Source organism: Amia ocellicauda, chromosome 2 (assembly GCF_036373705.1).
Source record: "Amia ocellicauda isolate fAmiCal2 chromosome 2, fAmiCal2.hap1, whole genome shotgun sequence".
NCBI classification, from domain to species: domain Eukaryota; kingdom Metazoa; phylum Chordata; class Actinopteri; order Amiiformes; family Amiidae; genus Amia; species Amia ocellicauda.
In genome coordinates, this window is record NC_089851.1 from 21,692,183 (window position 1) to 21,764,271 (window position 72,089).

Below are 72,089 nucleotides of genomic sequence, written 5' to 3' on the forward strand. Positions count from 1 at the left end.
GATCTGCAGTCCAGTTTCTACAGTGTAACCAGACAAAAGAGTTGTCTAGTCACCCGACAGGACAAAGCATAAAACACCAGCCCAGTATTTTATATTATAACATTTTTAAATCAGAATAAATAGATTGGATGCTAGTTCCAGTTTTGTATGATTGATGTAGAAGTTTACAGAGCATGCAGCGATTTATATGTATTTATATGTTTTTATTTACGTATTATTTTGCATATATATTAATAAAGGTATTATTCATTTTAAATATATACTGTGTATATATGTTGAGAGACAGTGCATACAATAGACAAATAGACAAATAGAACACCCCGTAGGAATCCCTTTAAAAAGTTTATAATAAGCTCAGATTTTAATGGAGCTATTTAAAGTTGCAGTAAATATTATATTGCCTGTGAAGCTATGTTCAGCATTGAAAGTGGAGCCACATACTACAGGCATCTTAGCAACAGTTTTTAAAAACACATTGCGGATGATATCCTTTCACTGCTTACAAGTCTTAATCCAATTTTAGAAACACACTACAGTACAGTTTTGGTAGCTAGTGTGGGTTTCTTGCTCTCCTCCTAAAGGAGTTTAAAATTACAGGGCTGAATCTGTGTGGCTTTTTGCCTGGCTGCGTGCGTCAGGCAGTGGGTGGCCTCACGTTTATTTTTTAAAACAGGGTTAGATAATGACAATTTCAACATTTGGTCAAATATAAAATGGTTTATAAATGGAGACATTCAAAACAAGCTCTGATTTAATTAAAAGTTAAATAATTACAGTAATAATCAATGTTTTAAGAACAAATATAAACTGAACTGCTTTTTTCAAGCTTATTTTTTCAGCAATTAATATTCATCACAAATTATAGCAACAGTATGTATAATTCAGTGACATCTAATTACACACCAATGCACAGGTATTTACAGACTGACTCAGCATCATCACTTTTTTATATATATATATATAGTATACTGTATAATCTTGGCTCTAGAGCTCAAGTTAGAAGATCATTTTTCAGTGGGGTTCATAAAGGCAATGTCAAGGACCGCTAACCATTTTTTAAAGCACGCCACCTCTCAGATAGACTACAATTCAAACTACAGTCTTCCTGTAAAGTGATCATCGGATTGTAATCCTTGAACGGTTTGAAGCAAGCTTAGTTGTCTTCTAAAATTACAGCAAATAGTACAGTTATGATAAAAAGGAGTGAATGGCGGGGGTGGGTTGCACAGCATGAAGTAAGTGCCCCCATTTTCCCCTGCTATTAAAAATGAATCCCAGCTGTTGTCAGTTCACCAGTTCAAGTGCTGCATTCTCTGATTCTCCAAATGCTAAGCTGCCATCTTACATTGCCAACAGTCCCAGGTTATGGTTGCCACAGTAACGAGTGCAACTGTCTATTGTCTCAATGGCACACATTTGCTGCATCTACATAAAGTAGCATACACTTAAAAGGCTGCGGTGTATATTTATAATGGGTGGTCCATAAATTCTGAATCAGCTCCAGCATTCTGTGTATGAAAAGCCAGCTGAAGGGTATAATTAATGTGCTGTTGTTATAATAGTAACAGATATTTTATAGAGCTACTGACAAGTTGCTGTTGTACTGATAGTGCTCATTGGGCTATAAAGAGCTTATCAGTTTGCATGTTTTTTTGACAATTCTGTCTCTGGATTTACAGGTACACAGGCTTTTTACAGGAGAAGAAGAATAAGACATTATCATTTTTTTTCAGAGAATGATGTTTTCATCTTAAGCACATAAGTATCTCTGTTGAAGCTCTGCTTGTTTCTGTGGCTCCTCCTCTAAACTATTATTAACAATCCAGACACATTTCTCAGGTTCTTGCGCAAGGAAACCCATTGAAGTATTTACAATAATGAGACATTTATATTACATATTAAAGAATGATAGATGTAAAAAAATAACAAAATAAGTCAATATTAATGAATTTCATTTGCAATAATATATATTAAGAGAAAGTGTCTAAATAACAGAAATACATTGAAAGAGGGCTCCACAATGGTTCTTTATGTATTCCCCCCCAACCCTGAGTACTAGTATATTTAGTTAGTTAGTGTTTTTATAATCCTTTGTGTATAGGTTTTGGCAATATTTTCTTAATAATTAATGGGTCATTATATATATATATATATATATATATATATATATATATATATAATATATATACAGTATACTGTAATATTACTCGTTTCAGGAGCTGTCATGTTCCTTAAACCTTGCCTTAAAGTACTACATAAACATAATTAAAATATTACATATTAATATAACAATATGAATTGAGTAGTACTGAACTTGGAAAGGGAACATACAGAAAAGTTAAGGTGTTAATCATGTTTGCTCTGTTCTAGGCAACATTGGGAAGATAATGTTACACAATAAATATAACAGCAAGTTTAGATATATAGTAGGAATAATTTAATTAATTATAAGAGGTGATATATAATGCTTTCTAGAATAAAGTATACAATGAATAGGAGTAATTGCTAGTCTGAAAGGTAATTCATACACAAAAGGTTTAAATCATTATTTTTTAATCCCGGAGCAAGGAAAAGACTTTCATTGGGATTAAATAAATGTATTTTTCTGAGAAGAACTGCAAAGTCAACCCACAACCCGCTTCAAGGTCAGCAATGAAACTAGTACTGGATAACACAAGTGGGAGTACATTGCAAGTGTACTTTGTGTGCACTTTAAAAAGAAAGCTGTTGTTATTTTGTAACAAACTGCAATTGGGGCTATCATACCATATTACAATGTAGAGGGTTTTCCATTTGCATTGTATTTTAGCATCTGACAAGGCCTCCTTATCTTTTTCTCTAAAGTCTTTATTTTCTACTGACTTGTGTCACTCTTTCCCTTCCCCTCTCTCGACTGGCTTTGGCCACAACCTTTTCCATTCTAGTTCTGAGACATCTCTGAACCCCAGTTAATTATGGTTCTAATTAGGTCCTGACATAAGTGATCTTATTAAGGCGCTAATTAATAAGTGCTTTGGAAGCCTAATGTCACACTGTGTGTTGATGGTAATCATAAGGAGTAACAGCAATTGTAATAAGCTCTCTTGTGATGATGTTATCTTCATTTCCTTTGTACATTTCAGAGGTTCCTGATGAAGGGTGTTTTGCTTAGGGAGTTTACCTTATTAACAAGGTAGAGCATAAACAATAATTTCAGTCATCAATATCCCATCTCCTAACGCCTGACGACAGCATGTTTCTCATCCCTCTCCCCCTCATCCTTGATACTTATCTTTCCAACCCTTAACATATCTTCCCTTGCATGCTCTGGTCATGTTTTTTTTAGCAACATCTACAGATTATCTCTCCTAGCTGGCCATTCTCACTATCTCACATCCTCACACTACTGCTCTAGACTGGCTGCTGCACACAGACATGCTATATTTCACTGAAGTATCACTGAAGTATCAGAGGAAAGTGTATTTGAGCATACCTATACTTACCCCGATGTGAAAACGATATTCTCGATTCTTATTGATTGAATGCTCTCACTTGTATTTTTTTTAAACACAAGACAAGTGAATGGCAGCACATATTGACAACATTTTTCCACTTTTAATTAAACTCAAAAAAGCTTTGACGTAAACAGTAACAATCTGCCATAAGTAGCTTTGATATCACACATTTTGCACAACAGCTAATTAGTGATTCAGATCTTATCCCATGTCATTTTAGTTCAGCTACCTTCTGGATAAACGTGATTATCCTCGTTGAGCCCTGGTTCTAGTTTGTTTGTTCACCTTCTGTACATTTTTGGGTGTTTAGGTTAAGATGTCACATTTTCTCAGGATTACGAAGTCTGAAATCATATCTCTACATACTGTGTCTTATGTTCCTGGTAAATATTATTAGATTTTTTAACCTCTAGGTTCATAAACTACAGTGTAATACGACATGTAATGTGGCATGATATAATGACTCTTATGAATGTGTCCAAGAATTTCATGGCAAGACAGCTGCTCACGAACTAACATTTGAATATGTGTTGCTTTGTTCTTCAGAGCATTTTACCAACTGTTCTGTGGGGAGGTGGGCGTGTAATTATGTGTCTGTGTCTGGTTTAGACTAGGGCTGTTGGTTTTGTAAAAGATACACTCACCACCAATGTGTATCGGGACATTATGGACAGCACTGCGCTGCCAACAAGGATACATTGAATGATGAGGTCCTGTATACCGACCAACAAAAGATGGCCCTTTATCACAAAACACAGATTAACTGTAGTGATTTAAGGAGAATTCTGTTGAAACATTTAATAACCTGACCTCACTACCAAATAACTGAAATAAATATTAATATTAATATTATTCATTTACAGCTATGTTTGGATGGAATAACCCATGAATTATTAGCACAGACTGAATGATATGCAGTTCGTAAGGAGATCATTGGTAGATTGACAAGTGCAGTTTTTTTAATATTCACCCAGCAGCTACATTTGTATTTCATTCTTGACCACACATGAGAGAGACCTCAGACTATGCTGACCTATATAAGACAGATCAGCACAGAGGTGAGTGCAGTGTGTTGTAAGGGAAATAACTTGTTTACCCGGGGGTTTCTGGTTAAATCCTCAGCTTTACCACAGGGTGTGTATTACCCTGAGCTAGATACTTGACCTTCTTGTGCTTCTGCCTTCAGATGGGATATAACACCATGATCCTGTGGCAAGTGGCTCCGCAACAGCATTTGTGGATGTATAGTTCACCGCCAGTTTCTGTTAGCTGCTTTGGATAAAATATTCTGATAAATGACTCATTATTATTTAAATTAAATATATAATTGCACTGAGCCTCCCAGTTGGGAGGAATGTTTCCAGCAGGGAAAGTGAAAAAACATGAGACTAAAATATAATACAAAAATCCATGTCTGATCAAGTTAATCTTTCTACCGAACTATGTTTGATTCATGCAACACTTACATTTCCAAGTATGTGCTATTGCTTGAGGTATATAATGATAAATAAAACCATCTCCAGTAACATACTGTACAGCTTTTTAAATAAAAATGCACATGATCTTATTTAATCTCTTTCTGTCACTGCCTATTGCTTTAATATCCTACCTTAATCCTTTAAATCAAATTCTGTATTGGGGGTGGGGATGGGGCACTGAGTAATTTCATGCTGCTCTGGAAGTGTTTTGGATGGAGGATTGTTCCTACCAAGAGTGATCACTAAAATATTTGCCTCACATTTTAAAATTCAGTGTAGGGTAGCATTTGATATTTTCTTTAGATCAATTATGGTGAATTCTATTGTATACTGTATGTGCCAGTGTGCAGGTGTTAGTACATGTACTTAGCCTACCCTACCAATAGTGTTTTGTCGGACACGTGACAAGGCTGATGCAATGGAGTACAGATAAATGCTCATATCTTCCAAAATGGGGGTCAGAGGGATGTTGTATTCAAAGCCTTCAGATGTGTATTCTCTGTGTGAAAGCAGCTAATTAGGAGATCATCAAAAATCAAACAAACAAACGGATGACACAAACAAGAGACTTAAAAACAGAGGCATGTAAAAACAAAAAACACAGCTCAGGTTACAACTTTTTTATTATTATTTGTGGAAATAACAGCTCCAAAAACTTTACAGAAAAGAATCCTTGGGGTTTAAGGGGCTTGAAATATCAAAACTCATACAGCTGAGTTTGTTAACAGCAGAAAATCCTTTTAATGTTGTTGTTGTTGTTGCTATTTTTTTATTTAAATAGTAATATTTTTTAAAGAAGTTTATCGGCAGCTAGCTGCTGTCCAAAATGTAGTGTATATTACATTAACCAATTACAAACAGTTATTTTTTAATGTCAAAATACAGCTGTGCACATTTTAGAAAAATACCAACAGATTCTGGATTGTGCTCTGTAAAAATGCTTACAAATAGTATATAATCTATATATAAATGATACCAACATGCTTAGTTTACTTTTTAAAAACATTCCAAATATTGTCTTTTTTTTAACCCTTAGCCATTACAGGTCTTCTGTTTTTGTTTTGTTTTTATGTTAGGAAAAAAATCAAAACAAAAAATGCCATATACATAGCTCTGTAAGGAAAAGGGTTAAATATTTTGACATATCCACAAAAATAGCAAACTCTGTTACATTTGCAGTTATTACAATTTAAGAGTTTGGCTGATGTCTACATCTGAAGCAGTTATTTTTTAAAAACATTTAAGTTGCCACTTTTTCATTTGCTGTTTCTGCTTTCTTCTTCATTCCACACAGGTCACACATAGGATTCTGAACATACCTCTGCAAAAAACACCATTGTGTTACTGTTCTGAAATCCCTGGATTTCAGATTACACACACCTGACTTGCCCTACAGATAGATCCAGACTCTTGTTTTTGCAATGCTTTAGTGCATTTGTAATAACATCCTGTTAATAAACCATGCAAATTATTAAAGTGTTTACAAATCACTTGCACTAAAAAATAGTAAAAGTTCATTGCAATAAAGGTAAAACATTTTCTTCCAATTCGTTTTCTTTGACCAATACTTGAAACCATAATACATTATATATGTATATATGTAAATATATGTGTGTATATATATATATATATATATATATATATATATATATATATACACACGTATATATGTATATATAACGTTTTTTTTTCTTGAAGTGATCACACCACATACAGTCTTTTAGAAAGTAAAATGAAATCACCATGCTGCACTGGCAACAAAGAATACAACAGTTACAATGAAATGGCACATTTAAAAAAAATAGCTTCTAATGATTACAGTAGTCAGACTTTCCACACAACAGAATTAAGACAAACACTTCATCCCGTTTGAGGCTTCTGTTTTCTGAGGTAAACAGTAGAACTGTTAAAGACTTTAAAGGCATCTGTCCTGACATTCATTCCAACAGATCTAGAGGCTCTACCTGAATGTATTCAACACCAAGTTTCAGGACGTTAATTGAATAGAAGTTGTTGGATTTCCAATCACACAAACATGCAAACGAGCACAGTTACTAAACTGGTGGTATCTCAGTATCAGGATGTACATTAATTAACTACCTGCTTACCAGCCTTACATAGATTAAAGGTGCAACAGTGGAAGCAGAAATGATAGTCATTCGTCAACAAAACCCCATGCACAATAGTCTATGTTTATGTTACAATATCATGACATCATTTATTAGGTTTATTTTTCAAAATAAATAAATAACACAATTTTATTAGGCTTTTAAATTCAGTCACGTAGTGTTCCTAGCTACTACAAGTGTATGAACTCAAACAAGCAAACCAAACAGTCTATCCCTTTATGCTTCTCACATCTCAATTTCACTTACGCTTTTCACTTTCTAGGTTGTATGATAAATGGATGAAACAAATATAATTTCTACAACAGTCAAATATGATCAGTCACCTATAAACCCTTTTTTTGCAAAGTATCTTATTTTTTAACAAAAAAAAAAGGTATTGCACTTTAATTACAAATTTGAGTAGTTTTATTAATTGTTATTACTATTATGTTACCAAAGAAAAGGGCAGGAGCTCTTCATGGAGCAATATCTATTGGTTTCATGCCAAACAGGTTTATATTCTCATAACTGAGAAAAAATAAATCAAAAAAGAAAATAATTAAAAAAAAACTAACAGTACCATGCACAAGCGTGTAAAAACCGAATCTCCTAAAACAATCTAGGAGATGTTAGAAAAAGCAGCAGCAGTAGGTAATGGAATAAGACTGGTGAGTGATGCTGCTAAACATGTATGATTTCTTCTAGTGAGTGAAGAGTGAACACTGGAAATCGCTTCCACAGCAGCAACGTCCTCTGAACAAATTCCTCTGGCAGCCGTTTGCACATCTCCTCACTAAAACGTCAGATGGTAAAATAGTAAGGCAGCTGTTAGCTTCCGTCAACTAAAAGTGCATCTCCGTACATTTCCAGTTAAGTCTTGCTCTGCCAGAACAGATGGAGTAGCCATGCACTTGAGTGGTTAGGCTGGATCAGCAGATTTTTTTTTGTTTTCCCAACATGGCTGCTTGCTTCAGCTTTCATAGGACCCAAAAGAGCCACAAATCATCGCCAGGGAACTCGGCAGCCCCTGACTGAATGTTCCATGTCTCATCTTTCTCCTGTGTTTCACTCTAATTCCAATCCTCCTTTGCCTGTGTCTGAGTCTGACTGGCGCCATTTTTTTTTAAAGGCCGTTGACACAACTGCAGAGAATTAGGGCCTACGCCACTAGTTTTCATGACTTCACTGAAGGGTCAAAACAGTTAGATGGTTAAGTAATTATGTTGAATCACATTCAGGCATAGCTTAATATTAAAATGAGGGCATTTTACTTTTGTCTTTTTCCTTTTTTTTATATATATATTTTTTTACAAAAACAGACAAAAATTAAAACATGAACATGAAGAGAATGATTGAAAAAGTCACTTTGAAAAAAACAATACCCTCACATTTAGCAGGAGGATAATGCTTACCTGAGCTACTGTTCCATCAAGTCAGGAAATGGACGAAAAGAATTGCTAGACCAATATTCAACAGCATTACAAGGGCAACCAGAATTGAGTTAGGACCCTGCAGAGTAACACAAGACGAAATAAACAGTTATCAAAACCATAACCACAATCTAATCAGGCTAATATATATTGCAGCCGATGTTAGAGAACCCCCTGATTCAGTTCTTTGTACAAAATAAAAAACTATTTATATATCTGAACATCTATATATATATATATATATATATTTCAAACCATAAGAAGTTCATTTTGTATTTTCAGCTGAGAGTTAGAGGTCATAGGACACTCAGCATACTTTGTGAAGGTAATTCATTTAAAGTAGATAAATCAGCAGCTTACAATGAGAATACACACTCAACACATTTATGCGCTAACAGACCTGATAAGCTCAGACCGGCCCATATATCCCGCCACTGATAAAGTGCTCAGAGGAAAGGAAGCTGACCTATTCATAGATATAGTAATAGACAGCTTATTTAATGGAAGGCTTACTTTATCATTATGTCACCAGTGTCCTTTTTGGTTTGTGATGATGCAATATCAACTGTTTGAAGTAGATGCTAAAGCAATGCTTTTAATGTTACATTAACAACAGCCAAGGTAAGGTGATGCCCAAGTTTGGAATGCAAGCCAACATCTGCAAGCACCCGTTTGTTCTGGAACCATAAAAACACGCATTGTGTTGAAAAGGTCAGTAATCCTTGCATTGCAGCCCATTCCTGGCACAGAACCTGTGTGAGGGAGTCCTGTTGATGAGTTTACTGGAACACTTTCACAGGGACAGTTCACATGTGTTCAATGGGGTGAGTGGCCAGATGTCTTGATGCCCTTCCTCTCTTTCCCTCATTGTGTTACACAGGTAGTGTGAGTTGGGAGGCCATCTTGAATAACAATGTTGCGGACTTTGGACAGATGACCATTGGGATAGACAGACAGAAGCCCTTCTTGAAGACACTTGATATCTCAGACACATTACAGTTCCTTTGCCAATGATGACTGTCCACCATTCCACATTGCATCCCAAACCAAATGCATCCCAACACTGCTATGGCTTAGTAAATCATTAGATATGAGCCCCACTCTGTATATATGGGTTCTGCTAAACCACTCCCTGCAAAAGCATCCCAGGACTCTCACAATCACAAATTGCTGACCTTCTCCACATAATGTGTAAGTTATACTGCATAAGGCATAGCATGGTCAAAATTATATTGCCAGATATATGTATTGTCCCATTATAAATTGCTGTTCTTCCCAGATACTGTTCATAATTGGCCTTTAATTAACTTGAATTTGGCATTTATGATACAAAGTGAAGTCAAATCTGTATCCTGAAGTCGGCACTTAGGTAAGGCATTACTTTCAGTCACCAAAAGGGACAAACAAAAGTTTAGTTGGTTTGTTTCTACAGATATCCTCTATCGTATAAAAAATGTATATTTGATCAGACAAATAAAAAAGTGTGAATCAATGTGAACTGTACTTAAAATAAAACAATATACTCCATGACAAAGAAATTAAAATCCTCACCATTGGTCTGTAATGTCTTTAATCATAAAATAAAATTATTACCATAACTGATGGTAACTATGAAATTTAACTATGAAACTGAGATTTAGTTTAAATAAAGTAGCCATCCTTTTTAACGAATACAAAATACATTTAAGTAGCTCTTGCATAATAACGTCCTTGTTTACGCGGATAAGGTCAGTTCTCGCTGTTTAATCTCTTCAAAACAAGCCTCTTGCATGGCACAAGATGAGCAAGGCCTATATATGATTAAATATTTGTGTATTTTACAAACTAACTTTAATAACCACAGACACACACATCTAAGTTAAAAACAAGATATATGCGTTTCTGCTTTTTGAGTTTGGGAATTAGCTTTTCAACGATGATTAAAAACTAAAGCAAAATGTGTATAAGCCCTTATTACACATCTCTCAGGCCTGTCTGGTAGAGGAAGGTGTGAATCATGAACACATGTCAAGCTAAAGCCTTTATACTTAAAACAAGGGGATTTTTTAAGGTATCTATCGTGTACAGGGAAGGCCGAACACACAACCTTTTGATGGTTAAAGGAAGGGTACTGCTTTTAGCAAAAATTGTCGTAAATGAATCTTCAACAGCAAAGCCAAAGTAAACCTGTTGGATATATCAATGCTTGGGCAAATTTCCCCTTGATTTCACTTGATGTGTGAGCCTCTGCAATTACTCATTAGATATTTTTTTCTGCTGTCTAATATTGTGAATGTGTATAGTGTAATTCATCAAGATAAATACAAATTTGAAGGACAAGGATAGCAGATACATTGCAGGTACTAACTCACAATGGGAATGTTCAAAACACTGTGGGGGGAATGACAAAGTCTATATAAGTTGGGCTGTATTTATGCTGTGCTCTGTTTTTGACCATCTAAAGCCCAACAAAACAATGGCATGATAATATGAGATTCTGTCAGAAAACTTCTTATTCCCTGCCCCCACACGCTCCGGGCTGTCTTTAACACCCTACTCACCGATTCATTCTCTGTGCCTTCGCTGGTGTCCTCTTGGAGGCTGGCTTTCTTGGTTTCTGCTAGGCTCTTTGGTTTTATAGACTCGTGTCTCTTCACTTTTGGCTCGGTTTTACTTTCTTTGGCAGCTGGCTTTCCCTTTACGGCTTTTGCAAGGGCCACTCGGCTCTGCTTTGGAGGGGGCGGCATCCTGGCGAGGGCCAAATTGGAGATGTTGTAGTCAGTGTCCTCGGGCTCTTCGGGCGGGATCTGCACCTCGGCTTTCACATAATACCCGTGATACTGGGAGTGAAGCTGTCCGTTCCCAGAGCTGGTGGGATTGTGTGCTGGCTCTGGTTTCTTGATGGGCTTAGGGGGGGGCACTTCCTGTTTCACCGAGGTCCGAGATGCTGACTTGCCGCTGGCTGCCAAGTTGCTGGCTGAGGGGACTTTCTCTTCCTTGCTCAGCTTCACTGCGATGCTGCTGTTGTTCTGCGGTTGCTGCTTTCGCTTCATAGCGTGAGGCGATGGCGGTGGAGTGGGGCCGGGGCTATGCTGAGGAGTGTGAGGGGGAGTCGTTCCTTTCCTGTAGAAATGGGGGCTGCCTGACGGGGACGGTTTTTCCTTGATTTTTTCTTCTGGGACTTCCTTAATCTCAACAGCTTCAGTAAACCTCTGCTTGATATAATCAGGACCTAAAAGCAAACAGAGAAAAGGGGTTGTAAGTCATATAGAAAGCATCTAGGAAATCTAAAATAATCAAAATATAGAGATTAAACTTCTGCTACTAGACTGAACAAAAATATAAATGCAACATGCAACAATTTCAAATCAGTCAATTGAAATAAATTAATTTGGCCCTGATCTATGGATTTCAAGTCTCAAGGTTTAAGGGAGTGTGCAATTTTCTTGCTGTGACTGCAGGAATGAACACCAGAGCTGCAGTTAAATCAAGACCCTGGTGAGGACGATGAGCAGATGACCTGCTCTGAAACGCCTGCTGATGGTTTGTGGCAAATTCTCTAAAACGACACTGGAGGCGGCTTATGGTAGAGAAATGAACATTCAATTCTCTGGCAACAGCTCTAGTGGATATTCCTGCAGTCAGCATGTCAATTGTACGCTCCCTCAAAACTTGAGACATCTGTGGCATTGTGTTGTGTGACAAAACTGCACATTTTAAAGTGGCCTTTCATGCACCTGTGTAATGATCAAGCTGTTTAATCAGCTTCTTGATATGCCACACCTGTCAAGTGGATGGATTATCTTGGCACAAGAGACTCACAAACGAACTGGTTTGTAAACAAAATTTGAGAAATAAGCTATTTGTATGGAAATTTTGGAAAATATTCTGGGACCTTTTATTTCAACTAACATGAAACATGGGACCAACACTTTACATATTGCATTCATATTTTTGTTCAGTATAGATTGCTCGCACAGATAACCTACAAAGCTACACATTACGCACTTTGTAAGACTATTGTAACTGCAACTGATACAATGGGACACTACTACCGCTGCTCGAGCCTTGAACAAAGCCGAAATGAGGATTACATTACAGGGCAACTTTATTTCTGGCAAGAGAGCTTCAGATATTTGATTCAGAATACCAGACATTGCTGAGTTCAATGGGCTTTACTTCTTGGTACTTTTTGGTAGAGAGTCATCTGATAATAGACAAAGCCCTGACTGGGATCACGTTTGCAATTTGTTATGCTCAGTTTTGATTTGGTCTAGGTCATTGTTTCATATACCATCACATATGCTCAACATTCATATACACTTTATAGTAAAAGTAAAAATGTATTAGAAACATTCAAATTCAGCATACATACATACATTAAAAGTAATGCCTGAATAATTGTACAAACTGTATTTAGGGTGAGATGCAGGAAAAGAGACGCTGACTCAGGGAGGAATGAGACACTATCAGACTATTCCACTCTATCTGGTGATAAAGACAGCCTGGCAAGGGAGCTGATAGATTTGCACATTAGCACAGTCAACTAAAGTCCAGTCGAGTGATGTTCATTAGTCAGTGAGACAAAATCTAAGGCCAGTTTGTATTATGGCTTAATTTGTTCGGCTCCACATAGAGAGGTCTTAATTTACAGAATTATGAGCTACTAAAGACTTTTTAATTAACATTGTGTGATATACCTGCTTAAGGATTACTACTGTAAATATACGGCACAGTTTTTTGCATTTTAGGCCTTGATTTTAAATGATATAAACTTATTTTCAGTTGTCAAATCATCCTATTGTCATGCATATCCATTAGCATGTTTTTTTGAGTTTCATACCCTTGCACAACTTACGTCACTAAAGCTTCACTAAACCTAAATCTCTCCTGTCTTCTCTCTAAGGTGCCTAGTATCCATTGCAGACAAGGTTTTGTGTATCTAAACTTGTCTGGCACATCCAAGTCTAGTTACTTTTAGCCCCATCAGGCTCCTTCTCAACATTATAAGAACATCGACATAAAATAAAAAGGCGGCAGTTTAACTGCGAATGTTGCATAAAGTGGGCCATAACAAGGTGTCATCACTCCCCTAAAAAGATAAATGATAAGCCTGCACTTAGTCAGTGAGAACATTTAGCCATATAATTTGCTGGGTTAAGATATTGTAATCTGGAGATTTGTGACACAATTTATGAAGGGGACCCCAACTTCAATAATTTGTGCTTTTCTTTTTTGTGCTGTGTTCAAATCATCAAGGGAGACCAATTTAGATCATGAATTAGATCAGTTTTATCAGTTTCATGGGATGCCTCGATCTGATGGCTCTAATTGATACCTAAGAACAAAAATTACTATTTGGAAAAAAATACTTATGTGCAAAGTACAGACATTCATTTTATGCTTTTTCTTAATCTATATTTAGTAGGCTATTAGTTCGATGCATGAATCCAAGATCAAACATGCCAGGAAACATATGTTCATACCATTGAACATACTCTAAATAAATAATTGATCATATTATCCCTCTGAACAGCCAAGACTAGTGCCTGAAATGCAATGAAGAAATACAAACACAACAGTCCAGGAAGGAAGATAACAGTACTACAGGATATAAATGGAATGGATAAAAACAATGTTTTACAAAAAAGTCTGCACATCCATAGATTATCTACAATATGCATTGACCCCTTTTGATTTATACCATTGAAACTCCTTTTCTTCATGCTTAGATTATTTCAAACCATAGAGAGAAATTAATCATTTGTCTGAGAACAAAACAATGAGATGCAAAGGAAAAGAGGATTTGAATTTAAATGGGCTTAGAGTTTCATACAAACACAACATTGTATTATAATTAGATAAACAAAGTAGGCTACATATCTTTATTATTAGCAGCTTGATACGGTTTCAGCCTGTTTATCCACAGATTCCTTTTTGAAGTTCCATGCATTTTCAAGATTCTATTCACTGACGGCAGCAAGACCTGCTCCACAGCTGACAGACACATTTTCTTATGGGTCAAGGCTTAACGCAGAAACAGACCAAGGATGTGCCCATTTCACATCTATATATGAATTACACTGGTAAGCACATATATACAATTAAATACTCTTGTCTAGAATAGTTTCTCCTTGAGTGATTCATGAATGTCTACACTGGTGACACTGTGGCAAACTGGAACAGACAGGGATTATCTGTCAAAACGTTGGAAGAATGAAGGAAATACATAATGTAATTTAGTTTATATCATTCAATAGTCCAATAGTCTGTCATATTTACTAGGCATATTATTTAAAGAAAATCGGGTATTTTTATTTTCAGGTGACCTAATTTTATCCATTAAATGCAATTAAAAAGGTTACAATAGTCAGAAAATAAACAAACTACATTACTACACTACATTACAAATGCCTTGTGTCAGTGGGTAAAAAAGAGATTTATATATTTTGTGGAAATTTTTTTTTTTAAGGAAAAGTGCTGTTGAGACAAGAACACTATATTTTAACACTATATTTATTGGTGTGGTTCATAAACATAATTGAAGAGCCCATGTCAAGTGTTCATTATATATATATATATATATATATATATATATATATATATATATATATATAAAGAAGGTAGTAGAAACAGCTCAGCAAACCAGAGATGAAACACAGTAATCCTATGGATCAGTGCAGACTGTTATTGCCATCATCCTATACCTGGGAACAGTGAGGTTGAAGTGGTGAATCTGTGAATGGATCTAGCCATTATATGAAGGAGGAGTATAGTTCTGCTTCCTTTCTAAACAATGTGCTAGAGTCTGTGAAGTTCAAAGAAAAGACCTGTAGGATAGGACACCCAACCTTAAAGCCATGAAGGGACATAATAGCTGAGTAAGTACAAACACATCCTCATACTGCTTAACATGTTTATATATATAGCTGATAAAACCCTTCTTTGCTTCCATAAGAAACTATAGCAATACTAACATTTAAATATTCTTAATAGGCATAGCCATAAACACATTCAATACACATGGTATTACATATTGTTTTCTGAAACAAAATATATTAAACATACAAAATAACTGCATCTTTAATGAGAATGTCCACCTATATATTAAAGGATCTCAAATAAATAAATAAATAAATAAATAAATAAATAAATAAATACATACATACATAAATTAACTACTACTACTACTACTACTACTACTACTACTACTACTACTACTACTACTACTAATAATAATAATAATACTAATACTAATAATAATAATGAGCAAGTACAATGCATGCAATCTACTCTTTCATAATAATAATAAAACATACATAATAATGTTTGTCTTACACCAAATCAATTCAGGTGAGCTTCATTATTAATTATTATTAGTTATGTGAAAGATTAATTCCTCGGGAAGTGACTTAAAAGACACTCTGCTGTGAGCATAAGGAAGGGGTCTGTTGTTAGTAGAAGCAAAGGCAGGACTATAAATCTAAAGACTCTGAACAGCTGCATCTGTCACAAAGTTATCGCAGGACTGTCTTTAAACAAACACACAAAATGTTTATTTATGAGTCACTGGAACAGTGTTGCGCTACAAAAGAAAGAAATGTCAAAGAACATTATATTTACATTTTTGCAGCATGACATGAACCATGGAAACAGATCAAATAGTCCACGGTAAATGTACACAATCATACTTTATTTTTAAACACACACAGAAAATATATTGCCTCTCTTTTCATGTTTATATAATAGTCAGTGAATATATCTCATTTTAATTGTAATTGTTTTCCACCTCTTCCACATGAGGCCAGACACCAACTAATTGCTCCCAAAAGTGCCATCATTATAATGAAGAATTCAAAGGATTCATATAATTGTTCATCCAAAACTGCTGAAGACATACATTAATAAATATATATATATATCACATGTATTCAAAAATAAATAAATTATAATAATAATAATAAATAAATACATAAGGTAACAATAGAAATGGACTGCAGGTTATACAGTGAGGGAAAAAAGTATTTGATCCCCTGCTGATTTTGTACGTTTGCCCACTGACAAAGAAATGATCAGTCTATAATTTTAATGGTAGGTGTATTTTAACAGTGAGAGACAGAATAACAACAACAAAATCCAGAAAAACGCATTTCAAAAAAGTTATAAATTGATTTGCATGCTAATGAGGGAAATAAGTATTTGATCCCCTATCAATCAGCAAGATTTCTGGCTCCCAGGTGTCTTTTATACAGGTAACGAGCTGAGATTAGGAGCACTCTCTTAAAGGGACTGCTCCTAATCTCAGCTCGTTACCTGTATAAAAGACACCTGTCCACAGAAGCAATCAATCAATCAGATTCCAAACTTTCCACCATGGCCAAGACCAAAGAGCTGTCCAAGGATGTCAGGGACAAGATTGTAGATCTACACAAGGCTGGAATGGGCTACAAGACCATCGCCAAGCAGCTTGGTGAGAAGGTGACAACAGTTGGTGCGATTATTCGCAAATGGAAGAAACACAAAATAACTGTCAGTCTCCCTCGGTCTGGGGCTCCATGCAAGATCTCACCTCGTGGAGTTTCAATGATCATGAGAACGGTGAGGAATCAGCCCAGAACTACACGGGAGGATCTTGTTAATGATCTCAAGGCAGCTGGGACCATAGTCACCAAGAAAACAATTGGTAACACACTACGCCATGAAGGACTGAAACCCTGCAGCGCCCGCAAGGCCCCCCTGCTCAAGAAAGCACATGTACAGGCCCGTCTGAAGTTTGCCAATGAACATCTAAATGAACAGTGTTGTGGTCAGATGAGACCAAAATTGAGCTCTTTGGCATCAACTCAACTCGCCGTGTTTGGAGGAGGAGGAATGACCCCAAGAACACCATCCCCACCGTCAAACATGGAGGTGGAAACATTATGCTTTGGGGGTGTTTTTCTGCTAAGGGGACAGGACAACTGCACCGCATCAAAGGGACGATGGACGGGGCCATGTACCGTCAAATCTTGGGTGAGAACCTCCTTCCCTCAGCCAGGGCATTGAAAATGGGTCGTGGATGGGTATTCCAGCATGACAATGACCCAAAACACACAGCCAAGGCAACAAAGGAGTGGCTCAAGAAGAAGCACATTAAGGTCCTGGAGTGGCCTAGCCAGTCTCCAGACCTTAATCCCATAGAAAATCTGTGGAGGGAGCTGAAGGTTCGAGTTGCCAAACGTCAGTGTCGAAACCTTAATGACTTGGAGAGGATCTGCAAAGAGGAGTGGGACAAAATCCCTCCTGAGATGTGTGCAAACCTGGTGGCCAACTACAAGAAACGTCTGACCTCTGTGATTGCCAACAAGGGTTTTGCCACCAAGTACTAAGTCGAAGGGGTCAAATACTTATTTCCCTCATTAACATGCAAATCAATTTATAACTTTTTTTTTGTTTTGTTTTGTTGTTGTTATTCTGTCTCTCACTGTTAAAATACACCTACCATTAAAATTATAGACTCATCATTTCTTTGTCAGTGGGCAAATGTACAAAATCAGCAGGGGATCAAATACTTTTTTCCCTCACTGTACTTATGCAGACGCATGTTTGGGTTTATGCATGCCAAATGCAATCAACAGAAAATCCCCTTCAGCACCAGATACATTACTCAACTAATGTAGGAGGAGCTAAATAAATTAGTCCGTGGTCTTTAAGAATTAGGTTACTACACTTGTCTTGTCATAAAAATCTTGGATTTTCAATGAGAATCTCTAATGACTGAAACATGGCTTTCTGTATAGAAAACGAGGTCATAAGACTGAAGAATAACAACCCCAGGGCACTATCCACAATACCATATTCCTCAGCGCTAACTAAATGCACAGCCTCTTAAAGCAGAAAATGCAAATAACAAAGATTAAGCTCTACATGTCACATACAACCCTAAAGTATAACAAAAGGAGAGCGTGCAGTAAGATTATCATTCGTTTATTTGCATACAAATATTGAAGAAAACAACACTGGTTTCTCAAGACCTTGCTGTATATTATCACTGGTCAGCAAATTAAAATCATAGGTTGCTAAGACTGCTCTCATTAACACCAGCAACCAGCTGGTTACATACATTACTATTAATGGTGAACTTCCTTGTGTCTACATTTTTCAAGGACTTACATGGCTGTGTACTTAAAACATATGATTAATTTAGCTACATTGAGCTGTTCTCTTCTTGCTTTGTGTTAAACCATTTTGAATGACAACAAATGATTTAGTAGAAGAGGGGATCTGGTACTAGCTACATAAAAAAGACCAAATGTAATACATAAACAAGGAATATAGACACTTGTGCCTTCTACTTTCAGACAGAGTCATTTTATTGTCTCAGAATAGCTATTCCACTGGGTCTCTGTTAATGATACTGTGCATGAGAATAAAGTATAATTTATGGAAGGCTATGTCACATGTACTGATGTGATTGTGACTGCACATCATCAGATATTCAAATACAATTACGTCTTACAGAGCTGCTTATTGAGCCTTATTTTCCAGATAATTGGGATGGGAGTTATATTACACAGGTCTTTCCTGAAGCTACCTGGGATTTTAAAAGTCCAAATGAACTGAAGATAAGGCATTCTAAAATTGTTCCATCAGTGTTAAAATGCATTCAATCCTTATCTATAACACTCGATGTATCTGTTGAGAACTCCCAGCAAGCATCCCATAGGTAGGTTTAAAATACATCTTAAACTTGGCAGAGAAGCTTCTTTACTAAGAAGTCAATATGATTAAACATTTGGGACCAGGGAGCTGATGACTCAACAACTAAGTCCTGCACAAAAGTTTCTCTCAGTGTTTTCCAATATCAATAGCACTAAATAATAGCAGACTTGTTTATTGTTTTGGAGAGCAGCCGGTGGTCTGGTGACAGTGTGATAAAGGGTTTAGACTCTGTGTTTTCAATGGTACTTCTAATAAGCAACGTTCGAGGGGTGTAGAAATATGGTAACTTGGGTCTCTAGTCTAAGAAGGGAGAATTCCAGAACTGTATATTTTCAAATGAAGAAATTCCATTTAAAATAATGACTTAACATATTGTTACCCAACTATTATTAAACTTTTATTTTTCTCTGAAACCTTACCACCATTGTACTGATAAGGAAGTATTTGAAGTTTGTAAACTGAAACTGAGTTATCTGTGTAAACGGTATCACCATCTCACTATTCAAATAAAGTGTAGTTTCACCCCCGTCTTTGGCAATTCACATCAGTTACTATTGTGAGGAAAATGTGCCTGTGTGTATTAAAAGTAAAATAATGATTAATAATGATTATTTTAAAACACGTTACCACACTTATTTTGCTAAAAACATTTGAATATGATTGTCATTATTATTACAGTACCTAAGATCATTGACCACTACTTTATATTTTATGGTTCCTTTCCTTTTGAACATGCAGATAAAAGCTTATGTTTCCAAATGAGACTGAACATGTTTAATGAACTCTCTATCCTATGAAGCTTATAGTAATACAAAGATGCTTTATTTGCTCCTAATGCAGAATAATATAATATTTTCCAAATCAAGTGTATGCAAAAGTATGACATGGATAATAATACTTTATGTATTTATATTGGGGATGAAATGTTATGTATGCAGAATGAAATACATGTTCTAACCAGACATTCTTGTGTAGCAGAAAGCACATTCGGCTGCTATTACATAGATTAGGTTTAAATATTTAAAGGACAATTTTATTTTCAGGGAAACCAAGATTAGCAATGAGACAGGATTCTGAGGGTGGTTAGTGCTGATATGTATATATATAATGGTACAGTAGTCCTACTAGTATATACACTCACCTAAAGGATTATTAGGAACACCATACTAATACTGTGTTTGACCCCCTTTCGCCTTCAGAACTGCCTTAATTCTATGTGGCATTGATTCAACAAGGTGCTGAAAGCATTCTTTAGAAATGTTGGCCCATATTGATAGGACAGCATCTTGCAGTTGATGGAGATTTGTGGGATGCACATCCAGGGCACGAAGCTCCCGTTCCACCACATCCCAAAGATGCTCTATTGGGTTGAGATCTGGTGACTGTGGGGGCCAGTTTAGTACAGTGAACTCATTGTCATGTTCAAGAAACCAATTTGAAATGATTCGACCTTTGTAACATGGTGCATTATCCTGCTGGAAGTAGCCATCAGAGGATGGGTACATGGTGGTCATAAAGGGATGGACATGGTCAGAAACAAGGCTCAGGTAGGCCGTGGCATTTAAACGATGCCCAATTGGCACTAAGGGGCCTAAAGTGTGCCAAGAAAACATCCCCCACACCATTACACCACCACCACCAGCCTGCACAGTGGTAACAAGGCATGATGGATTCATGTTCTCATTCTGTTTACGCCAAATTCTGACTCTACCATCTGAATGTCTCAACAGAAATCGAGACTCATCAGACCAGGCAACATTTTTCCAGTCTTCAACTGTCCAATTTTGGTGAGCTTGTGCAAATTGTAGCCTCTTTTTCCTATTTGTAGTGGAGATGAGTGGTACCCGGTGGGGTCTTCTGCTGTTGTAGCCCATCCGCCTCAAGGTTGTACGTGTTGTGGCTTCACAAATGCTTTGCTGCATACCTCGGTTGTAACGAGTGGTTATTTCAGTCAAAGTTGCTCTTCTATCAGCTTGAATCAGTCGGCCCATTCTCCTCTGACCTCTAGCATCAACAAGGCATTTTCACCCACAGGACTGCCGCATACTGGATGTTTTTCCCTTTTCACACCATTCTTTGTAAACCCTGGAAATGGTTGTGCGTGAAAATCCCAGTAACTGAGCAGATTGTGTCTTGACCAGGACCACACCCCTAAATGCATTGAAGCAACTGCCATGTGATTGGTTGGTTAGATAATTGCATTAATGAGAAACTGAACAGGTGTTCCTAATAATCCTTTAGGTGAGTGTATATATATATATATATATATATATATATATATATATATATATATATATATATATAGCCACTAATTAGGGCAGAGGTTATTTTCGAAAAAGCAACTGTAATTTCTAGCACTAAGATTTTACTATACTGTACGTCCATAACTTTGCACACTTGATTCATTTTAAGATATGGTGTTCCTCTGATGCAATGCTGTGAGGCTAGCTCTTCTGTGCATGGTGAACTTAAGGAATGTACAGCTGCTCGTCGGCTCTCTGAACTGAGCGCTAAGTTATATTTGTTGACCCCCTACGCCCCGGCACACATCCACTTTGCATCAAGCTCTGTGGGATTTCAGCTATGTATCCATTAGCTGATACTAAGGACATACACAAGCCTAATATAGCTTGATTAATGTCACTTAATAAACCTCCACCAAGACAGACATTTCTTCATTTTTTTGCATTTAAATTATTGCTCATCAAATACATCAGAAAGCTGATGTATGATATATATTATAGCTTTCCATAGATATGTCAATTATTTGGTTGTTTTTACAAATTGTTGAAAAGTATTAGATTATTATCATTCAACTTTTCAAGGTCTCTTTGAATGAATACAAAAGTCATTCCTTACATAGCACTGATGAGGTTGCATCCATCGGAAATGTTTGTAGACATCAGTTGTATTTTCCCAATGAAAAGAGCACATTCTTTCAATACAAAATAAGTATATTTGTTGGCAATACCTTTATGTTATGACTTTACAAGGCCCTACATTTCTAGGGTCTGTTTTATTTCACACAAAGCAAAATTGGGCAGAGTGATATATTAGGAAAGGACAGACACTTTCAATAAACATGGCTACTTCTATGGAACCTCTCAAGCACTATTCACATAGTATTCCCTTAAATGGGCAGACCTAGGTAGTATGAGACAGAGGTGGTTTGACAGGAATATTAATGTATGAAAACAGGCCCAATCACAGTTCATTACTCTCTACCTTCCAGGATTCATAATTTATACAGTTAGAAAAGAAGAAGCTAGAAATTAATGAAGTCATTTAAACATAGAGAATGATTGTAACTCTGAGAAAATATGTTCCACACCACAGGAAAAGCATTACGGAATTATCTGAAATAATCATCTATTTAAAAACATGTATTCATATTCTGCATATATGACTATTGTTTGAGAGCTGGGTGTTTATTTATGCCTATGTCTAATTGAACATCAAATTGATTATCCCTGTGGTGTAAAAACAAAATCTAAAATTCTATATCCACATCATGATCAACACAACTCAATGTGACAATGTTGGTGGTTTGATTGACATAATTTGCATAGAAAAAAATAAATCTAAATGATTTTGAATATTTCTTGTGTTTCAAATCACATGTGGTACATTCGTAGATATAAATAGGGCCCTGCAAATTAGAATTTCCTGACTCTTTAATAGATGCTGGTCGAGTCACTCCAATTGTACAGATCTACATATTAATATAATAATCAGATCTAATAATAATACATATTAATAAACCTACAGGCTAATTATTTGATAACCGTCTAATAATAAAGTTTATCACCATCCAGAAAGCTTCACATATAATATTACAAAAACTGATATTCAGAGTACAAAATATTGTATTTCATTCAACAACCAAAAAATTGGTCTGATTGATTATTCGGTCAATTATGCACTGGTAATTCAGTAATTTGTTTGGCTTTTAAATCAAACAATGAAAATATCAAATAGAAATTGTCATACAATTGTCATATGGCATGGAGCAGGAACTAAAAAATATAGCCTTATATGTATGTTTAACATAATTATCTAAGCATGATTCATATCCTGATATTCCACACATAATTTATTCAATGCAGCTTGTATTTTTGCTGGTGTCTTCTAGACTACTTTCTGTCTGACATCACTCACAGCTGCTGGAGAAATACCGACCACGGGCAGTTTCATTACGTCACAATGTGGAAAAAAACCCTGAAAATAGTGATGTCACAAAAACAGAACCCTCCATATAACCCTGCTGTATGGAAAATAATAGCACAGGATCTGGAAGTAGAAAACCTTGACAGAATGTCAGCGATTGAAAGATAAATGATTAAAATGCAACTTACCAAGTTGTAACTCACCATTTACCTTCATAACTAGAAGCATTACAAATAAAAACATTTCCTTAAACCCTTTAAAATAACATTAATTTGGTTAAAAATATGATCATTTTGTTAATGCATAATTCACCCATAAAGGTTAAAAGTATTTGTTTTCATAATACATTTTGTTTTTGTAAAAGCAGAAACCTGCTGGTATAAATAAACTAAACAAGTTTTGTTTCTGCAGGTCTTTTCTGTGTTCTCACTCCTTAGATACTATTGGTTGCATACAGGTCTGTATTTTTCCTTCAACAACTAAAATGAAGGACATCATCATTAGCGTGATGTCACTGACCATATGCATGGCCGTTCAACAGGTCTGCTTTGCTCAAGCGCAAGCTGTAAATACTGCATTACTGTATAATTTGAAATAAAATATAATACAGATGTTTTTCGATGACATTACATTGATGCAAAGCTTTCAGATACATAATTGACTGAAATCATATGGAATTGCATGTTAAATATTGCATACTGTTTCTGTTTATTCCAAATGTATCAACTCTAAAATATCATCACATACATTATATATGAATAGATTAACCTGCTTAAATTGCACTGTTACTATCTTTCTTTATGGAAAGACAATCACAAACATGAGTTTAATTGTCACTGTTTACATTGTCACATCTGACTCAAAGTAAATAAATATCAAAGTAATAATCATAGCTGTACATTTCAAATAAAATCATATGTAAGGGTATACACAGATTTCCACCCAATGTGTTTTCTACATTCAAATAACATCATCATCAACAACACTACTACTACTACTAAAATATATTATTCTTCATCATCATTATCATCTTCTGAACACAAACTAAAGTGATAACTTAAGTCCATCCCTCTGTCTTGTTTAGAAGATATGTTGTTTGTTGTTCCTTTGGAAGGAAAACCTGAACCATATGACGCCAGCAGGCATTACACACTTTTTCCACAACACAATCAACAGGCAGGGTCTGTCCTGGGCCGTGCCTCTGGCTCTCACAGAGGTACACGCTCAAATGGCTTCCATTGACAACCTATTACTCACATGCTATTTTACGGCATCTTTTGGCAAGTAGCTGTTTTATGACTGTCCAGGGAGTCTAAATATACTGGAGCTTGACGTTGAAGCAACCTCTATATTACACTTTAAATTCTTGCAGTTACAGTATTCCCGTTATTGTATTAGGGACACAAATCACATTATATACAGTACTGAGTAATTAATATTTCAAAGCAGAGCCAGTGCTGGCCCATTGGGGACCCTAAGCAGGAATATTTTTGGGGAACTCACATGCACACATAGCCTGCAAAGTTAATTATTTAATCTTCCCATCTTTTATGTGGGTGTCTTTTAGGTCTTTTTATCTCTTGGTATCCATTCAAGAGCTTCCTGTGTCCATCTCTGATCTTCTTGCAATGTGTCTGGCCCATTGCCATTTTAACATTTTCACTTTTTCAATTATGTCACATATTTGTTTTTCTATCTCTTCTTGTTATTTCAAGCACACATGTGTCATCCATAGTTTATGTACAATTTTTGCATTAAGTGACCAGTGCCCAAATGCATAATGCATCTGAGAGTGATAAATCTGTGTGCCTGAAATATCAGAGAGTGACATCAATTTGGTCCTGCCACTTACACTACAAGGCGTACAATCAATGACAATAAGAAGGCTGTACTGTACCCATAAAGTTACCACCTGAGTCAAAATGAAATGCACATTTCAACACAGTAGTTTTAAAGGATCTCTGGTAACAGCTTAAAGGTGTTCAAAGTTTAAAATCTCGCTCCGTGATTGTGTCACATGGCAAGAGACTGATGCATCTGATAATAAAGAAACATACCAAACAATGATGCAAGAGGTACACAGTACAGACAACGCAATAAACTAAGTGTAATTCCTTCCATGACGTTTCTGAGAAAATGACTAGATACTAAAAAAGCAGGTCACGTAAGATACAGGGCCCTACATATAGGTCATATATCATTCTAACCAGTGGAAACAATTTATTCCAGTCCATGAATTTACTAGATTCTGGGGCACATACATAAAGCTGTAAATCTTCACAGGCATTAATGGTTAAATTTGAGCATCACAGTGAAAGCTTTGTATTATGTGAATTTGTAAAATTATGTAAGCAATCCATGCATGAAAAATAAACCGATTTTACATTTTCCTAAAAAATACTGCAATCTAATTTACTGTGCATTCTTTATTTATATTCACATTCATAATAATACTAATAATGATAGTTGTTATTATTGTTATTATTAGTAGTTGTATTAGTAGTGGTACTAGTATTATCTGACATTCAAATGGTCAATTTCTATTTCAACATTATGTGGACAATAACTATGAATGTTTTTTGGTTGTATTTCTTTCCAAAGTTGACAATTAGCTAACAGACTATATTGGGAGCATTCATGTCATTCAGAACAAGAACAAGGCTTTCAGAAACCCTTTTTCGTTCTCTGTTGCTGGCAGCTCTGTTTCCTCTACAAACACTTCATTGTGACTTGTGGCATACTTTTCACTAGCAACAGTCTTACATTACATTTTCTCAGAATATTTATTTCAGAGCTATTCAGCACTTTGAGACGTTACAGTACTTAGAAGATATAACATTGTCTTCTACAGCTTCAATGTGGAAATACAGGTTCTGTATAGTGTGAAATTAAGTTAAATGTATCACATATAATTATGTTTTGGTCATTGCTTTCTTTTTGTATGTTAAATTAAACCCCTGCTTTCCTCAATGGACAGGGGCAATGGTTTAAAACATATCAGACACTAAATAGATGCTCTCTTCTTTTTTGAATTAAGGCTTTGTTTAAGTTCAGGGACATTGCTGGCAAACAGAAACTGTACCCCTAAGTGATAGTCTTCAGTTGCAAACAATGGTGTACTGCTTTCTATCCAAGCTCTAGCAAATGAATGAGTCTGCAGATAAATGAAGGACAAATGACTAATTCTATGCTACTAATGGCAACATCTGCTAACTTTGTCTTTCTTTTGAATTAAGACTCAGCAAGTCTTGCATGTTGATGGCATTAAATCTTTCTCAGCTATCAACTTTGCGACTATATTCTGTGGAAAATGAAAAACAATTATCAATTGGAAACTAGTTTTATATATATTTTTTGGCTGTTAAGTAGGCAGTATGAAGAATAAAAAAAGGTTTGACACTGATGACACAATGGAATTTGTCTTTTTAAATATCATAAATATCATACCTTTTTTATAAATTTTAGCTGTGCTTGTTGTGGAAGTTATGTGCTCACCTCAAACTGGAATAATCAAAAACATGTAGGAAATCTTCACAAAAACTTTAGATCTGCAGTATATAGTTATCCCAAAATACTTTTTCATCAGCATAGGCTCCTATATTCTAAATAACACTTTCATTAGTGACAAAAACTTCATGGTATTAATGGTACTGTCTTTTGCAGTTTTGAGTGAATCACTCAGTTCAGAGGTTTCTGAAGCCTATAGCAGTATCAGATGATGCCATTACTTAATTTACCATATTATATTTAATTATTTTACTACTTATCAAAAGGACGTGGCAAATAGAGATTTCACCATCGTGTTTGATATGTTGCTTCTGTCATGTTATTTTGTTTGTGTGCTCCCTTCAAATAAATACAACTGTTTGATCACAGAAAATCACAAATGATGTTGATAATTTTGTTGATAATCTTCTCTTCCAAAAAACAGAAAACTACTATAGGTAATCATCTGCAACAATGTATTATTGATAATAAAATTATCAATGTCATCTCTCATCAGATATATATCCACATGTCTCAACAGCTCATTTGCATGTGTCTTAAAGTTGTGGATTTAGTTTGTGATAGATAAATAGTTTAAAATCTCTTGTGCAAGATCAAGTACCACTTGAATCGATCAATTGTTGACCAGAGTTTCAGAATCTAGAGTTAATTGTCACATGAAGTCCTCCCATGCAGATCAGAGCCAAACCTGAGAAACCAATTACCTTCCCAATGCTTCACAGTGTTGCTATCTTTCCTTGCTTTTCCTGAAGCACTCTGTGTATCATAAGAGTCTTCTGACCTCCACCTCATTCTGTGTGTAACCAGTTCTTCAATCTAAGGCTGCGTCTTAAAATAACTTAGAAAACAAAAGGGATGCTCGAAGGAAACACAACAGATTACTTATGCTAATAATATTCCATAATCAGACATCTTTCTGCATAATTCCTTACTAATTTCCAGATGGCCTTGCTACTGTATGTGACATGAGGTAAACACCCTGCTGAAACAGAAAAACAGCATCCCTTTTGTGCACAGTAGGGCTGTGCCAGCACTTAGAGGTGTTTGTTTGGCCTGTGGGTCCTGTTGGTTACCTGGCTGATGGAAGCTTGGAGAAAGTTCCCTGGCAACAGTTCTTGCAAGTTCAGATTCCTGGCAGGCAGCCTGAGCGGCCTGGTCTGCTGCGTCTCCCTTAGCCCTTGCATGTGCAGTTCTAGACAAAGCAGAAACAAAGCTTATTAGATTGGGTTGGGCACAGATTCTCCTGACAGTTTCCGATGCAACAATCGAAGCATTCTCTTAATATTAGTTTTTTTTAGAGCGATACCAATTGTGTTATATAGTCATAATGCAACATTTACTGATGTATTCATGTATTTATTAATGCTAAAAAACTAAACAAAGAAACACACAGAAAGCCTTTCATTATCTCAAGTCTACTACTAATAAGTAGTTTCAATATACACTAAATTACCAAGATTAGGACGAGCCTATCTCTACCAGAACCAGATTGTCTGAGTGGTCATGCACTTTGTTGTTGCTTTTTGTGTGGTGCTTCATTGCTGTCAGTGTGTACTGTAATATTTTGTACAACGGTGTAGTGCCAGGATTGATAGATTGTTATGATGCAAAGCCACTACATCTACCAACCTAGTAGTGCAACATGTGACAAAGTTGTGATTGTAGAGAATCCCATAGAACACCACTCGAGTGAACTGGAAGAGGGAATCAGGAACATCTTCTTGTTGTCCATGTAATTTCAGTAATACAGCAAATACATGTCAAATTTCATATGTATGTGAATTGTCAAGCTTGATTTTGACTGTTAGCTTTTCGCAAATATAAACCGATTAACTGTTATTCACACAGGATAAAATGGACTCAAAGCTTACAATTCCAATGAAAAACAGTATTCTCCAGGCTTTTATAAGTCTAGTCGATATTGAATATTTTGTTTTTGCAAATGGTAATTTTCCCCCCCGGTATACATACATTTAGAATTCAGGTATACAAGCAGGACACTTAATTTTAAGTACTGAAAGAAGCATATCGGTATGGTCTGAAATGGAGAAATTCCACAACTGTCAAACATATGTCAAAGATAATGGTCAGATATAACAGGAATGAGGATTTCTACACAGATGATTCATCCATGGCCTCATGTATAAAATTTGGACGAACATTAATTTGAACGCCTCTCATAGCCCCGATACATCCAGGAAAGGCGGAGTTGAATCAGGGATCATGTAAGGTGGGACCTCAATGATTGGACTGAGGTCGTAACTGGCAAATACAGATCCTGTCTTGATTATACTGACATTTAGCCAGGGTCTATAGAGACAGCATGTTTAACATTTCTGGAAGCATCAAGTTCATATGGAGAAGGATCTGCGATGATGTGGACTATAATTAGCAGACAGGGAAGGACAGACCTCAATGTCATTCAGGACAGCACCCTTACTGCTGTCAAATACTTAAATGAGATCCAGAAATTTAACTTTGGAGCACCTGGCCTGAACTTTACTTTGACTGATGACCATTTTCAACTTGTTGAACTGTATATGAATGAATTCATTATGAATTAATTAATCGTTCAATAAATGGCACCAAATTGAATTTTGTTGTCAGCTTTCACATCCCCCTCTCTATTTGGTGCTTAAATCATAATTTGTTCCATCAAAAATTCAGGATTTGACGATCAATTTATTAGGCAATTTGATTTTCTAAGGGGTTTGGTACAGAGAGTGAAAAGACCCCCTTGCTTCTGTACAACCTAAGCACTACTTTTGGAAATGAACCTGAGCCGTTACAACACACCAGTTAATCCAATGCAGAGGAGCAGGCCCTGACAGCATGAACTTGCTGTTACTCCAATCCCACCTCACTCAGCAAGAAAGGATCATGGGCAATGGTGACTGAGATATGTTACCATAGGGAAGAAAATAAACATGACGGAGGGGCTATCCTAAAAAAAGAAAGTAAAAAATCTGTCCTCTGCTAGTTTGGGTAACTATGAAGAGCAATCTTCTAAACACCAGAGGTTCACAGTAATCCATGTACAGTATTACCAATGCATATAAGGATAGCTCTGTAGAGTGTGATATTAGTAGAGTAATGCAGTTTGCTGCACAAACCTAATACAGTTTCAGACATGCTGTGAGAAGGTATCACTGGAATTTATGGAAAATTGCAAAGAAGAAATGAACACAGATGTAAAATAGTTATTATATTATAAGAAAAACATACATCAACATGCTTAGTTTGCATCTCTGTGTTAACATTGGACTCATGAATTCATTTTGATTGGTTAAACGGACAAATTTCTCAGGCACTTTTACAGTTGATCAAACAGGTGCGTTACAATGAGGAGAACAGATCTTGTTTAAGCTACGCTGCAAATACTTCAGCTCTCCTTTTGCTATGAATAGGCACTGCAACATTAGCTAGGGAATGTGAAGATGGTCGATTACAGTTTGAAAGGCAGGTAGACTCAAGACATAAGTATAAAACAAAGAAGGGCGTTAAACATATAATTACACAACCTTATAATGTTAATGGAGAACTCTTTTCACAATAACTTTGTTTTCTAATATTTAATCTTGTACATCACTATAAAAATATATCAAAACAATGAACACTAAATTGCTGTTTGCTGCTACTTCTTTAAAAAAAATAAAAATTCGCCCCATCCCCCCAAATAAATAGTTATCGGCACTATTTAAGCACCATAAATGGTATTTATATTGCCAATGTGTATGCTAGCATTCAGTGTTTGGTCAATATTAATTCTTAGGACCATTTATGATAACTGCATCACCTTATTATTTTAACTCGTACTGAAGAAGATATTCTGATTTTCTTCTATAGGTGTTCAGTGTAATGTTGGGTTGTCTTAACTGTTTAGTTCTGCATTTACCACAGTACTTAAAATCCCTTAAAAGAGCCATGGAAGAGACCACTTAAAGGGTGATGGGATAATAATGCCCCCCCCCAATACAAACACACACACACACACACATCACATGTCTCCTCAAGTCTTTGTAGAAGTTGTCTTTGGTGGAGTAAATTGTTCACTTGACAAAAGAATAAAACTGCAAAACACACATATATATTTAACGAAAATGCAAAAAGGAGAATGTAGATGTAAATGTAAAAGATCTATTGCCTTTGACTGCAACCGTCCTTTATGTGAATCATAATCACCAATTTCAGGACATGACTCCATGTAAAAAAACAAAAAACAGCTAAACAGTTTAATGATTTTTTTTAACAGTGATGAGCTTAGCATTACATTCAACTGCATTATCAAAGTGGACCATGGAGAAATGGTAGCTTATAAACAGGAACTAAGGGCTGACCTGCTTCATAAATCCCTTAAAAAGGCTGTAAACAGGACAGGCATTTTTTCATCCCTTCAGAAAGCCCTACAGCTCTGATGAACAGGGTCTGTAAGTGATGCATTAGAGATGAAGGATTTTCTTTTAAAGAGCTCATTTCAGCAGAACTAATTATACAACACTGGGAAAAAAGGCCAAAATAAATGCTGTAAAATGCTATGGATTAGTCCTACTCAGTGCTTCTACAAGACCCTGTGCAAAAACAACAAAGAAAAAGCACCTGTCATGAATTGTGCTCAAAATCATCAGGGTATTACCTTGAATACTGTTTCTTTATTCAGCATTCTTAAAATTTCATGTACCTCTTCCTAGCATTAATCACAACCATTCACCATTTTCATCACTCTTTGAAATATCTCAGACAAAGCAGTTTCCTGTTGTAGGGGTACACAAACTCATACTCTCTCTCTCTCTCTCTCTCTCTCTCTCTCTCTCTCTCTCTCTCTCCCTCACACACACACACCATAATCATGAAAATGTATGAGTCTTTAAATTCAACAAGAAGGGGAGAGAGGGTTGAAAGATTTCCTGCAATAAATCAACCAAGAATGAAAGATGGTACTGTAGTGGACTGTATAATGAATTCTATGTTCTGCAGCATAAGACCCATTGATTGTCTTGGGCATTTTATGAAAATGTCTGTGTCCTTCTATTTATAGTTTTGAAAGAGTTAAACACTCTAATATGTATACTGTGCTAAATATATCAATCATAGTTAAGGAAGTGATATAATCTTCCAGGGATTTCCAGCAGAGCAGATTCCAGGCAGGGCTGTGTTGTATATGGCCAGGTCTTCCTGGGATATATAAAACAGGAAGCTGATGGAAACCCATATCATTGCTTCTCTACACTAAGCCTTGAGGTCTGTACAATCAAGTTCCTTTTTTTATGAAGGTATATTTGTTTTTCTGTAGACATTCTCCAGTCAGAGATAAAACATTAAATATATCATGCTCGTATGACCATCTGTGTACCTCTTTCACTATTATACTGCTTTGATTTGGTTTTGCAAAAGAACAATGGATAAGATGTCTTTGCAGGATTCTCAGATATTGCCTGTGCCATAGTAGTCAGTTCTTTTTAATGTGTTATGAAGACGAATTAATGAGCACATCTTGCTCTCTGTGCATTTGAAGAACAGCAGAACTCTTCAGCTGTGCTCCATGGTATAACTGCCCAGACTGTTTAAGACCTTGAAAAACATCCTGCCAACACGGTCTTTTAAGAACCAGCATCAATTTTGAAGGCCTCTTCTGTCAAGACTTCAGAGCATTTAAGACTGTAGCAGGACCGATCTAAGCACTTCTCTAATTTTAGTTCCCTCTTAAATTTCACCCCCCATGTGAGGCCTCTTTTCTGACTCTTCCTGTCAATCTCAGTAAGATGCACGCTTCATAGACTGTCTTTTTGAGGTACATCTTGTCATTCCTCAGGCAATGGCCTATTTGAGGAATCTGTCACATATGCTGACACAGTTTTACTGGGTTCTCTTCCCATATTGTTCAGAGCACTCTGTTGTGTAGATTGAAATGCATTCACAACAATCACTGTCTTAGTAACAAAAAGGAAAAAGAAAAGAAGCCAAGCCATACCACATGTGAACCTAGGTCTTCTTCATCTGAAACAGGGTAACATGACAGTGGTCAAAACCAGAGCACAATTACATTCAAAATTCCTTTCAGAAAAAGTCCAAAGAGTAAACTATTTTTAATTTGATTATAACATTTAATATTAAGTAAAGAACGTAATCAAATTAATTTGGGTTAAACAAATGACATGACTTGCAGGATGAGTAGAAAATTAATTGTGAATTAAAAGGATCTACTTAGATATGTGGATGATGTGCCATTTAATGTGTAAAGTAAAACAAAATCAAAGATGAAGTCCTTTGGTCATATTTTATTTTTATTAAACAATTTATGGTCTTTAATGGTGTTTAAAAATGTGCCTATGTGCAGAGTACATTTTCTGACAAAGGCAAGAGTATTCATATGCCTCAATGTACGAGACTCACTAATATAAAGATACCCCTGTATCATGTAAGCAGCATTTTATAAGTATTTAAAACAGGAACCACTGGGAGCTCTGTTTACTCAAGCCTTGATTTTCCACCTTTAAGGAAATAACTTCCTAAGAAAGTCACTGTTGTTTTTTATGCTAACCCACAATGCATCTATTGCAGTAGTCCTTCCTGTGCACCGAGCTTGTCCTGAAAAAGACTTCCAAACCATGCACTGTGTATTATGCAAATGTATAACTGGTTCAAGCTTACATGAACAAAGAAATGAAATGTTGTTTTTCTGAGAATCCTGTTTAACTTAAATGTCTCCCCTAAATTAATGCAATGCATGAGTTACTGAGACACATCCTGGCCCTATGCTATTATTATCCTAATAATCCTTTGCAATAACATCTAAATCAAGAGATTACTATTATTATTATTATTATTATTATTATTAATAATAATAATAATAATAATTTATTTGTAGTTGTTGTAGTAGTAGTAGTAATAATTGTACTACTACTACTACTACTACTACTACTAATAATAATAATAATAATAATAATAATAATAATAATATAATCTCTTCAGCCATTCATTTATTCACCTGTGCAGAATTTGAGCCTATCAATATTCTATAATAAAAAGTACTATAATCTCTGTGAAGATGCCTACTTTGAACTTTAAAGCTTTCTGTACAGCAAGGCAATAGCAAAATATGTTTATATGAAAGCTATCATATTAACTTCAAATTCCAATTTAACTTTAGATAGAAAACATACATGGTTCAGGGGCATTCTTCCCCTGGAACTTATGAGAAAACTAATTTGATTTTAGAAAGTCTGATTTATTTGTTACTTATATTAGCTTGAATAACATGATATGATTCTCCTGCCTGGGGTTAAAACCACACTCACTTATGAATGTTAACAATCTGCCATAGGAACTAAAAGGATGCAATTAATAGGAATATCCATAGAACTTTGCAGCTCTGGAAATCTCCATTGTTCCTCCTCTGGGGACAGGGGACCTTGCCACTTTGGCCACTGTTGAGCCTCATTTTGTATAATATTGCTTCCAGCAGGGGTTAAAGAGAGTTGGTTTACAAAAAAACATTGTGTTCAAATTATTTCCACACTGCCTTTGCTACAGCATGACTTATATGACTTTTTTATTTTCTAAGGTTTACTTTTCTCAGGTTTCAAATACGCAATGCAAATGTTGAGATTTGAGACACAGCAATAGGTAAACAAGACAGGTTTCTGTTAAGAGGAACAACTTTTGTTTCTGATGTACTAATAAAACAGAACTGTGTTGTAACATTTGCACAGGGAGTTTCATATTCTAACTCTTCATGTAATGAATCTCATTCGAACTTTCAAGGACTGATAGTTCTTCCTTTTCAACAGTTACTTGAATGTTTTTATTTTTTTTCATTTTTCTTTCAGTGCATCAAATTTTATTTTTCGCCAAAGCTTCCAAACTCAAAATATTGTATATATTTTTAATATATGAAATATTACAATCTACTACAAAACCTGATAATGAGTTCAACATGAACATTTGAAGTAGTTCCTGTAAGTAGTTCTGTTCAGTGTGAAAATGAGTTAACAATATAGCAACAAGGGAAGCACAAATAATTTGCAATAAATACAAATGTGGAGTTAAATGTTAAATGTATATTAAATGTGCTTTCACTAAACTGAATTGCTTAAAAAGATATGGAGTTTAATGGAATCTATGCATTTCAATGTTATAGTATTTTATAAAAAGTACTATTACCACTAGTACCAACCATATATTTTGTTTTCAGTTATCTTTTAGAAGTGCGTAGAATCTAAAGCAAGAAATACATTAATTAATGTCTTAGGATTTTAACATAAGGGTTTTTGTACTGCCAAAAAATGATCTTTAAGCCTGACCGAACTAGACGTAAGCTTACAGTTCAGGCACAAAGAGCTGTTACATAAAAATAGGAATTAAGAAAGCACAGATATATACTGTGGTAACAGACATGCAAAATTGCCACACAGAAGACAGATATGTTAACTTAAAGAACCTCTATTCCATATAGGCCTGAGGCATAGAGAGGATTGCCGGTTAAGTGCATGAAAATAAGGGACACATCAGCTACATTATTTTCTTATAATGAAATGTTACTGAACAGTACATGTAAAGATTAATGTTAAGTTTACTGACATCTGCCTTTCCATTCTCATGAACACTTACTTTATTATTCTGAGATTCTCATTTCCCGCTTTCAACATCGAGATCATAGACTTTCAAGTTTGTTTTCTATGCGATAATATTGTCCTAAAAGTTAGTAGCAATTAATTAGTAGAATACACTAAATACACTTCATGTACAAAACAAAACATATCTGGCAGATTTCTGATGTGAAGTAAACTTATATAAATACATATGTGTTTGTCTCAAGAGATGTTGTTAAGTAACCTGTTTATACAGAGATCAGTTTAGCTTCCTCTGTATAGGGCAATTCCAGACAACAACAAAAATAAAAATCAAACACAATCAGTTCTACATTGGTGCTCTGATTGCATTTAAAACATCTTCATAATTCTGCAATGTGACCGAGAGCAGGCTACGTGTATTTAAACGTTAAAAATAAAAATCACAGTAGCTATTCCAGTCTTTCCCCATCTGCTAAATAGTGTGTCCCATGGATACTATTTCATCACTCAACAAAACGTAATAATTGCCGAATGCCTTCTGAGATTATACCATGACATCCAGGGAAATGCTTTAAATTAGGCCAAAGTACAATTTCCATTTGTTATGATTTTAAAACTAATTTTGTAGCCTGGCATGAACTTTCTGTAATAATGTATACATTACATAATGTCTTTCCAATGTGTAGTAATTTAAAATGGGATAAACTGCAAATCCTGGCCTTACACTTCTCTCTGTAGAATAGTTATAGAGGGTTCTTGTTGTTTGCAAGGAAAGAGGAATATACATATTCCAAAAACATTAAACTGAGTTACAGAACATTCTGATCGTATAATTTAATTTTCTTTGTTTTTTTGGAAATCAACCATCTAGACTGGATGGGTTTCTAACATATTTTAAATATTAGATTTAAAGAGGATAGGATGCAGAAGAGAAACAGAATAATATGGAAAATGCCATCGGATCAAAGCATTATAAGAATGAAACGGCAGCAGATGTTTTGCTTATAAAATTCTAATCAAAATAAGCATTGATTAAATGGAAATGTATGGATTAGGCTTTTTATCCTTTTGGCATACCCGGTAAGCAGGCAGTAATGGCCTCTTATCAAGGATTCCTTGAAAACTAGCCAGCACATTACCAGCCTGTGTTTGATAGGTGTGTCATCTCTGACAACTGTGACAACTGTGTTGTTTTTACTTTACAAGCATGTTGCATTCCCTTCTTTATATTACTAATACACACTATTATTTAATTTTAGTTTTTTACTCCTTTATTAAATATGATTTATATTTGAATTGTGCTGCAATAGATTTCTTAAAAAAATAAACCCACATTTCTAGTTTTATTATGAATTATTATTAATTAATTAATAATAATAATAATAATAATAATAATAATAATAATTATTATTATTATTATTATTAATAGTAATAACTTCTGGGCTCTCTTTCTCAATGCCACTAAGGGCATTATATAATCAAATACAGTATTCTGGGTATGCACACTGTGTGTTTCATTATTCTTTAACACATGGAATCTGTAATTTCTACAGTATGTGTGTTTACTTAAAATATGAGATTTGATTTAAATAGCAAATAAAGGGACAATTATCTGTTCAAATATGCAAAATATGTAGGGTTCTAGAAGTAATTAACTTGATTTTAATTAAGCTCAGGTTGCACTAATGGGCCTAAACCAATTAAGAGACATTGATGAAATGATCAGCTCATGAAGACTTTAATTTTCTAAACTGAAGTTTGCGCATAATATCAGTTTGTGATAGTTATGCAATCGATGCAGGTGAAAATGCTTATGTGTGCAGAGATGCTATACATTCAGTAGTGCTTCAGACTATCCACAATCCACCTAGGAGCCTGGAGTAAGCTCAGCTCTGGGTGCAGAAGCAGGCTGTCACTGACTGCTAATATTTTGCCCTCAGGAGCAGTTACTGAATGCTTCATGAAATATGATTTGCTGAATTAACTAGGCTTTTAAACACTGCCAGGCAATGTTTTTTTTGTTTGTGTGATCTTTATGAATCACATCATCACAATCTAATTTGGATATCCAAATCAGTGTTTACGGATTCAGTTTTACACTAAATCTCCAGATAAATAATCGTGTTAGTTTACATATTTATTTTTTACATTAGAGACAAAAAAATCAGCAGCTTCCACAACAAAAAATTATATATAAAAACATGAGCAGTGAACTGAGCATATTTCTCATGTCTGAATTTGCCTGGGAAGAAATAAATGCTATCTCTTTGATGGTTTGACCCAGTAAATCTATCGGCAAGCTCTATTTTCTTTTACTCATCAGTGCTGCAGATTAACCCATTTTCACTTTGAATTAAAACATTGTGAAGCTGGGATTATTATGAGAACCAGAAATCTCGAATTATTTTGTCCCTCAGTGTTGGTTTTTAAATAAATCCAGCATATTGGACAATGATTATCTACAGTTCCTCAACGTGTGACTCTACAATTTAAAGTAAAAACAAGCAGTTCTGAGTAAACATGATGTTTTGCTTGCAGCTACTTAGCTGATGTGGAAAACCAGAGTATGGCTGATAAGATGACTTGCACAATCACCATGGCAACTCTCTACCACTAACTATACGGGGGGAGGGCAGGCAGTTCAACACATCATCTGGCCTGTATAACAAATTAAGCTAGCATCCACAATGAAGCAGAAAAGGATTGCTGCCAAAGTACAGTAAGCATGACATTAACTGCACAAAGGGTAGCGCCCTGCAGCTTTGTAGAAATATACCATCCTTGTCAACATTAAAAAAGTTTAAAAAAAATAATAAAGTTACATGCCAGGTATGTCATATTGAACCTGGTAGAAAGGAACCCATCTCCTGGCAACAGACAAGAGTACCTGAAGAAAATCAGTTGCTTTAATTATGGGCACTATAGTCTTTGGCCCCACCCACCCACTTCTCTGCCATATATAAGTATGCATTTAAAGATGTAAGCAGTTGACACCCAATGGATTTCACTTACTTGGTAGACATAAATCAATATCCTTACAACACAATCACATGCGTTTACTTCAGTAGTATAAAGTAAATGTCCTGCATCCTCTTCATTTAACTGACAAAACAAACATGCTGTAGTTAGACATGGCGGTCATGTTATTGTGTAGGTATTCACTGCTCTTTAAAGGGTGATTTTCTATTTTTCTCTCAGATAGTGGTGTTATTTTGTTCCTGTCGATCATTTGTTTTTATTTTTTTATTTTATCACAGAGGCTATATGAAAGCATTTCATGAATCCCAAACTCTGACTTGCTTATTCTAAGAACGGAATATTTCTCTTTTTAATTAAAACAAATGAAAAAGAAACTCACACCACAGATGTCTTATTAAAATTAATCAAGAAGCAGTCAAAAGAGTCCCCCAAGAAAAAACAATAAATTCATTTCAAGATGATGAAACTACCAAGGGACTGCAGAGAGTAGTGATTTAACAACTCCTACGAACAACCTGTGCTGTATTAGTTTCATTTATTCCAAATGGTTTCAAGCTTTGCAGAATGTTGACCTTACCTTGTACCTGTTGCTTAATATTGCCAGAAATGTGTGCCATTTCATAATCTTATGGTCTTCAACAACTCTTAACATAAAATCAAAGCCAAATAAAATAAAATAAAACATTTGAAGTCATGTTCTGCAATGTTTCAATACACATTTGGAATACAGATTATCTATCTATCTATATTTTTTAGAAACCCCCTAAAGGTTATTGCCCAATTCCAACTTGGACACGTCTGCAGTAAGGTATAATAGCAGTTTGTTATTCCTGTAATTTACAAAACAGAATGTGGGTCTTTGATGACAGAGACTTCCTGTTTTACAAGGAAGAGTACAATTATTCTAGCTGCTAATCTCTGCAAACAGAAACCAAATGGAATGGCAGGAAATGTCCCTGCGGATGAACTGCTTAATGACTACTCAAGACGTATCCCTTTTATAATTGTATTTTTCATGTTTTCATTAGCATTGTAAGATGATAATACAGGTTTATTACAATAGTGTAGCTGTGCCTCTTATAAATATTTGTACTTGTCTGATACAATACAGTATTTAACTTGTTTGAATGACATACTCAAACACACACACATATATGTATGTACACATATATAAGTATGTGCTATATAAAGATATTAATTATTTGCACACATTTCATACCAAAACATTTCACTACGTTAAATAATTCCATGGTATTATACTATTTTAAAGCATAGCTTGTGGTTAAGTCTATGTTTTTCTTTAATCAAAATCCCCACTAATTAAATTAAAATTAAAAGAACAGTTTTAAAATATTTAAGTATGAACTCGTAAGTATGAAATGAAGTACAAAATTTAAAAATATGCCATCTTGTGTAAAAACATTGGTAACTGTCAAGGAGTATAGTACTCCTTTTCTATTGGTTTGATATTGTCAACAATATGACTTAAAACTATATATATTGAATGTAGAAATAATGTAAAAATGTTAAATTAACTCCATTAAATGAAATCCATTTCCTGATATTCAAGGATTAATAACTTTTTCCTCATCCTTATTATTTCACCTATCAAGGCAACAGTTATTTCAGGATTTATTCAAATCGAAACTACATTCTAATTCTGTAAAACAATAAAGTAGGCTTTAATGTAGTAGTAACACATTATGAAAAGTTTATTAGACTCTCAAAAATCATAATTACATCCTCCAGTTTTAGAGTTTTAATAAACCTATGGAATGCCTTGTATTATTTCATAGTAATTCCAACTCACAATCTTCATCACTGCTTGATCCTCAGTTTCATAAGTATTAACTGCAAAGTCAAACTAAATCAAATTATGTAAATAGTGAGACAGACAGATGAGTATATGTAGTTGGACAGGGACAGACTAACAGAAAGTAAGGCTAATATGTGCAAGTATATTTTTCATATTGTACCATGAAGAATGACAGAAATCTGGATTAAAAATCAATTGAAGGTCTCCAGAGATAATCATGCTTGAAATTTCAGGGGTATTATTATAACCTCGATCTAAAGCTAAAATGTTGGTAATAAGATTTGAAATGTACTCCACTTACATGGCATCCAATTAATTAGGCTAAAATGAGCTTAAATAGCTTTATAGTGTCAGTTCAGGGAACTACACACACTAGTACAATCTGCTGAATAATGTAGGCAAGATGGCCTTCAAACATTGCAGGATGTTGGTGTGGACATTTAGATTTCTATAGTCAAATCATCCTATTTGTCTAGGAAACCAAGTCAATTTTAGAAGAATGGTAATGGATAAACTGAGGTTAATCAAATATGTTATCAAATATGTTAAACAAGAATGAAGAAAAGAAAGCCAATTAATTGTAGATGCCTTTAGTTGATGCAAATGGACAAAATAATGCTTAAAAATATAAGATGGCCTTATTTTCTTTTCTTAAGTAGTTTATTTTTAACCTAACTCTTTAACCAAACATTTATTCAAGAGACAACAAGGATACTATTTCATAATAACAATCAAAAATCTATCAAATATCCCATTCAACTAATACCTTTCCTAATACTATGGGGGAGTTTACAGTGTTTGTAACTCGTGAAGTGATGATGTGTGAACATGTTTGGCACGAAACGACAGGAGAAAAAAAAACGACCTCAGAGAGGGACAGGGTCAAACCCAAATACTCGAGTAAATTATGTAAAAATTATGAAAACACTGGAAAAACAAGGCCATTCCACATGTGATCCCACCTTTCACATTTAAATGCTCCTGAGATAAATTACAGCATTATAAAAGTATTGTTGTGGGTCTGTTGTGCACTGTTCAGTACTGTACATCGTGTTGTAATCCTAACTTTACTAAACACTTATTTTCACATCTTGCAGGTCCATCACTGCCAAGAAAAATCACTCGGGTATGATCAGTAAAACAAACTATTAAACAACGAGACAGGAGGCACAAGCCACAGCTTAATTTCCCCCTTAATTTGCATGATGTCGGGTAAACAGCAGTGCGTCCCAGGCTGACTAAACTAAAATCCCAAGAGGAAGAAGGTAATTTCATCTGTGACTCGAGCATATTGTCTCCAGTAAGGTTAAAACACATGTAAACCCAGTCTATGTCTTCATTACCACACGCCTCGTACCTGGCAATATAAAGAGAATTTGGGATAATTTCTCACCATTTCCACACTTTGACACCAGGTTATACTGTACAGTGAGAGCAGAAGTGACACATAATTATCCACATCCTCTCATCTAGACTTTACAAGACATATTCCAATATGCACTTAAGAGGATACATTTGGTTACTGAGTCATGCAAATTGCATTTTGAGACAGGCACAATGCATTAGTAAAATTGGGTATCGAATCAGAAGACGGACTGCTCATATTTTTTGGAAGCAGCTGGAAGAGCTTTAAAGATTGTGACACTTGCATGAGTCAAGCTCAACGGAATTATTTTGTTGCCATTGATTTCTTTGGAAGAGCTGTACTAAATTCCAATGCCGAAGTGTAATAGGGAATGAGGAAGCATGAATAACTTTGCAAAGAAAAAAAACATGGCAGCACCAAACAAAAATGGCAATGCTTCAAATGCTACTGTTAAGCATACTTATTTTAGTTAAGCTCTTAAACTTTGCACATACAAAAAAGTTAAACATATTATAACAATATAGATAATATTAAGAAAAGCCCAAATTCAAATGTTATTTAAATGGAATTGCATACTGGCATTCTCTAAATTAATATTTTAATAAAGGGTGCTCCAATAAAAAAATTCTTGTCTTCACCTTTACTAATCCTAGTCCTTTTACGTAAATCAGATTCCAAAACATGTTATGGTACAAGAGTATGTTTTTGTTTTTTGTGCTTTAGGCAGACATCTTTATTTATAAAAATGTTTTTCTGAAAAATGTTTAGTTCTATCTCTCAAGTTAAACACTTAAGATCATATTTGAATATTTTTTTAAAATGGGTACTATCTTCTCTTTTCATAGCATTTTTTGTTCAAATAAATAAATGCAGAGGTCAAGTGACCCTTAGCTACGAAACATGTACTGCTTTCCACAGAGCCAGGGAAAATATCATCCTCTAAAACAGATTACTACTCTCAATGTTTAGACACAATAATATGTAAGTGAAATCCATTCTTTCTGCAGGTAATTCCTCCGTGCAGCCTCTTTTTCTCAAGCCCCCTATACAATTCTTCACTATCCCCTAGAAGCTCAGTGTGGTTGCAAGCTGAAAAATCATTGGCTTTTCATTTCTCCTTTCTCATTCAAATTATTGACGATTAGATTAGACTGCACATTTGGGATCCTTGACAAGCTATTGACTATAACAGGAATCTTAATAACCATCCAAATAGAACAGCCTTAAATGCCAGGTTATGCACAGTACTAAGGTCAGTAGATCTGATGCTGTGCTGGAAAGTAATCCTTCCTTCATGTTTTCTTCTGGCAGGGCACCTACATCATGAAGACATGCACTCAAGATAACAGATCGAATAGGAGAGACTCCTCATTTGTACCATAGCATAAGACATTATGTGTTGGTCAAATCTTCAAAGAGAATACAGGTGCCAGTAGTAAAATATACATTTGGAAATTTAGTTAGCAGGAAAATAACGTATTTATTAACCATACCGCCGAATAATAGCTTTGCAACTAATCCAGTCGGTATCTTCCTAGACCTGGTGAGATGCTACTCAACAATCAGCAACAGAGAAATGCCTGAAAACGGGTTGGTTCAATGACCCTTCTGTATGATTCCACACAGAAAAAGACAGAACCACAGTCTCAATCACTCCGCTACAGAAAAACCGTATCAAAGAAAGCACTGACACGCAGTTGGTGTGCAGATGCCAGGACATCAGCAACTTAAAACACACTACTGAATGTACATATGGTAGAACTGCAGTGAGCAAAAATAGGACTTGAAAAGCATGAAACAAATTAAATGTGTGTGTGTGTGAGAGTCCATGTACTGTATATATGTGTAGGGGATTGGAGGGATTTTCTTTTCTTTTTTCATGTTTACTAGGAACATTTAAGGAGTTTTGTAAAGTTTACAGAATAAACAAACATTTGTTCCAAGGTAACAAAAACACATCTTAAAAGTCTTAAATTCTGACTAGTAGAATTGATTCAATAAAACAAAACAAAAAACTAGATGGGCTCTATAGGTTTTAGTAAGGGCTATGCCATTAGCAGACTGTGATCAGGCTTTCCCAGGAGACTGGATAAGGATGCAATTGTGCTTGTCCTTGCTAAGATATGTACCTGAGTGTATTGCTAGGATCCAAAACCTGAAAGAGTTGGAAAATGTTGCTTGTTGGTTTTGCAAGTAAACTAAATATATCACTTTGAAGGATTTAAAGTTAAATTCATATCTCACCAGACCCCAAAAAGTGTCAAAACCTTTAGAGGGATTTTAATGCCCTTCTGTACTTAATAAACTTGATAAATGTCCATGTATATAAATCATTAAAAAAACATTAACTATACAACCTTTAAAGCACTTCAGTGTAGTATGAAAGTAGACAAATGTGCGAACATTTTCTATGTAGAAATCTGTGCATAAATTATTGCCTTGTGTCCTTTTGTTCATTAAACATGACAGATGAGTGAGCATAAGGATATGAAGTAACAAATGCTGCTATTGCATCAGCCAATCCAAATATAGCTTTGGTACATTAATAGTGATATTCATGGTAGGCATTATAATCAGGAATATAAAGGTGTAGAATATAGCACTTAAACTGTTATCAGGAATGTATTTGTTTAGCAGTTAACAGAAAGGGCCAAGTACTTGAAATATTTAATTCATTTTTTTTCTAAATGAATTGGAATTGACATTAAAAAGACATCTGTACATTAATTAATAGGGGGTAAATAACAATGAATACTTAAGATTGAATTTAACATGTCTGTTCTGTACATTTTTACATTAGATTTATTTTACATTTCAATTATTAGATACTGTAGTTTACCTGTAAAACTGTTTGACCCCAAATTCAGGAAGTAGTGTTGCTTTGATATACTACAATGCCAAATTACTCAGACCTCAAGTGAAAAGGCAGACCAGGGAACATTGACCATTTCTCTTCCCTCTTATTTCCCACCACTTGTTGTAAGTCATGCAGAGTCTTAAGTTAAGACTTTTTTTTTTTTATCTTGTATCCAAGAGGTCTGGACAGAGACCAAGAACATCTAAACGGTTTACTTGAACCACACCTAAAGGGGCCAAGTTTTAAAACGTGTGTGGAATTAAACTCTGAGTGAAGTCAGCAGCGTAGCAGGTGATAAACATGCATTTGGTCAGAATGCAAGAGCAAATGATAGCACAGCAAAGATGGGCTACTGTATCAGCTGTTAGTGGACTATATTCCTGTCAAATGCTGATAAGCCAACTCGTGCTTTGCCTTATTTAGTCAGAGTGCAGTGCTGACACACCAGAGCTGAGCCGCACGTGTGAGAGCTGCTTCCACTCAGGGGACAACTTTGTCATTCTCATACTTTCTCAGTCCTACTGCTTTACAGAAGGTAACTGAGTTAAATCCTCCTAGTACGGTTGTCAATGAAGTCCTTCTTTGACAGGAAGCCGGTACTTGTCAAAGTTTGTAATGTGTACAAAAACAAATCTGTTCAGACAAACAGACAATCAAACAATGAAGCCGTGGAGACAACAGGAAGAATCCCTTTGCTGGTTCGAGAAAGGTTTTTCTCTCTCTCTTTGTAAATTGAAGGTTTCTGGCAAATGTAGGATTATGAATTATACCTATGTTTTACAAAATATATATAATCATAAGAAAAATATTGTGATCAAATAGTAATAGTAGGTATATTTACTGTACATTTTTTAATCTAATTAGAATCCCTAATTATACTTTATTTTTTACTCAAAGGTTTGCACAGTCCTGGTCATCAATGAACATAATATGAGGACCAGTAGTACAGCCTTTGCATGCCGTAGCTAATTCTCTCTTTCTGTCTCTTTGTATATGCAGAAAAGTAAATCTTAGTTGGAGTTCTTGCTAATGAAAATCATACACTATCTAATCCATAGTTTATTAAATTTGATAACACACAAATCAATACATTGAGCATCCGCCTGAATCTTTTAGTACCCTAACATAATTAGCTGGTTAAGTGTATTCATATATTGTATGCAAACTATACAAATGAATGTGTACATTCACATTAGGATGCTCCTCCTTATCTGAGGAAGAATAATAGTATTAATTTAAAGTAAATGTGCACAGTATTTATTACATATACCCACGGCGATGGTTTCATACAATTACTTCTGTACTTGCTATTAGGTGTGAGGTGGGATAAAAAATGTCATTCTTAAGGTTTACTCCTAATTATCTGAAATGGTTACGAATTATTGGATATATAACACACTGTCTTTGTAGGTTTAAATAACAGCAAATTTAGCGCCTGCACACACTTGCTAAATTTAAGCAGTGCATATTCAGCAGGAGGTATTCTCTCAACATTCAGAGTCAATAACATATTCAACAGATGTCATGCCAATCCTATCTCTGATTTCCACTAAACATACACAGCTCTGTCTGGAATTATATTTAATATTTTGTTTCTGCTCATCAATTATATAAGAAATACCACCTAATAACCATTTTGGCTTGGGTAAAAAAATGTCCTATAGTCACACAAGGTACTAAATACCGATCTGGACCAACTCATCATACAAAACAAACAAACAAACAAAAATAAATAAATAAATAAGAATAATAATTATATATATATATATATCAATCAAAAGACTTGAGAATTAGCAGCACACTCTTAAATCTAAAGCTCAAAATCTACTTATTTCCAACAGTTTTCAATTATTCAAATATATCTGGTGAGCCTATACTTTTCCATCAAATAAACATATATATCCTCTTTGAATTTATTTTAAAAATGTTTACAAGACTTTATACAATTTGAGAAAATCAGCAATACTAAAAATACATACATTTTGTTCAGAAAACATTAATTTATATCTAACGGAAAGGCTTTTGGGGTAATACAATTTATAGTCATATATCAATCATGCGAAGTGGTAGCAATAATGTGGTGGCCACTCCTGAATAGGATGAATGCCAAACGGATTCCCTCACTTATCTAAAATTGCAGGCCACAAGCAGTACCCACATACAGACACTCATTGATAGCTGGATCACCCATTCAATTGCTTTATTATTATAATTTTTACATAAAGGAACTGTTACTATTTCAATCAATCTTCCATTAAATCAAGGATATTTTGTGTCTCTTTTTAGCAGTTTGTTTTAAAATTCTGAAATGCTATAATACTGTAATGCATCTATCTGTGCTATTAAACAGAGAGAGAAAAAATAAGTCTGCTTAAGAATCGATTTGCAGACATGCTCTATAATCAGACATGCTTTGCCCGTATTTATGCATTTGCTTTACATATATTAGGCTAATTGTTCAATAATAGTAGGAAACATGAGGTTAGGAAGATGTTTCTGTGCTTACCTGCAAAACATGCTTTGAATTTCTTACAGAGCCCATATTTAGAGATTTGGACAGATTTTTTTTTTAAATGACTTGCTTCAGGAGCCAAAGAAGAATAAAAGGGAACATTGGGATGAGGTGTGATTCCACTGAGTGAACTCAGATTAGTTTTATTAGAAGCATCCTGTAGTAGATCAGTTTCTTTTTAAAATGTTCATATGGGTGCTCTTATCAACATTTTAATTTTCTAAAAGGCTTAACCTTCCACGCAATACAAAAGCTACATTTGATAGCACTGTACCTTTTTTACAAGCACATTTGAACAGTATTAGAAAAAGAAGAGAAAATGGCTCTATGGTATTTTTTAAATACCACTTTAAAACAGAATCCAGAATCATAGATGTTTTCTTCCCACTCTAACTTACAACTTTGCCATCTGAACAGGGCTTTTTAATTAGCCTAATTCATAACTACTATGCCAACTCAGTAAGATTTGACCACACCATTAGCATGTGAAAACGTCTGCACAAGCAAATACACTGAGTAGGGGGGTTGTGAAAATTGCAGCTGTTTCAGTAACATACTTTTAATTTTAACTACCTGACTACTATTTTCTCCAGGACTGTTATTTTGGGACAGGGGAGAAGTGGGAGCAAGGGGTCCATCCTCAAAGAACTTAAACTGAAGATCAATATCAAAGAAGCATTTAAGATACAAACTGGAAAGACGAAGAAATAGAACACAGCTATATATATTTTACCATTAACCCCAAATGGCGCAAAGGAGAGAATTATTGCAAATATAGTGTATTTGTTAGAGAAAATGTACAAGGCTTACAGTTCTAATTAGGTGATTTTGTTAAAGAAAAAATAATAAAAAGTGTAATTAAGATATGCATCACAGTAACTGTGTAAAGCATGTGGTTGAACTTGAAAGCTCCAGGTTTGGGTTTTAGATCTCCGATTGAGATAATACTTCCTCTAGAGCAGCTACATGCTATACAAAACGTGTTAACTATGTATTGATTGGATGATCACCATCAAGGCTGTACCTCCAGGCCATGGGATAGCTCTCTCCTGCAATAATGCTCTGACAAAAGCATAACCAGTACAAACGTTTAAGTCCTACTAGTTATTAAACTACTCACGACTTTGTCTGAGAATAAAATGTCTATAACCTAGTGTTCATACTCAACATACTGCACCAAAATATGTTTGTTTTTACTCTCTGAGCACTTTCACATCTGCTCCAGTTCTCTGAAACTGTGATCAAGTGGCTTCAATTCAATCAATACAATCATAATGTACCCTCTAAATGAAGCTTATGCAACTGTTAGTTGTGACACTATTTTTTTAACAAATGTCATTTTCAATATAAATGTGTTATAATTACTACATATATCTGTATTTATTTAAACAATGGAAACACATTTGAAAAGGTTAAAGCATGTGCAAATAAAAAAAGTGAAAACAAACGTTTAACTATATATATCCTTATATGTAGATATATACATACAGTAGTATATTGTAACAAAGCTGAGTAGCACTGATGAAGAATGTAAAGTAAATATAGGCCTATTGTGTCATCATATAAGATGTACTGTAACTACACTCAATTTTTAAATGAAAATGCATATTAACATTAACGTATTTGACCTAGCTGTCTATAGGAACATTAACTCAAAAATCGTACAGAAAGCCAATATATGTAATTCAATGTGTAAAACTCTTGGGAAAAAATAACTATAAATACATACACATTTTGTTTGAGTTTAACTGGTATGACAGCAGTATGTAACAGAATAATTCCAACTCATAAATATTCTTATTGCAAGATATTACATAAGATGTTGAAAACTATGCCTTGCTGACACAATGTATGGTTTGGCTTCATGGCACACATACATTTACATTAATTCCCCTTAAACATTTGAGAGTGTAGCTACCAACTCAACTCTCCTCTTGTGCAATCAAAATAATCTGAGCTGCAGAATTTTTCAAATCATTTCAAAAAGTTGCCCTCAACCTATTACAGTAAGTACTGCAAATCCTTTAATGGTGGAGGTTATGGACTTTGCTGGTCCATCAGAAAATCATTCAGCATTATCTCATTGGTTTGTGCATGATGGCTATTATTATATTAAACATTTTCAAATGTGACCACTTCCAGGAGGCTGATGCAGAAGCTGGTTAGGATAATCTCTTATATTGTCTCACTAATGATGCTCAGATAGCCATTCAAAATGCACTGCATGTGTGGGCTCGTTAGGATGGGATGCTTGTGTAAGGTAAATTCATGGCAATATTTTGTGTGTACGTGTGTGAGAAACAAAACAAAACATGAATTGGATATTATTTATTTAATACTGTCTCATATAGGGAGAGGGAGAAAGAGAGATATAGTGTGACAGAGCTAGGCTGTGCCTTTAAGAAATGGCGGATCCTAGGAAAAAGCTTCCCAGAACCCTACACTATCCCTACAATTTATTAAGGGATGGAGCCTAACATTATAAAAGGGAGGCAGTTAAGAGCTTGAGGCAATTGGTGGTTGGCTGTGCTTGTGGATGGTTCCTGCCTGGGAGCGCTTCTGGAGTCTTCCAGCATCAGGCAATTGCTGTCAAACTGCCTTGGTTAGGTCTGGAGTTGGTCTCTACACTGCTTTGTTATCAAGAATTTTGCTTTAATGTTATTTCTCACTGTGGATGAGTAATAGTGCCATCTTAAGTAGGGTATTTGTGTTTATTAACATCTATAAGAGACAGTTCACCCTATCCTGATATATGTAGCTTGGCCAAGATGGGTTCTGGCCAGCCTGGGGTTTCTTTGGTGAAAGAAAGAATGCTTTTCTCGAACATCTGATCAATATCTCCGCAAGATTTTACGTGGCCTCTCAAGAAGCCAAGAAATGACACTCATGGAACTTTATCTACGTTGCAAGTTTAAATTAAATTACAAACCATTAATTATGTCGACATTTATTTCTGTTGTCCAAAAAACATCACTGGACCCCCAGAGGGGTGAATCTTGTAGGTCTGAAAAAACATTCCAAAACAATAGCATTCCCTGCTCAATCAACATGTTGCAAATACATTTCTTAACTGAAAGTCAAACAGTCCCTGCTACATATTTTTGGGCCTAAACAATTCCATTTTCAAGTGAACTTTAATATGCAGAATGTACACTCTACTTACCTTGAAGCTGCTATTTCCACTTTTGTTCTTGCAATAGCTGCTGCCCGCTGTGCTCCTTCCACAGCTCTATCCACTTTTTCTTTAGTTTTTGTGTTTTTAAGGGGAATAAGCTGCTTCCTAATTCCACGCACCAAAACATTGTTTTTGTACTTTCCTTCTTCCTTTGAGCCATCTGGAAAAATTGTGCACCCATACCCATGCCTCTTATTATTCATCCACTCTCCCTCATATTTCATTCCATTAGAGCGCTCACTGACACCAAAGCCGTTGCGCTTATCGTTCTTCCATTCTCCCATGTACGATTCGGTGGTGGTGGCATCAACATTGTCTTCCATGGGGTAATACTCATCGGGTAAGTCACCATCCCCAAAACTTATTGTAGAGTTGGCATCGCTAGAACTAATGCGGCTCATAGTTGCGTCGCTCCTCACTGAACTGCGTTTGCTTGATATAGATGTTCGAGACTCCGATTTTCTAAGCTGTTTCAGGCTGCCTAGAAGTGACCCTCTTCTGAAAAGTCCCTTTTTCTTTCCAGTCATTACCTCGCTGTCACTGTGAAAGTTCAGTACAAAGCCCCCTCTTGTTCCAGCAGGGGTGTCTGCTGTAATGTCCTGTAGAACAGTGCCATTGCTTTGCTCACTGCGGAGTGAGGCTAGGGAGGTTCGAAGTGGCGAACGAATTACCGTAGCCATTCCGTAAGGCACACTCTGTCGCACACCGTATCCATGTCGCATTCCTCCCATCCACTGCCCCTGGTATGTACCTTTTAGAATAACAAAGAATCAGAAGTATTACTGGAAACTCAACATTTTGAGTATGCAACACAGCTCAAGCATGCATAATTGCTGAAAAACAGTAGTCCCTCTTTAAAGAAATAGCTGATTTTAAAATATTTGTGAGTTTTGAAATTTTTGAAATTTATCTAATAGACATCTTCATTGGTCATTTAAGTAGAGTATGGTGGCAGGATCACATGCCCATATTTAGTTGCCTTTAAGTTGTCTATTTTGTCTCTCAATTCCTTTTCACCTATGGACTGTCAGGCCCATCAGATGTAAAGTAACTTCTCTACAAGGCTTCATATTAAAAAAACAACAACAAACATACCTCTTAACAAGTTCTCTAAGGACTTGATGTCTAGAAATGCAAGCTATATTTTGTATACATACTTCATGCTAGTGACAATGTTCTTGCATAATGATCTACAACACCCAATTAAAAACAAATCTCACGTAACATATTGCTTTTTAAATACGAGACTAAGCCAGTTGTTGATGAACGAAGAAGAGACTTTGTAGATATTGATACTCTATGAAGGTAATCATGACACTCAGTTCTTACGGTTCCATTTGAAATATAGGTCCCCAACCTGTCTATGGAAACCAAAGAATCACATAAAATAGTTTTGGTTACCATTTTAGTGTTTTGCTACAGAAATGTGTATATTCCATTGCTTTATAGTGATTCTGTTTAGACATAAATGTTTTACTCCTGCAATATGTGCATTAGATGGAAGGTAACTCAATGTATATTAACCCATATCTAAGTTTGTATCTGCATAAAATGATATTGAATTAAAGTCATAGAGGAAACCACTGTTTTAGTTTCCACAGGAGCAGGGTCAGCTAATAGTCCCAATGCCCCACACTTGACCATCTCAGTTTTCTTGAAAAAGAAGGAAAAAAAAACAGGTCTATTTTAGGTCTCTAGATCATAGGTTTCTCTGAATATATGAATCTACGAATTTACTTTTACATATTTTAAGTTAAAAGATATCACATAAAATGGACAGTAATCCATTGAATCGCAAGATTGCCTATTAATTGTAAAGCCATTTTTCTAGCCACTTTCCTTTCAGTATAAAGTAATGCTTTATCAGAACCATCTAATGAAACACCTCAATTACATGAAACATTTGGATGAGGCTTATTTTTTTTTGCTGAGGTTTATATTTGACTCAAAGGTATTGAGCTAAACCTACAGTGAGGGAAAAAAGTATTTGATCCCCTGCTGATTTTGTACATTTGCCCACTGACAAAGAAATGATCAGTCTATAATTTTAATGGTAGGTGTATTTTAACAGTGAGAGACAGAATAACAGCAAAAAAATCCAGAAAAACGCATTTCAAAAAAGTTATAAATTGATTTGCATGTTAATGAGGGAAATAAGTATTTGATCCCCTATCAATCAGCAAGATTTCTGGCTCCCAGGTGTCTTTTATACAGGTAACGAGCTGAGATTAGGAGCACTCTCTTAAAGGGAGCGCTCCTAATCTCAGCTCGTTACCTGTATAAAAGACACCTGTCCACAGAAGCAATCAATCAATCAGATTCCAAACTCTCCAACATGGCCAAAACCAAAGAGCTGTCCAAGGTTGTCAGGGACAAGATTGTAGACCTACACAAGGCTGGAATGGGCTACAAGACCATCGCCAAGCAGCTTGGTGAGAAGGTGACAACAGTTGGTGCGATTATTCGCAAATGGAAGAAACACAAAATAACTGTCAGTCTCCCTCGGTCTGGGGCTCCATGCAAGATCTCACCTCGTGGAGTTTCAGCCCAGAACTACAAGGGAGGATCTTGTTAATGATCTCAAGGCAGCTGGGACCATAGTCACCAAGAAAACAACTGGTAACACACTACGCCGTGAAGGACTGAAATCCTGCAGCGCCTGCAAGGTCCCCCTGCTCAAGAAAGCACAGGTACAGGCCCGTCTGAAGTTTGCCAACATTTTAATGATTCAGAGGAGAACTGGGTGAAAGTGTTGTGGTCAGATGAGACCAAAATCAAGCTCTTTGGCATCAACTCAACTATTTGGAGGAGGAGGAATGGCCCCAAGAACACCATCCCCACCGTCAAACATGGAGGTGGAAACATTATGCTTTGGGGGTGTTTTTCTGCTAAGGGGACAGGACAACTGCACCGCATCAAAGGGACGATGGACGGGGCCATGTACCGTCAAATCTTGGGTGAGAACCTCCTTCCCTCAGCCAGGGCATTGAAAATGGGTCGTGGATGGGTATTCCAGCATGACAATGACCCAAAACACATAGCCAAGGCAACAAAGGAGTGGCTCAAGAAGAAGCACATTAAGGTCCTGGAGTGGCCTAGCCAGTCTCCAGACCTTAATCCCATAGAAAATCTGTGGAGGGAGCTGAAGGTTCGAGTTGCCAAACGTCAGCCTCGAAACCTTAATGACTTGGAGAGGATCTGCAAAGAGGAGTGGGACAAAATCCCTCCTGAGATGTGTGCAAACCTGGTGGCCAACTACAAGAAACGTCTGACCTCTGTGATTGCCAACAAGGGTTTTGCCACCAAGTACTAAGTCGAAGGGGTCAAATACTTATTTCCCTCATTAACATGCAAATCAATTGATAACTTTTTTGAAATGTGTTTTTCTGGATTTTGTTGTTGTTATTCTGTCTCTCACTGTTAAAATACACCTACCATTAAAATTATAGACTGATCATTTCTTTGTCAGTGGGCAAACATACAAAATCAGCAGGGGATCAAATACTTTTTTCCCCCACTGTATAATGAGGCAAATTATATAGTGTTCCTTTTATTTGACTTGTTAATTTAGTAACTGCACAGAGGTAAATGCATAGTGGTGTTGCTATCCTAGAACAGAATGACTATACAGCAATCTGGGGAATGCACAGTCCAGCAGGTATCCCAGCTCCCATTAAATCACTAACCTAGTTCAATAGGATGCATTAAGACAATTCAAGAGCTTTGGCCAAACCCTAATAAGACTTTGAGGAATGGAATATTATAATGCATTTAGATTTGTCTTGACCACCCCTTCACAAACACAGACACACTGTAGAATAGCCAGGGAGTTTACTGTTCGGTGACGATGGAGGAGTGCAAACAACAGATGCTGGGAAAGTAGTTTGAGCCCCATATTTATATGTGCTCTGGTTGCGATCAGGGTCTAACCCTTCTCCTGGAATTGTGTTTACAACTACAATAATTAGCTGAATTTGTAAGTACAGTGTCCAGGTGGAATTAAAACCTGATAGCACGGTGGCTCTCCAGAACCAGGATTCAGTATGCCTGCTATACAGACATTATCATTGACTGGCATTTAAAAATGTATAGATTGTAAATAAATAAATAAAAACGCCAGGAATCTCATCTAGCGTTTTAAATGTTTTTAACTTCTTCCACTTTAATCAATACCTATGATTACCCTCATAGAATATGAAAACCTACCCATTCAGCATCTTACCAGATTGCAGACTGTTACTTAAACACCGGCAAACACAGGGCTGGGATTTGTTTAATTGCTTTACTCAAATTTCACTATCATCATTGCTAAATTTAGACTCAAACTATATAACATGCCTATACAACTATACAATGTCATTAATAAAAATATAGATTTCTTATGTATATGTATTGTCATGTAATAATATACCCAGGTTTGGAGTGTGTAGTCATCAAAAGTCATGATTTTTACATCATTATGATGTATAGAAAAAACAATAACATTCGAAACCCAAATCTCAAATAATAACTTACTCTTTATTAGGATGTAGAAATAATATACTATCGTTTAAAGTTTAATGGGAAGAAGATACATTAATAATAAAATCCCAAAATAGACACTCTGGTGAGAATCTCAGTTTTCTATCATTGACAACCAGTCGATTAACACCCTCTAGACCATAAATCTTTGCACTTTCTATGGAGCTGGAGATGCTTCCCCTTGCTTGATCTCCTGCATTGTCTTTCATATTGTCTGTTTCCATTGAGGGTTCATTTCACATGAAGTGATGACAAGTGTGCCTATCTGGGGGAAGGGCTCATGACAAAGCTTTCTTTGATGGCTAACAAGATAAATGGACCCTGGGAAGGACTGAGGTAGAACTATGTATAGGAGTTATACAGGCTATATATACATATAGATTATCTACCACCAATTTCATATACAAATATAATTATTTCCTTGGATACAAAATGCAAAATATAGCCTATATTACTGCAAGACCATCGGTCAGTCACTGTAATGTATCGGTAAGTGATCCTTTTGCTAAGCATTGGTATTGGTTATCATTGAAGAGGAATTTGCTGACATAGATTGTTTAGAGGCTGTCTCTCCTAACATAAAAGCACTACAGCCTTGGAAACTTTGATTTCATATTAGAGAACTGAAAAGCATTTAATTACCTACATCTAGTTTTGTTGGTCTGTTTGCTTGTTTCTTTCTAATCCAATAAGAGTTTTGAATCTCTGTTGCAAATTGGTCTGAAAACACATATATTCACTAAAAATGACATTCCCTCACAAATTACATTTAATAATCAAGTTTCTAAAGCAATGTCTTTAGCAACCATTTTAAACTAAAACTAAATGCACTTATATTAAAGCTATATTGCTTTTCTTTAAATCAGCTTAACTCAAAGGAAATGCCATCTGACATATAAATGTTGCATGCACTGAAATAGTACTTTCTAAGGTTTCTCTGTCAAAAAGGAACAAGTTATTTTATTTGGCCCTACCCAAGGCTAATTTAAATACACACTTCCTTCTCCCTCTATTTGCATGAGGTACTGGAAAAGTGGGTGTTCCCCCACATTTCCAGGAAAATATAGGTAAACAGGGACGTGAACCTGTTCTTTCAATCCATTCTTATGTGTGTTTTGGTACAACAAATGAATTGTGTAATTTAGTTAGTCATATGTTTTTCAAATAATAAACAGGGCAATTATGACAAAATTCCACTCTGGAATAAACTGGTAGGGACGGTACTTGACCTAACTTGGTCTAGGGAGCAAATATGTGAAAATGAAAGCCTTCAAAATTATAAAAACAAACCTACAAGTTGTAATGGGCCTTTTTTGTTTGATCATATTTGAATACTAACTCCAGTCATATAAAATAAAAATAACATACACTGCCACCTTTTACACAAACTGAGGCACAAAAAAGCACAGATGAAAAACAAGAAGAAGAAGAAGAAGAAAAAGAAGAAGAGGACAACATGAATTGGGTTTGCCATAAATCTGTGCCTCAGGACATGTGTTGATTGGGAAATCCAGACTGAAATTGAATTTACTTTTACCCTTCTTTAGTCTATTAATTTCTTGTCCCTTACTCTGAGATGGAATACATACATCCAAATTTTTACTGAACTGTTGGCGTTATTAGCTAGCTCTTATGTGTCGATATATGCATTTGTATTACACGTAAAATGGTGACAAACTGTCCAGATATGAGCTGTATATTAAACATTGTGCTTCCACTTCCCTAGGTATTTTACTGTAGCCTATGCGTTGAGCTATCTCTCCAGCTACAGTCATCAAACCAACAGGCTGCTCAAAGTCTGATGTTTCGCCTTCAGAGTTTCAATCCCTATAACTTTCAATTTCTCCCACAGGAACCCAAATCTGCTTAAAGCCATGACAAAAATACAAATGCTTTATATTTCGGTGGGGAAGCAACCAAACGCAGATCAATGCGAACGGTCTGAGCTGGTTTAAAACGAGCTTGAGTTTAAATGTTGCAGATGTAACTATTATTAGCCGTGACCTCTATGAAAGAGCCCTGCGCTGACCTGTCCAATATCAATAACGTACAGTGCCACGGTAGGCACTCATTAAAATGGCTGGGCTACATATGTAATATATCATATAACTACTCATCGATTCTGTGCACTTTAGTTTACAGTTTATTTGTATAAAATAATGTAAATCCCCAGCCTGCTCGCTACATATTAGTTACAATAAATACACAAATAAACTTTTGACATGTGTGACACAACTGAACGCAGCAGTGGCCAAACTGTCACCTTTCTGTCATTATTAATGGCTCACCGATTATTATTATTACAGAGACACGAAAGGTAATTATTGACCATTCAGTGTGTGCTAAAATAGCCCCCCACCGACGTCGTTGACACAATTATCCTTACTGTACGGAAACCCTGAATTGCATCTACCTGTGCAGCACTTCCTTCTGTATTGCACCATTTCTGCTCGTTTTGCCGATGGTGTGGGATATGCCTGTTATGTCCCCCTTCCACCGTCACAACACACCACAGCAAAATGCGAGAAGACGGTGCAAAAACATACCCATGCCCACATCTCTACCCAGGTGAATGAAAGGACTGCTTACCCCCATCTCCATAAGTCTCAATCCCATACCCGTCCTGCAGACCATTACTCCATGTGCCATCGTACCTCGCAGGGGTGTTGAGGCTTTGCCGGACCCCATAGCGACCCTTAAAGCCATGGCTCCACTCCCCGCGGTACATCCACTTGCCCTTCGTCTCCACGCCGAGCCCGTGCCTCTTCCCCTGCGCCCAGTAGCCCTGGTACATATTCCCGCTGGGCCAGGTGTACACCCCTACTATCTCAAAGCCGTGGGACCAGGACCCGGAGTACTCGCCCTGGCCCTTGGGTCCGGTGCAGATGCCATGCCCGTGGGCTTTCCCGTCCTCCCAGCCGCCGCAATAGGTGCCGCCATCGTCGAAGTCGAACCGTCCGCCCGTCATTCAGAAGAGGGGTAGAAATGAAACCACTCGCTGTGTACAGACGCCGCGATGTTGTATTTTTCCCACGGGGTCCGCGACCAAAGGATGTGAAAAAGAAGGAGGAAAAGCTGCAGAATGATGGAGCTGAAGAACCGGAGGCTCAACCGTGCAGTGTTAACGTGTTCATCAATGTGTGCCTGTGGGTGAATGCGTGCGTGTGTGTGTGTGTTGGTGAGTGGATGGGAACGGGGGGGATGAACAGTTACTGGAGCTGCTGCTGCTGCTTCTGGTTTGTTTTACGACTCCCCCTCTCACTCAGAGCTCAGGGAGGGAGAGAGAGAGCAGCACAGAGACAGTCCTCACATAGGAGAGACATGGCCCAGGCCTGACGTCAGCCGAGAGCGCCTCCCAGCCGCACTCCTTCACTGGTCAAGAAGGTGTGTGATTATACCTTTTCAAGTGCCTTGGGGATTATTAAGGAGAGGTGATAGCACAGTGGGGAATGGCATGCTGGAAAGTGGTCAAAAACGTCATGTGTAGCCAAACGGGAATATGTTCACAGTGTTGTCTACATGTAATCATGATCATGTAGAATAAAGCACGTGGTAGTGTTTTTGTATTTGTACTTTTTTAATTTGTGAATTATTTCGTTGTACTTTATCATCATCCGTTGTTTATTTCAGTTATCAGTAATGCATGCCTTTGTATATTATTGCATTTACGAAATGTATGTCTTTTATTGCTTCCACAAATGTATGTTACCAGTTATAGATACCACCATATCATTTGTGTTGGTTTGTAATAAACAGATGCCAGCAACCTGCCCCCTATTCCCATACACTTCATTCCCAATTGGGCCCATTTATTTGGAATTTGTAACTTTTCAAATATGTTATGAAATGTTGAATTATATATAACTAATTGGACATTATTTGTTTTATGAAAATCATAATTTAGACATTAATGTTTGTATATCAGCTGCAGCAGCAACTTATATCGATCCACTGCTGGATGAAAGCTTCCCCAAGATGTTTCCACTTGCATCGATCTATATTCCAAATCACGCCTGCAAAATGTATTATTTAATCTTCCCATATTTTATGTGGTCGTCTTCTGGGTCTCTTTTCATGTCTTGGGATCCATTTGATAGTTTATGTTGTCCATCTTTGATCTGTTCTTCTTGACAGCCATAATTGAGCACTAGTAGTGTACATTGATCAAATACTTTTTTTCATTTCAACAGCTTGCACATGCACTCTTTTTCACTCTTCTTTTCATTCCTTCCATAATATCTCCATCTGTGCTGATTTGTTGTCCAAGGTAGACTTTTGACTTCTTCAGGTATCCAATCATATACTTATTTTTTCTTAAATTTAACAAAGCTGTTGAACATAACTTTGGTTTTAAGTCCAATTTAAGCTCTATTTAACTTGATTATTTCTACACTTCTTCAATAGTTGCTGTGAACACACACACAGACGTATACACACATTAAAGTAGTATCTATTCTTCTGGTATTTGTTATGTCTTTCAGTTGACAAACAAGCATTTTGATTGTATTATGTAACTACTGACACCTTTGAGTCATTTATTTTAAACAACTAGCCACTCACAAGCAGTAAGCAAATTTAGATATCTGTCATGCAGTGTTATTGTGGCCTCAGAACACGGGCTTTTCAGGACCAACTCATTATCACACCCCACTGGCCTCTCCAAGAGAAAAGCAAGCTTCAGAGGTCAGCTGTTACTGGATATCCTAAGATGTGTATTACTAATAAACCTCCAACACTTTCAGTTTAGCCCTCAAAATAAATGGTATCCCTATACCACACAGAATGCCTAAGCGCTGATTGAGCAGAGTGGATGTTTAATAAAACATCAAAAGCACTTTGACCCAATAATTTGTCCTAGTTTTTGTCAACTGCTCAAGCATATGCACATGTTGTGTGTGCTATGATTAGTAAATCATACACATCATGTTTATATATCAATAGGTCAATAATAATGGTATTCACTGAGAAATAGAATTACGTATATGTGGTTTAGATTAATTTGTACCTCAAAGGAAACAATTGGAGTCCAGAGTTAAAATTTCAAAAAAATACCTGTATGAATCCATTAAACATGATGCCAACAGCTAGACATGACAGGACTCATCACAGAGCAGACTATTATCAACTTACATTATTCACTCTTCTGGCTTCTTTTTATATTTTTCCTGTAATTTGCAAAACAAACTGTTAAAACAAGGTTATGTTTTAGGTTCCATCTACCTGTTGTGGTCTTCTGAAGCAGAAAATAATTATTTTCCCAGTTATGAGATAAATGAGTGTCCTCAAATAAAAGAAGTAAACAAATAAGGGGAAGCTAATCACTTGGAAACTTGGACTGAGATTACAGGACATAGAGCACTGATTGCACAATGTCCCTTGCTCAATATAGTCCTTTATCAAAAGTATGCAACTGTTTTTTGTTTCAACTGCACTAAGTTTGCCACACCGCTTTGAAGAAAAAGGAAAAACAAACATCTAAGGCTAAATAATAAAAACTGCTTAAACTGCTTAATGAACTTTATATAAGCATCTGAGTTAACAAACTCAGATGCTGGAGAGCTCCATCATCTTCAGGTTTTTTAATTGTAACCACAGCTCTCATTTACCTAATTATTCAAGTTCATTGATCAATTAGACATATATAATATTGTTTTAATGTATTTTATTGTCGATTACTTAAAATATTCTTTTGGTTCCAGGAAATTAGCTGTTAACATAATTTGCATTCTGTAGAAAAGTATTACATTCATTCATTACATTCATACGTAACTGCAAACTGGGTTGGAACAAAAGCCAGAGCACATTTTGTCCCTTTAGCTGAAATTAAATCAAAACTAATCAAAACAAAATACAAAATGAGTCCCTTTTGTGGTGGTATAATATCTATAGATGATTTCTGAATGTGGCTCATAGTTTGTCAGATGTTGGAATGTGAGTATTTATGGGATAATTATGTACAGTATGAATAAAAAAGTTTTTGTGAGAATGTGTGATTGTTTTCAGTTCTCCATAGGGGCACCAGATTAGCAAAGGACATACATACACAATCCCTGACCTGCCTATACCATTGCCACTTTTAGTAACTTGGTTAGATCCTCTGATTAGGTTCAGTAAAAGTGGGGGAAGGAAAAAAAAAAGAGGGCAGGGATTTATGCATTATTATTCCTGATTTATATTAATGTTGCTCTTCATTCATACTACATACATTAAGGGGGAATATACGATCCATGAGGAGTGCAAAATGAAACATTCAACAGTATTAGGTGAGGTTAATATAGAAAGGAGGCTTAACTCGGTACTGCATGAAACCAAATAAAATTATATATCTTTAGTTGTCACTGACACTATTTTCTCTAACCCAGTGTACCATCTAATTTTCGGAAGCCATTTAAAATGGTTAAAAACATGCAGTGAGTCGCTGAAAGACAAATGAAGTAGCGCTGGGCAAGAGGAGCCGAAGAGCGTCACACATTCCTAGAATAGAAACGCGAATGCATATGGGCATGCATCTCCGACTGCACAACTCCACAGAGACGCGAATCACGGGTACGAGGGAGCACGTTATATTTATAAAATAACGGAAAACTTGACGTAGCCGAAACAATTAAAGTTGTATTGCTATATTGTATTGTGTGTGTGTGTGTATATATATATATATATATATATATATATATATATATATATATATATATATATATATATATAGCGGGATATCTGATAAAGTAATAATAATAAAAAGACTTCTGCATAAATGATCAGATATGTGCTTTTATTTGAAATCGAAGTCTTCAAACATTTTCAAGTAGTTTCTAAATGTTATGCACATGGAGTTGAAGTTCACAATTAGAAAAGTACTATTCAGAACGTTCAAGGACATTTGTATATTATTGTACATTTGTGTTTATTGTCTCTTCGAGAGAAAAAATAATACACCTTGCAGGTTTAAGTGTGATTATATTATTATTATTATTATTATTATTATTATTATTATTATTATTATTATTATTATTATGTAATATCGTACATTTCACCCATGTGTAGAATGTACATTGTTCCTGTAATCAGGAACAATAAGTATGATTTTGAAGCTTTGAAAAGATAATTATGTCTAACTGAAAATTCTTCGAGAAGAACTCAAGAACAGGAAAGTAGAAGAGCGACATCTTCTGACAGCACTTGGTATAGGGCCGGATTAAGTCAAAACTTTGACCCACTAGCTAATAGCAAACTACAAACCTGTACATCATAGCGGTTACATGTATGATTAGAAGAAAGTGGCACCTTACTACAAATTAATCCGCAACTAAGTACAGTTCTGTAGTTTTCTATTAGCGGGTGGGTCAAAGTTTTGATTTAATCCGGTCCATGGTTTTCAATAAATCCAGATAATATGTGACATGCTTATACCATAGAAGAGTCAGTGTCACACCTTTTGTGACTAAGAGTTAAAATTAGTAATCCTAATCTACAGTATCTCCTAATAAATAAGTAATATATATTTCTTCAGAGGTTTAGAGTGTATACAATAGGCCTACTTTATTTATTAATGAATTAGTGATTTAAATGAGCTATAGTTCGGTCTTAATTAAAATAAGTCCTTGTATCAGGTCACATAATTTGCATTCAACGTTTGTGATTGAAAGCAGCTGAAAATAACACATTTTGTATGCACTATACTGTAAAATTGTTTATTTTAGTTGTGAACATAGGCTTCTTAACAAAGTAGAGGGAATGGAGAGGATGGAGAGTGGGGATTTCTATGAATATATTTTGACTTATGTTTTTTGTTGTTTAATTTAATGTAATAAGTGTTACTATTATTATTTTGTTGCTGTTATCATTGATGGTATTGTTTATGTTTGCGTGTGGTATGGGCTATTTGTGATTATAAGTAAAGTTATGCAGCCCTGGGAATAATGAACACATATTTTTTTCGTTTTCATGTTTGCGGATTCCAATGTACAAATCTGCAAACGAATATATACATTGTAAATGAAAAAGAAACTTTAAAACAATTTCCATGATTTTAAAGGGTAACATTGCATAGACCAAGATAGCACTTTATATACCTTTATTTCTAACGATGGACAGTTAATTACCACAACCATCACATTAACTTCCAAATACATTTTTACAATCATAACATTGAGTATTTGTCTTTGTAGCCGCCCCTACCCATAAACTGGTTTGAAAAACTACAAATACACACATACCATTTTGCTCCACCCATTGCTTGTGACAACACTGGCAATTAAAATGGAGTCCGTCAGCAGCAAAGAGTCGCACGGAGAAGAAGTCGCCACAATAAAAGAAGATATTTCAGAATTACAAGATGAAAGCATGCCATTAGTTGAAAGGACGGAGAAGAAGGAGTCCAAACTCATACTTTACCACTGGACCCAATCGTTCAGTTCTCAAAAGGTGAGCGCCATTGAATTTCAGCACCATGACAGTGGACAGCGCTCAAGGATATCCTACCACACACAGTTCCCAGTGCTGTATTTCTTCTCATACATGTACTGTGTAACACGAAGGACGTTGAACTTCTATGTTTCATCCAAATTGAAAGTTATTTTATTTAGAATCATATTTGACAGATTCGCTTATTGGAAGTTGCACATTAAAATCAGTAATGCCTAGGCCAAATCAAAGCAATGGCATATTACAAACGCGAATCCTTGCCTTTTGATTGATAAGTGGAAGAGAGACAGCCTACAGATATGTAGTTTGTTATCTGCGGGGTTGATTTAGGGCCGGATTAAATCAAAACTTTGACCCACCCGCTAATAGCAAACTAAAAACCTGCACATCATAGCGGTTACATTTCTGATTAGGATAAAGTGGCACCTAATTAAAATGAAGCCGCAACTGAGTACAGTTGTGTAGTTTTCTATTAGCAGGCGGGTCACAGTTTTGATTTAATCCGGACCTTAGTCTAGTCCTTGACGTTTAAAATCTGCGCAATCGAGTATAGTTGCACCAGTTTGAGCTGAGCAAACATCCGCAGAGATTAGGCGTTATTGCAGTAAACTTTATCAACTAATTCAAATATTAAATGCACACACGTCAAAAATGAAAATGCAGTGAGAGGTTACCGGCTTTTTCATATGAACAAATATGATTATAAACTGGGTATATTTCCAAGATGGCTCCTCTGCCAACATTAATAGGAAATAAAAAGCAGGAAGGGGTTTGGAATAGGAAGTGATGGCGACAAAATGTATTATTATTATTATTATTATTATTATTATTATTATTATTATTATTATTAATTATACTACTACTAATAATAATAATATTGTTATCATTATTATTAGTATTATTGTTGTTATTGTTGTAGATAAAAAATACTACTACTACTACTAATAATAATGTAATATTAATTATAAGGATGATGATGATGATGATGATAATCTATTTTAAATACCAGTAAGTGATGTTTTAGTATTATTTAATTTGTATGACATTTATTTCTGTAAATGTTTTAAGACATTTTCCCCTTCTTTTTTAGGTTAGGCTTGCCATTGCAGAGAAGGGCCTACAGTGTAAAGAGTATGATGTTAGCCTTCCCTTAAGTGAGCACAATGAGCCATGGTTCATGAGATTAAATCCTGCAGGAGAAGTGCCAGTTCTCGTCCACAATGATACTATCATTTGTGATGCTACACAAATAACAGATTATTTGGAACAGACTTTCAAAGATGGTAATTATAAATGCATTGGTAACTTGTTTTGAACATTTTTGAAAACATCCATTGTTTTCACATCAAATAAAAAAGTACATTTTAAGTATCTAAAATATTTTATTCATTTCATCCACTCATTTTTGCTTGTTGTTTGTGAGCTGTCATTAATTACATGCTCATTTAGGGGAATCTTAAGAAGTAAATTAATCTAGCTCACTCAGTTGGAATACAGCCCATTTGTCCATATAAAGTGCTTTCATTTTCAAATGTAGATAATTAATAACTTCATTGCTTGCTGATAAATGTCAATGCATGCCAATCAGGCACAGTACATCTATTTTTTTAATGCTGATTATTAATCTTTTTTATGGTTTATGCTTTTTAAATATTTAATTTTTATTTACCATATTCATTTTTTTTCTATTCCTTTTGTGACATTTTTTATTATTGTTTTAAGATTTATGTTTTGCAATGACTGAAGCAAGAATGTGGATAAGAAAGAAAAGGTAAGAATTAAAATGTGTGAAAAGGGAAAACCTATCTAATTTAGCTTGTCTTAATAGATTAGAGGCCTGCAATCAGTATGACTGTAGTTATTTTAGGTTTGAAGATAGCTGTGTTAGTTAGCTCAGAGTTATTATAGAGCTTAATGTGTTAATAAAATCTAATATGAACTGAGTGCATTGATATTTTTATTATAAATATACTCCACTAATATTGTCCTTCAAACGGATATCTGAAATTGTTAATTGATTATACATGTTTATTGTTTCATCTTCACCCTGTCTCTCAAACTTGTCAAGGAATTTAACTTATTTCATATTGTGTCTTTTAACTTTAACTTTAGTGAATGTGAAACTTTCTGAGTTTTAAATAATGAAATATGCATTAGAGAATATATGCCATGTGTTTAAATACAGAACATAATGTCCTTTAATATGTCCCACCATCCCAATCTAGTCCTGAAGCACAATCTAATAGTTCAATTTAAGGAAAACTATGAGGATGCTAAATAACATACTTTGGTCTTACTGGTCACAGTATTAACTATAAGCAAGTACAGAAGTGAACATATTTATTTATTGTTGGTTTGTCTTATCAAGAAGAGCTTGGCCTCTCTCAGTATATGCTGTCTTAAATGCTAGGTTTGTGTGAAAGCTAAATTTGCAGAAATAAGATAATCAGATTCATTTATTTGTCATACATTAATCTCTAATTTTGTTATCAGAAAATACACTGAGGTTGATTCCAGAAGAAGGGAGCATGTACTATCCTAGAGTACAGCACTACAGAGAGCTTTTGGACTCCCTGCCCATGGATGCCTATACCCATGGCTGCATTTTACATCCTGAGATAACAGTAGATTCCCAGATACCTGCATATGCAACAACAAGGATTCGCAGTAAGTGATGATCTCTGAAACTGAAGAAAAACACTTTAAAGAGACAATAAGGTAGTTAGTACCTTTTAATAATCAGTGAGTGAGTTGGTACCTGTTAATAAATGCAATGAGCTTAATTGGTCTTGTGTTTCCTGACTGAGAGGTGATCTGGAAATTGATGGCCTATAAAAATACAGAAATGTTCAGGCCTTTCAATTTTAAATCAAATACATAAATAAATACCAACCTTCTTAGAAGGATATCCATATACAGCAGAGACTTAGTGGGCATGCAAAGAATATTTTACTCACCTTTAATACATCTCTCCATCAAAAACAAACATAAGGAGGTACAGTAATTAAACATAAACCATTTGTACTGTGTCCAAGATTAACATTTCTTAATGGGGTTTTACTATATTCTTGATGAGATCTTTATTTGCATTGGCTATGCCATTTAAAAGTGACTTTACATTTCTGATTTTTGTTTCTGTGTGGTAGACCTACAACTGTTCCACATGTGGTAATGTTGGCTCTGTAATATGTTCCATTCTGTTACATGGTAATTTGTGCAGGTATAAGTGGTTTATTTGTTTTGTAACCTTTTACTCGTGTCACATTAGCAAAGTTTAGGAACACAGTTATCAATGTGGCATAAGTGAGTAATTTGTCTAATTAGTTGCTACACAATCCATTTACTGATTTGTTTTTATTTCTAGGTCAGATTGGAAATACAGAGTCGGAACTAAAAAAGCTTGCAGAGCAACACCCAGAGCTTCAGGAGGCTTACATTGCAAAACAGAAGCGTCTCAAAGTAAGTCAGTATTTATTTTTCTTTTATATTCTTTTTAAAATAATTTAAGGTTTTATCCCTAAGTTACAATAATGTGTGAAATGTGTGTTTGTTTGCATTTCAGTCTAAATTACTGGATCATGACAATATTAAATACCTGAAGAAACTTCTGGATGAACTGGAGAATGTCCTGGACCAAGTGGAGACTGAACTTCAGAGAAGAAATGAAGAAACACCAGGTGAGCAAGAGAGAAAACTGGATTCAAACAATGGAAACAAACAATTATGCATCACACAGGACTGTATGAGTGATTGTTTCACATTCAATTAATACACTACTTATTGTTGATTCTCATTGCATAAAATGCCACACCCATAGATGTTATTTTACAGCACTGACTGTTCTTTTTGTTCCTTCTACTTGTTGTTGAAAAGAAGAGGGAAAGGAGGCTTGGCTATGTGGTGAGTTCTTTAGTGTTGCTGATGTCTCTCTGGCTGTTACCCTCCACCGGCTGAAATTCCTAGGCCTTTCAAGAAGATACTGGGGAAACGGAAACCGCACGAATGTGGAAACGTACTATGAGCGAGTGTTGAAGAAAAAGACCTTCAGGAAGGTGCTGGGACATGTCAACAACATACTGATATCTGCTGTCTTACCAACAGCTTTCCGTGTGGCAAAGAAGAGAGCCCCCTCTTTTTTGGGGACCACTTTTTTGGTTGGAATATTAGGAGGAATGAGTTACTTTGCTTTCTTGTACCTTAAGAAGAGGCTCATAAGTTCAAGTTAAAGCTCGGGAAATCAAGTTTGGAGTCACAAGTGTAGCTTGTGACTCGTTCAGTAGTAAGTAAGAAACAAAGAATGTGTAGCAGTGATATTATTTACACAAACATCCCCACAATAGGATTCATATTTGGGGAATTATCTTAAAAAGCAAATGTTTGAATAATGTTTATATAACATTCAATGTCTATCCATTGTGCCTGAAGTAAAATACATAGTGTGATTGACAAAATAGGCTCTCTTTTTTAATTTTGTATGTTAATGCAATTGGTTGAAACAAGTGGAAACATCTTGGTGAGACCTTCATCCAGCAGTGGATCATTAAAGGCTGATGATGTTGATTATTTGAAAGACATATAGGAGTTGGAAATATTGTTAACATTGACCTGTTAGAACAGAAGATAAATATATCATACAGAATTGTTTTAACAGCCTGTTTTGTCCAATTGTGAATTTTCTCATGTAAACAAATGACAACAGACTCTGTCCTGTCACACTAGGGGTCAGCATTGTCACTGGTTGTCGCTTGTTCAACAAGCTAAGAATCCATCAGCTTATAGATACTGTTTAGCTTGAAGGTTTCTGTATTTGTGCCACTAGATGTCACTATATAGCCATATATGCAGGTCACACCACAATAACATATATATATAACTCTTACATATCATCTTAGTGTTGCAAGGATTTGGATCATTTTCATTCTCATGGAATGAGAAAATAATAATGGCCAGTAACATGCTATGCAGCTGAGAAAATAAACTTCATTTGGAACTGCACATGGTCACACATTGTTCCAGTGATTAGTCTTGATGTCTTTGTGGTAGTTTTACTTTTTAACAGGTGTTTCTAAGTAATTGCATGGAGTAACCCACATCATCCAGAATATGAAATGTGTACAGGTTTTCCTAGAAAAGCTTAATAACATTTGAACATGCCCACTGGACAGAACGTTTTTACAAAATGTGAAAAAAGTTCAAGGCAGTGGAGACTTTCTATAGGCAATGTACATACATTAGGGACTAAACCAAATCAAATATTTGACCTACCAGTTTATGACAACATTTTACCCAATCACAGTTTTATTTACAGTGCCCTCTGACAATAAAATATGTCATAACTATGTACATGCTTGTAATCTATTATTTACAGATAGGCTAAAGATTTGATTTGGTCTTGGCCTAGGTTGATAGCTCTATAATACAAAACTAAACCCCAGGTATAAATGTGGTATCGTTCCATTTCAAAACTCTGACATGCCAATGTACCTTCTAAATCAGGAAGGTAATAACTATCGACTGTAGGCTAATTGAGGGTACTTCCTCAAGGGTAGTTAATCCACAATATTGACATGCGTTAGTTGAATCCTGCCCCCAACTCTTTCCTGACCCTTGTATTATACACATCACTACACTGAAGAAGATATGGTTGTGAATTGGAGTTACCCTTTGTGTGGTCTATGGCTATACACAGTGTGCTATAGCTAAGAGGGATGACATCATGACTACTGTAAGGCACATGTAACAAGAAGCTTGTAATTCTCCAGAAGGCCCCAATAAGAGCCTTGTCAGAGAGTGTGTTACAGGCTCACTCGCATAGCTGAAGAAGGTGATTAAAGTCTCACTTTAACTTGCACCTTGCTTCCTGAAAATTGATGGAGACTTGCAGAAATACATCTCTGTCAAGTAGTTTGCATTATTCATGTTTTGGAACATATGCCTGTGTTTCTGCAGTTAGATTTAAAATGAAATATGTATGATCACATTTCCTCCCCACTGGAAGGATCACTCTCAGGAGTAACCCCATGAAATACAATATTGCAAGCCTGTGTGTTGTATGTTGCAGACAAGACATTGATCACCTTAGGCTGTAAAACACATTAATAGATAACTACAAATGATGACAAAAATCTTACTGTGACTTCGTAGAGGGATCTCTTGCTATGGTGGCCACAATGGTGGCTCCCGGTCAGTTGCCAGACCCAGAACTGTAGGAGGCCTGGGTTTGGGTGCGAGAGCGCCCTGTGTTTGATACAGAAGCTCTGCCAAGGGGGGTTACCATGAGTTTCCTACCAGTTTCCATGGTAATGACAATAGCTCACACCCATTGGGTCGTATTCTTGACTCCATGTAGTCACTATAGTCAGCCCCCCTGCCATAATCTAATGACAAAACAACAGAATTAGCTGATTAGCCAGGTTGGAATAATTATCTCTGTTAAAAGGCACTACTATATGCAATGAAACACAGACACAAGTTATTTTCCCATTTTTGATTGCCCTCAACAGTGTTTTACCAAAACTGGCTCTCAAAACTGGTGAGATTTTAGATGACAGTCTATTAAAAATACCACAAATATTGTATTATTTTATTGATGTTAATATTTCACATTTTTCAATAGTTACAAAAATTCTAAAAAGCTTTAACTGCTCTATACCAACATATCTAAAGACCACTTGCCTGCTGTTTCTGAAAGCAATATGCAACCAAAGTCTTTTATACAGTTTCCAATGTCAATGTTGGAAACCAGTGTCCAGGGTTTGCTCTTTTTCCAAACACAGATATTGTGCTTCATGACATATGATATTGCTATCATAATAAGTAATGCTGGCTTTTTTAAGTGCAGCAATTTAATCTTTTGTTTTCACTTGACCCTTTAAAAGAGAACATTTCAGATTAACATATACTGTTGATTTACAGTCTTGGACAGATCTTGCATGCCTACTTCCTGATTGCTCCTGAAGTGAAACCAAAGGCCATAATCCACATGAGGCAGAGCACAGGGACTAGAAGTAGTGTTGAGCAGACAAAGCAGGACACAGAAAGAGCTCCAGTGGGAATGAAGGGGATGTGATAGAGCTCAAAGCTAAATAAATAACACCCCCAACTGTAAACTGAAGAAAGCAACTTTGTACCTAGCAACCAACTAGGCAGGCTGAATGGAAAGTTTAAAGATAATCTTTTATTCAAATCATCTCAAATAGCCAAGAGTGCTGAAGGAAATAATTTTTTTTTGGAGTGGACAGAAGATTGTAATCCCCTGAGAACATGGTTTCCAAGAGCCCCACAAAATAATGTAATTTGCTTTTGATTTAATTTATCATTCATGATGTTCCTAGGGTCAATATACACTCACCTAAAGGATTATTAGGAACACCATACTAATACTGTGTTTGACCCCCTTTCGCCTTCAGAACTGCCTTAATTCTACGTGGCATTGATTCAACAAAGTGCTGAAAGCATTCTTTGGAAATGTTGGCCCATATTGATAGGATAGCATCTTGCAGTTGATGGAGATTTGTGGGATGCACATCCAGGGCATGAAGCTCCCGTTCCACCACATCCCAAAGATGCTCTATTGGGTTGAGATCTGGTGACTGTGGTGGCCAGTTTAGTACAGTGAACTCATTGTCATGTTCAAGAAACCAATTTGAAATGATTCGACCTTTGTGACATGGTGCATTATCCTGCTGGAAGTAGCCATCAGAGGATGGGTACATGGTGGTCATAAAGGGATGGACATGGTCAGAAACAATGCTCAGGTAGGCCGTGGCATTTAAACGATGCCCAATTGGCACTAAGGGGCCTAAAGTGTGCCAAGAAAACATCCCCCACACCATTACACCACCACCACCAGCCTGCACAGTGGTAACAAGGCATGATGGATCCATGTTCTCATTCTGTTTACGCCAAATTCTGACTCTACCATCTGAATGTCTCAACAGAAATCGAGACTCAGCAGACCAGGCAACATTTTTCCAGTCTTCAACTGTCCAATTTTGGTGAGCTTGTGCAAATTGTAGCCTCTTTTTCCTATTTGTAGTGGAGATGAGTGGTACCCGGTGGGGTCTTCTGCTGTTGTAGCCCATCCGCCTCAAGGTTGTACGTGTTGTGGCTTCACAAATGCTTTGCTGCATACCTCGGTTGTAACGAGTGGTTATTTCAGTCAAAGTTGCTCTTCTATCAGCTTGAATCAGTCGGCCCATTCTCCTCTGACCTCTAGCATCAACAAGGCATTTTCGCCCACAGGACTGCCGCATACTGGATGTTTGTCCCTTTTCACACCATTCTTTGTAAACCCTAGAAATGGTTTTGCGTGAAAATCCCAGTAACTGAGCAGATTGTGAAATACTCAGACCGGCCCGTCTGGCACCAACAACCATGCCACGCTCAAAATTGCTTAAATCACCTTTCTTTCCCATTCAGACATTCAGTTTGGAGTTTGGAGTTTGGAGTTCAGGAGATTGTCTTGACCAGGACCACACCCCTAAATGCATTGAAGCAACTGCCATGTGATTGGTTGGTTAGATAATTGCATTAATGAGAAATTGAACAGGTGTTCCTAATAATCCTTTAGGTGAGTGTATGGACATCCATTATGATACAATTCAAATCAAAACCTTAAATATGTCTGTATAGCTACTCTTTAAAAATTACATAAAGCTCATAATGAGATATAAAGATTTTCAAAGTGTTGTAATTGCCATATGTCTAACCAACAGCATAGAACCAATGACTCCAAAACCCTAATTTTGTTTATTTTGAGCCATTCTGGGGTGGACTTACTCTTGTGTTTTGGATCATTCTCCGGCTGCATAAACCAATTACACTTCAGCTTCAGATCACGGACTGATGACTGGACATTCTCCTTCAGAATGTTCTGGTAGAGAGCAGAATTCATGGTTCCTTCTATGATGGCAATTCTTCCAGGCCCTGAGGCAGCAAAACATCCCCACACCATCACAATACCACCACCAGGGATGGGAAAAGATACATCCAAATATATTTCAAAA

General features: G+C 35.9%; 2 protein-coding genes across 3 annotated transcripts; one reads left to right on the plus strand and one right to left on the minus strand.

Moving 5' to 3' along the window:
• Nucleotides 1-5,577: 5,577 nt before the first annotated feature.
• On the minus strand, nt 5,578-57,960 carry LOC136767369 (junctophilin-1). 2 transcript variants are annotated; one of them, XM_066721142.1, is made up of 6 exons: nt 57,250-57,960; nt 50,128-50,890; nt 27,938-28,056; nt 11,051-11,721; nt 8,493-8,589; nt 5,578-6,293 (listed from the first exon to the last, which is right to left on the minus strand). In XM_066721142.1, the coding sequence occupies exons 1-5, from the start codon at nt 57,626-57,628 to the stop codon at nt 8,509-8,511; spliced, it is 2,013 nt and encodes a 670-aa protein (XP_066577239.1). In that variant the 5' UTR covers nt 57,629-57,960; the 3' UTR covers nt 5,578-6,293; nt 8,493-8,508. The 2 variants fall into 2 exon arrangements, with proteins under 2 accessions (XP_066577239.1, XP_066577236.1); XM_066721139.1 differs by having other exon boundaries at nt 5,578-8,265; nt 57,250-57,959.
• A 4,952-nt stretch (nt 57,961-62,912) lies between these two features.
• gdap1 (ganglioside induced differentiation associated protein 1) lies at nt 62,913-68,422 on the plus strand. The gene is made up of 6 exons (XM_066721146.1): nt 62,913-63,081; nt 64,172-64,364; nt 65,575-65,748; nt 66,446-66,540; nt 66,644-66,758; nt 66,955-68,422. Exons 1-6 carry the CDS (start codon nt 62,917-62,919, stop codon nt 67,305-67,307), a joined length of 1,095 nt encoding a protein of 364 aa, XP_066577243.1. The 5' UTR covers nt 62,913-62,916; the 3' UTR covers nt 67,308-68,422.
• Nucleotides 68,423-72,089: the final 3,667 nt, after the last annotated feature.

What these genes read in the sequence shown, in the direction of transcription:
- gdap1 (XM_066721146.1), top strand. Translation starts at nt 62,917, where the DNA reads ATGGAGTCCGTCAGCAGCAAAGAGTCGCACGGAGAAGAAGTCGCCACA. An exon ending in TGCAACAACAAGGATTCGCA is followed by an intron (nt 65,749 to 66,445) that starts GTAAGTGATGAT and finishes TTTTATTTCTAG; the next exon opens with GTCAGATTGGAAATACAGAG. An exon ending in CAAAACAGAAGCGTCTCAAA is followed by an intron (nt 66,541 to 66,643) that starts GTAAGTCAGTAT and finishes TTTGCATTTCAG; the next exon opens with TCTAAATTACTGGATCATGA.
- LOC136767369 (XM_066721142.1), bottom strand. Translation starts at nt 57,628, where the DNA reads ATGACGGGCGGACGGTTCGACTTCGACGATGGCGGCACCTATTGCGGC. An exon ending in TGAGACTTATGGAGATGGGG is followed by an intron (nt 50,891 to 57,249) that starts GTAAGCAGTCCT and finishes TTATTCTAAAAG; the next exon opens with GTACATACCAGGGGCAGTGG. An exon ending in TCCAAGCTTCCATCAGCCAG is followed by an intron (nt 11,722 to 27,937) that starts GTAACCAACAGG and finishes GTTTGCTTTTAG; the next exon opens with GTCCTGATTATATCAAGCAG.